Source organism: Muntiacus reevesi, chromosome 1 (genome assembly GCF_963930625.1).
Source record: "Muntiacus reevesi chromosome 1, mMunRee1.1, whole genome shotgun sequence".
Classification (NCBI taxonomy): domain Eukaryota; kingdom Metazoa; phylum Chordata; class Mammalia; order Artiodactyla; family Cervidae; genus Muntiacus; species Muntiacus reevesi.
In genome coordinates this window covers 94,122,416-94,194,504 of record NC_089249.1, presented here as the reverse complement: position 1 = coordinate 94,194,504, position 72,089 = coordinate 94,122,416, and the positions used below count along the sequence as shown (strand labels likewise).

The following is a 72,089-nucleotide window of genomic DNA, read 5'->3' as shown; positions in this document are numbered from 1 at the left end:
CTATGACCCACCTCCCAGAGTAATGGAAATAAAAGCAAAACTAAACAAATGGGACCTAATTAAACTTACAAACTTTTGCACAACAAAGGAATCTATAAGCAAGGTGAAAAGACAGCCTTCAGAATGGGAGAAATAGTAGCAAATGAAGCAACTGACAAAAATTAATCTCAAAAATATGCAAGCAACTCCTGCAGCTCATTCCAGAAAAATAAGCAACCCAATCAAAAAATGGGCCAAAGAACTGAACAGACATTTCTCCAAAGAAGACATACAGATGGCTAACAAACACATGAAAAGATGCTCAACATCCCTCATTATCAGAGAAATTCATATCAAAACCACAATGAGGTACCATATCACACCAGTCAGAATGGCTGCTATCCAAAAGTCTACAAACAGTAAATGCTGGAGAGGGTGCGCAGAAAGGGGAACCCTCTTACACTGTTGGTGGGAATGCAAACTAGTACAACCACTATGGAGAACAGTGTGGAGATTTCTTAAAAAACTGGAAATAGAACTGCCATACGACCCAGCAATCCCACTGTTGGGCACACACACAGAGGAAACCAGAATTGAAAGAGACACGTGTACCCCAGTGTTCATTTCAGCACTGTTTACAATAGCTAGTAGTGGAAGAAACCTAGATGTTCATCAGCAGATGAATGGATAAGAAAGCTGTGGTATATATACACAATGCAATATTTCTCAGCTATTAAAAAGAATGCATTTGAATCAGTTCTAATGAGGTGGATTAGAGGTGGAAATTGGAGTCTATTATACAGAGTGAAGTACATCAGAAAGAAAAATACCAATAGAGTGTATTAATGCATATATATGGAATTTAGAAAGATGGTAATGATGACCCTATATACAAGATAGCACAAGAGACACAGATGTAAAGAACAGACTTTTGAACTCTGAGGGAGAAGGTGAGGGTGGGATGATTTGAGAGAATAACATTGAAACATGTATATTAACATATGTGACATAGACTGCCAGTCCAGGTTCGATGCATGAGACAGGGTGCTCAGGGCTGGTACACTTGGATGACCCAGAGGGATGGGATGGGGAGGGAGGTGGGAGGGGTCTGAGGCTGGGGAACACATGTACACCCATGGCTGATTCATGTGAATGTATGGCAAAAACCACCACAATATTGTAAAGTAATTAGCCTCCAATTGAAATAATTACTTTTTTAAAAAGACACTTGTTCCTTGGAAGAAAAGCTATGACAAACCTAGACAGTGTATTAAGAAGTAGAGACATTACTTTGCCAATAAAGGTCCATAGAGCCAAAGCTATGGTTTTTTCCAGTAGTCATGTATGGATGTGAGAGTTGGACCAAGAAGAAGGCTGAGGGCTGAAGGATTGATGTTTTGGAACTGCAGTGTTTTGAGAAGACTCTTGAGAGTCTCTTGGACTGCAAGCAGATCAAACTAGTCAATCCTAAAGGAAATCAACCCTGAATATTCATTGGAAGGACTGATGCTGAAGCTGAAGCTCCACTGCTTTGGCCACCTGATGCAAAAAGCCGACTTCTTGGAAAAGACTCTGATGCTGGGAAAGTTTGAAGGCAGGAGGAGAAGGGGATGACAGAGAACAAGATGGCTGGATGGCATCACTGACTCAGTGGACATGAGTTTGAGCAAGCTCCAGGAGATGGTGAAGGTCAGGGAAGCCTTATGTGCTGCAGTCCAGGGGGTCACAGGGTCAAACATGACTGTGTGACTGAACAACAACAACAAAAGGCGAAGATGAGTCAGATAACTTGACCCTGGAAGTATAGGGAGTTCATGGAATTACCATGGCAGAATCTATACCTGAAGCCAGGACTCTCGACCCCTACTGGATGGTTCATTTTTGCCCTGAGTGAAATTACTCCTCAGGGAGATAGCTACAGGTATTAAATAGACATACACTATTATTCTTTCTATTTCCATTTCCAAATGAGTAAAATGGGAGTAATGGAGTAAACCATGTGGGATTTTAGCGACAGTTAATGAGTGAATTTAATTATTAATAATTTACTCAGAGCACTGCTTAGAACACAGCACATGCTGAGTAAGCATTAGTAATTGCTAATATTAGCATGTAAGGGAACTGGAGTACATTTAAATCAGAGTTTTCCAGTTTTAAGTTTTCATTTTAGCAAAAAGCATTTATTGATAAGGTTTAAAATTCCCCCTTGGAGAAACAGGGATACCTCTAAAAGATACCATCAGCCCTGAATTGCCTATAAATTACAGGTTTGCTGTAATACACAAGGATCTCATGCAGATCCTCCCCTTTCCTCTTCAGATTTTTTTTTTTTTTTCCTCTTCAGATTTAAACAGAAAAGCTATTTGGAAATATGTGGTTTCTTAAGCAATCTGAAACTCTCCAGGGAGCTTTCTCTGTGAGAGTTTCCCACTCTATTCCTCTGGGTAGTAGGTTCTGCCCACCAGCTGACCTATTACTTCACCAACTAGGCCAAGTACCTGCCAGGTCTGGGACACTTCAAGCCTGGCCTCACCTCTGCCTTCATACTTATCTTATCTATGCCTTTGCTGGAACGTGTGAAATGAGATCACACCATCAAAAGAAAGGATGTGAATCTCTACCAAGCTCTCATTGACCTGAAAGACACATAAATGATGAAAGGACTGTGAGTCAGAATCTCTTTACCTTCAAGAACAGGTTGAACAAAACCTTCCACAGCAGCCCCCAGGCAGAAATTCTAAACAGGCCAACAAGAAGCACACAGATTCTTAATATTTCCAGTACAGTGATGACTCTAACATAAGGGAAATTGCTGGCTCATAGGAGGTGGTTGTCAATTGAAATATAGCTCCATCGCCAAGGAAAATATAGAAAAGTCCAAGTGCCTGTGGACTCAGATGGAAACAATCTTCCACTCAGAATCCATCCAAAGCTGGCACTGATGAAGCACTCAGTGTCCTTAGTCATGGACTTCACTCCAAGGGGAGTAATTAGAACAGTAGAGGCATTGAAAAATAGCAACTTGAGGTCATCTATTCCAACCACTCTCACAATTTAGGAAATAAGGATGAGAATAAAAAAATCAGCATGAGAGGCAGTGTGAGACTCCTGGCTTCCCCATTACTCCAACAGCTGATGTTGAAATGATCAATCAATCTTTCTTTCCATTTGTTCTGATGCAGCACTTTGCTTCTTTTCCCTCAGAAATAGACAAATGAACATTCTCCTGGCTCTTGGCAACTGGGGCTTTGGAACTGCTCCATTAATTTTTCAAGATGACTTTCTACTTTCATTTTACTAGAGGGTGTTGGGGCCACCAAGTTCTTACCCTGCCTTCTTTGGGTTTCTCTTAGTTTTGCTGCCATGGTATCCACTCCTGAGAACCACTCAGACTTTTCTATTGGTTGGGTCATCAAATTCCTTCTCCACTACAAGTGTGAGGGGCTGGACTTTGGAAGCACCTTGACTCTTGTGGGAGTATTCTTTAGAATAATCATCTCTTCACTGTCCTGGTGCAGGTGAACTATGTTCCACATAATTTTGGCTGGAAAGCAAACAATCAGTCACTTATGAAAGATCACTGAGACCATATAGAAAGCCTAAATCCCTACAATCTCAATTGGAGATGAAGGATCTGGAGACTCCATTCTGGTGAGGATGCTGAAGAATGAAGGATGGGAGAGATCAATGTAATGCACAAAATGTAATGCAAGTCAGTTTAGAGTTGAAATTTATAGAATTTCTTTTACTCACATACAGGAAATGTGTGAAGCTTTTGAATGGAAGGCCAAGTAGAGCAACAAGCCGAAGCTGATAGTCATCACTCCTGTAGTTGCTGGCATCCTCACCAGCCAGTCAGCCTATGAGATTCCCCCACCTGTCCCAGTGAGCAATAACATGTCCCATAACTTCTCTGGGTATCGCTTATGCAGGAGACACTCACCTTGGGAGAGTTACACTGGAGAGATCAGCTGTCTCTACAAATACCCAACTGGAAGCAATGCCAACGTTAGTGTGATGAATCCCTGCACAGACCAAAATTCAGTCCAAGGATGTTATCAATTACATGGAGATACAGAGACAAAAGGGATCATACATTTCATGCAAGATTAACAAGATTAACAACCAGTGCATTTTTCATCAAAGAAAATGAAGTACCATCACTAATTTTTTCATAAATTATAAAATGTTTCTCCCACCTTTCCCTTCTTCCTGTTCCTTTTCTGCTTTGCCTATTTTCTGGTATTCTAACTCTTGGACATGTATGCTGTACAGACTTTCAGTCATTCACCAATGAATCATACCAGAAAAATTATGAAAAAAAAAAAAAAAAAAAACACCTTTAGTTCTTCTCCCATATATTTTTGGTGGGAAGGATATATCTAAAGTCTCTCTCTCTCTCTCTCTCTCTCTCTCTCTCTCTCTCTCTCTCTGTGTGTGTGTGTTAATTGCTCAGTCATTTCCAACTCTTGGTTTACATGGTCTGTAGCCCGAGAGGCTCCTCTGTCCTTGGAATTCTCCAGGCAAGAATACTGGGGTGGGTAGCCATTACCTTCTCCAGGGGTTGAACCTGGGTCTCCTGCATTACAGGCAAATTCTTTACTGTCTGAGCCACTAGGGAAGTCCAATAGCTTTTTGGTGCTTATTTGCTGGGAGTGCTTGCTAAGTAGCTTGAGTCATGTCCAACTGTTTGTGACCTTATGGACTGTAGCTCACCAGGCTCCTCTGTCCATGGGATTCTACACACAAGAATACTGGAGTGGGTTGCTATGCCCTCCTCCAGGGGATCTTCCCAATCTAGGGATTAAACCCACGTCTCTTATGTCTCCTGCATTGGCAGGAGTGTTCTTTACCACTAGTGCCACCTGGGAAGCTCTTAGTGGGAAATTAAGCTGCTATAATTAATTAACTAGTTCTTATTCACTAAAAATTCACCAACTAATTACCCTGTACTGACAATTTTATCAGGTAAGAGACAAGAAAACAGCCAGTGCTTTTTTAATAAAAGAAAATGAAGCACAATTACTCTTTTATTCCCCATAAATTATAGAATGTTTCTTCCACCTTTCCCCTCTTTCTGTTCCCTTTCTGCTTTGCCTATTTTGTACCATTCCAGTTCTTGCACGTGTACACTGTACAGAATTTCAGCCATTCACCAATGAATCATACCAGAAAAATCACTAAAAAACAAAACAAACAAACAAAAAAAACCCCACAAAACCCGTAGTGGGGGGTCCAACTAGAGCAGCCAATATAAGTGCTTATCTAGCCTCCCTGCCAAATAACCATGAGTGTCCACTAGTAGCCTCAACCATTAGTTAAATGAACTAAGTCCTTCTCTTGTGTATTTTTGGTGCAAAGGGTATATCTAAATTGTGTATGTGTGTGTGTGTGTTAATTGCTCAGTTGTGTCCAACTCTGTGCTACCCCATGAACTATAGCCCACAACTTTCCTCTGTCCTTGAAATTCTCTAAGCAAGAATGCTGGGGTGGGTAGCCATTCCCTTCTCCAGGGGATTTTTCTGATCCAGGGATCAAACCAGATATCCTGCATTGTGGGCAGTTTCTTTACTGTCCTGAGCCACCAGGGAAGCCCCAAAGCCTATATATTGGTATGTTATTGTCCTTCCAGTAGTTCTTGAGGTAATCCAGCAATGGCAGGCAGCTTAGCTAGAGGCCCTATCTGGTTGATGGCCTAGTAATTAGGTATTAACCAAGCTATTTGGTATAGCTTTACTTGCTGTACAAATTTACCTGCTATAAAATATTTGCAATGCATTTTAGAGCATCACTGATATAGCTCTTTTGAAATAGTATGCCTCTATCTCAAAAGGCTTCTTTTGATAACATAGCCACTCTACCAAAAAGTCTAGTTAATACCTAATTATTACTCCATCAACTGGGTGGGGCCTCATGCTAAACTGCCTGTGATTGCAGGATTACAACAAGAACTACTGGGAGGACAATGGGCCCCAGCTAAGAAGCTCATAGTTGGATTCCCAGTCTATGAACACACCATCATCCTGAGTATCCCTTGCAACCACAAAATTCATGCTCATTCTATTGGCCCTGGCTATCCCGGGTCCTCTACTAGGCAGTCTAGGTTCTGGGCCTACTATGAGGTATGCTCCTGGAAACTATAGAGAGAAGAGAATAGGTGGGTCTGTCTTAGTCCATAAATTTAACATGATAAACAATATTCAACACTTCTTGGTTCATTTAACTAGTGGTTGAGGCTACTAGTGGATACTCATGGTTATTTGGCAGGGAGGCTGGATAAGCACTCATATTGGCTGGTTTAGTTGGACCCCCCCACTAAGGGCTCTCATAGGCTGGATTCCAAATAAGAGAAAATAAGGGAAAAAGATATCATCAGTGAGATTATATCACTTTATAGATACTTCTAAGCAATTGCCAAGGTATTCTTTGATTTGAGAACTTCTCCCCAAAGTGAAAAAAATAATCCAAATATGAGAAAGAATCAAAATCCTAAATTAGCTTTGGTATTTTTTTCTATTTCTAAAAAAAATGAAATTGAGATTTCAATAGGAATTACATTGAGTCTGTAGGTTGCTTTAGGTAGTGTAGACATTTTAATACTACTACTTCTTTCAATTCATGAACACAGATGTGTTTATTTGTGTTTAATATCTTTCAGCAATGTTTTGTAATTTTCAGTGTACAAGTCTTTAGCTTCCTGGATTAAGTTTATTCCTCAATATTTTATTCTTTTTGGTGATATTGTAAATGGGATATGTTTTTTTAATTTACTCTTCATGCTGCTTATTGTTCATGTATAGAAATGTAACTGATTTTTGTACATTGATTTTATATCCTGCAGCATTGCTGAACTGGTTTGTTAGTGCTATTTGTGTGTGTGTGTGGGGTGGGGGCAGTATTTTTGCTTCCCAGGGGCTTGTGGTAAAGAACCCACTTGCCAATGCAGGAGACAAAAGATTGACGTTCAATCCTTAGATGGAGAAGATAGCCTGGAGGAGGGCATGGCAACCCATTCCAGTAATTTTGCCTGGAGAATCCCATGGACAGAGGAGCCTGGTGAGCTACAGTCCATAAGGTCACAAAGAGTCAGACATGACTGAAGCTGCTTAGCAAGCACTCCCAGCAGATAAGGGCCAAAAAGCTATTGGACTTCCCTAGTGGCTCAAATGGTAAAGAATCTGCCTGTAATGCAGGAGATCCAGGTTAAAACCCTGGAGAAGATAATGGCTACCCACCCCAGTATTCTTACCTGGAGAATTCCAAGAACAGAGGAGCCTCTCAGGCTACAGACCATGGTAAGCCAAGAGTTGGCTACAGTCCCATGGGGTCGCAAGAGTTGGACATGACTGAGGTGACTTAGAACACAAAAGGCATCTGGAATATTTTGGGTGGAAATATTGGGTTTCCTACATATAAGACTGTGCATCTGCAAACAAATAATTTTAATTCTTTCTTTTAAATTTGAATGCTTTTATTACTTCTTTTTTTATTGAGATATCATCAACACAAAACATTGTGTAGATTTAGAGGCCAAAGAAGGAAGGATGTGTATGGTAGAAAACCAGCAGAGTCAGGTGTCTGGAAAACCAAGGAAACAAATGTATCAGGAGAAGGAAGTGATCAATTGTGTCAAATATTATGGATATTTAAGTAAGATATTTAAGTGATATTCAAGTAGGATGAGGTCTGAGAACTGACTGTTAGATTTAACAACATCACAATGAACTGTGGAAAATTCTGAAAGAGATGGGAACACCAGACCACCTGACCTGCCTCTTAAGAAATATGTATGCAGGCCAGGAAGCAACAGTTAGAACAGAACATGGAACCATAGACTGGTTCCAAATAGGAAAAGGAGTACATCAAGGCTGTATATTGTAACCCTGCTTATTTAACTTATATGCAGAGTACATCATGAGAAACACTGGGCTGGAAGAAGCACAAGCTGGAATCAAGATTGCTGGGAGAAATATCAATAATCTCAGATATGCAGATGACACCACCCTTATGGCAGAAAGTGAAGAAGAACTAAAGAGCCTCTTGATGAAGGTGAAAGAGAGTGAAAAAGTTGGCTTAAAGCTCAACATTCAGAAAACTTAAGATCATGTCATCTGGTACCATCGCTTCATGGCAAATAGGTGGGGAAACAGTGGTTGATTTTATTTTGGGGGGGCTCCAAAATCACTGCATTGGTGACTACAGCCATGAAATTAAAAGACTCTTACTCCTTGGAAGGAAAGTTATGACCCTAGACAGCATATTAAGAAGCAGAAACAATACTTTGTCAATAAAGGTCTGTCTAGTCAAGGCTATGGTTTTTCCAGTGGTCATGTATGGATGTGACAGTTGGGACTATAAAGAAAGCTGAGCACCAAAGAATTGATGCTTTTGAACTGTGGTGTTGGAGAAGACTCTTGAGAGTCCCTTGGACTGCAAGGAGATCCAACCAGTCCATCCTAAAGGACATCAGTCCTGGGTGTTCATTGGAAGGACTGATGTTGAAGCTGAAACTCCAGTACTTTGACCACCTGATGTGAAGAGCTGACTCATTGGAAAAGACCCTGATGCTGGGAAAGATTGAGGGCAGGAGGAGAAGGGGATGACAGAGGATGAGATGGCTGGATGGAATCACCAACTCAGTGGACATGGGTTTGGGTGGATTCCAGCTGTTGGTAATGGACAGGGAGGCCTGGCGTGCTGCTATTCATGGGGTCGCAGAGTTGGACATGGCTGAGCAACTGAACTGAACTGAACTGAGGGTCATCAATAGGGCGCTTCCCTGGTGGCTCAGACAGTAAAGAATCTGGCTGCAATGCAGGAGACCTGTGTTCTTTTTTCTTTTTTTTTCCCCAAGGCACAAACAGGATTTATTAAGCATTTCATTTTCATACAGCTTTCAAGGACAGTGCTGGTGCATAAAGATGAGAAATCCCAACAGCCTAGGAGGAAGTTCCTGACGATTATCACACAGCCTCTGGTAACAACCTGAATGGTTTTCAAATATGTTCCAAAAGTATCTCTATAGGGTCCCAGAAATAGGTAGGTTTTCTCCTTTACCTATCAGTTATCCTCCAGAGTCCACTATGACCGCAAAGGACAGGGACCTCCTCTCCTCCTGCTATCTTCCCATTTACTCACTCATAGCAAAGAAACCACTGAAAACAAAAAAACAAGAAAAATTCAAACAATACCATCTTTTAAAATTCATGTCAATTCTATATTATGGTTATAGTCAGTTATGAGAGAAAGAAGATAGAAGACAAAAGAAAGAAGACAAAGTCACAAACAGTACAATGACACTCAACTGGGGTGGGGTGAAAAATAATATAGGCAAAGGCAGAATCTCTGCAATAGCATTCTCATTGGTGGCATTAAAGCCATGGTCACTGAATATTTTTTAAATCTACTTTGCACCCTGAAGTTCAGAGTCTTGGCAAATCCGCTTGTCAATTCTCCCATCTAACCCCACATTCACTCTCAAAGGACCTAGCCTCAAGGCCTCAGAGACCTGTGTTCTATCCCTGAGTAGAGAAGGTCCCCTAGAGGAAGAAATGGCAACTTACTCCAATATTCTTGCCTGGAGAATTCCATGGACAGAGGAGCCTGGCGGGCTACAATCCATGGGGCAGCAAATAGACACAAGGGATCAACTAACACACACACACACACATACACGCAGAGGTCATCAATAAAAGTCAGTTTATTACATGGCTTGGTAGCAAACGACTGAGTAGACTAGGTTTAAGAGAGGATGAAAGTAAAAGGATAGAAGACAGAATATACAAACCTGTCTGAGTGTGTCTCAAAGGGAGGTGGTTAGAAGTAAAAGATAATGCAAACTAGAAGCTGAACTTACTGTTTTAACTCAGTTTTAGACATATGAAAGATAAAAATTTAACACTTTTTCAATAGCTCTCACCTCCCAATTTTTATGTTACTATTATCATTCAGTCAAAAAAATTTTAACATCACCTTTTAATGGTAGAGCTAAAGTCATATTTGAATTAATGTGTTGTCCCCCAGGGGCTTAGCAGGTAAAGAATACACCCACCAATGCAGGAGAAAACAGGAGATACGGTTCAGTCCTTGGGTTGGGAAGATCCCCTGGAGGAGGGCGTTGCAACCCACTGCACTATTCTTGCTTGAGAATTCCATGAACAGAGGAGCCTGGTGGGCTACTGTCCATGGGATCACAAAGAGTCAAACGTGACTGAGCGACTAAGCTTTTATGCATCACCAGTACTTATACTACAGTTTCTCTAATACTGAATTCTTCCTTTGTTTTGGTTTTCTTTGCCTAGAAGGGCTTATGGTGCCTTCCATTTTTTTTGCATGTATGAAAAAGCCTGACTTTTGTCTTTTTACTTGATCATTAGTTTGTTGAACATAAAAGTTGTGGCTCACATTTTTCCAAATTTTTTTTCACAAGTTTTGTAAGTATTACTCCCCTACTCCCACCCCCCAGCATTACATATTGAACTAGTTCTTTGCCCATGGTTTTGTTTGTTTGTTTGTTTTTATTTTTTGTTATTGTTGCTGTTGACTGGTTTTGCAGTGAATAGTTTTTTCAAATAGAGCTGCGGCTGCAACAGTCCTTAAGTTCATTCATATTTGAAACATCTTTCCCTTTATACTTGAAAACTTTCTGGTGGAGTTCAATAAGACAGGCTAATACTTTCTTTTCCTCAAAACTATTCTCTCTGCTTTACCCTTTACTTCAGCAACTCAGGCAGCAACCAGTTCTGCAAAAGCTCAGTCACCTTTTGGAGTTGTAGACCTGTGTGTTGCACTTCTTGCTTCTTATCTTGGGGCTTCTCACATACAGACTTCTACTGAAGCATGGACAACCTAGACTTCAGAGGAGTTAATGTCATTCCTGGGGATCAGGGGACCACGTTGTCTCCATCGTTCTTCCCTGATAATCTTAAAACACATTCCATAGGACGTCTAAGGGAGTCCCAAGGGATTGAGCATCCAGCTATCTCAATTAGTGGCCAACTCAAAAATATACTTTTGTATTGGCCCTCCTTCTTCCTGTTTCATTCCTCTATCTATTCCTCCTGCTCCCTAAATTCCACTTTCAAATTATTTATTCTCACATGAGCTGCTTTCAGATAAACTTGGTTTTAGATAGTAGGTGTTAGTCCATTGTGTTCTGGCATTGAATATAGTTGTGAGGATGTTTGAGGCCAATGGATACTTACTATGCCTTTATCAATCCATATCTTCTAAATTATTAATACCTTTCTCCTTCCAGAGCCTGAGGAGTTACTTATTTATCCTTGAATTTCCATAACTCAACTAGGATACACTTTGATTAAGATAGTTCTTTATCAATTCCTCCTAGAAGACAGTTGAAAGGAAAGGGTTAATTTAATCAATACCCTGCAGTCTGGCTTCTTGGAAAAAAATTTAGCCTGCCACCTCTGAAAACCAGATGTAGCCTAGGATTTGACACAATCTATCCTGGCAAAAAGCTGACATGTTAGACCAGGGCTTCAGCCAAGTTTCCACCAAGTAGCAGTGCTGTAATCCTAAGGGTTATATTACACCAAGGAAAGGCCAAGGGTTCTCGCAATCAATCAACACAGAGATAGTGGGTAGAGCTGAAAGCCAAGGTTTTGCAACACCATTCTGCTATTAGGTTCTATACGCTAATCTCACTAGGAAGACTTTGGTTTTTAAAAACTAAGAAGTTAAAAAACCACAGCATCCAAAGTCCAGGGTCTCCCTCTTAGACCTGGATTTGCTCTCTGCTAGATTGTTGTGTGCTGCCTGAGAACAAGATGGTCACAGGAGGATCAGTCACCTGCTGTTGCTTTAATCTCTGTGTTTTCTGCCAATAAAAATCAGTTCCAGAAAGCCAGTTTACATACTGCTTGATCAATCACCCTTAATTGCTTGACAGCTGGTACAGAGATCTGGGTTTCTGCCTTGTGGTATCCAGCATGGCCTTCTAGAAGTGAACCAGGGGACTTGGGACTAAACACATCTGCCTGGAGTATTGTGGCTTATCACAGTCAAAGCTGTTGTGGCAGTCATGAAGTCTAGTGTCCCAAATTTGAGGATCCAGAGAGATGAAAAGAAACTATGCAGTTAAGATCACCCAGCCTCATATTTGATGGTTGTTATTAATGATCTTGGAGGAAGTTGCTCAAAAGAGGCCTGAAGGAACCCTAAATTAGCATCTCTGATGAAATCACAACTTGAAATCTCTGATTAGTTAAATGTGAAATGGTTTCTTATATGGCCTTGTGCAGGTAAGATCAAACAAATAGGCCACTCCTCTGACTCTTTTCCTGTGACTAATAAGGTCAATTTAAAATGGCATGGGTAATTTGCATGCCAGGGTGCTACGCACCCCCAGTTAAATGGGGACAAAGGAGGGGACAGAATTACAGTATGTGACTTATATGATTAGTTTCCCACAGCAATTGAAGAATATAATCACAAGCCGGGGAGACTGAACCAACAGAACTTCTGGGTAATTTCCTACTGATATGTTACGTCTTAGAAGCCTGTACTATTATGGCTTTTAAGTAAAGGGCTCAAGCGCAATGAGTATTACGGTGGTACTGAAAGGTTGCTGCTGCACCATGGAAGACACTGGGATTCTTGCCCTCCGGAGGAGAAGAATTAAATCTGGGGCCAGAGATGACGCTTGATCACTCAGAACTTTTGTGTAATAGAGTTTTACTAAAGTATAAAAGAGATAGAGAAAGCTTCTGACATAGACATCAGAAGGGGGCGGAAAGAGTGCCCTCTCACTAGTGTTAGCAATGGAGTTATATACTCTTAATTAGTTATTACAGTGAATCAAAAGAAGGTCTGGAGGTTGTAAAGACCTCACCAGACCCACTCCCATTATTTACTTTTTAAGATAACAGGACGAGCCAGAGGGTTTGTTCCAGAAACTGTCCTCAAGGCAGGACACATTATTGTTGTATAATCCTAAGGGATGTAGAGGGAAATAAACGTTTGTCCTTTCTTCCTCCTTGAGAATTCCAGATCCCTCTCTCCTTGTGGACCCCCAGAGTTCTTATCAACCTGCCTAGGAATTGACTCTCTCAGTACCTATCCTAGTTTATGGAATAAAATACCAATTTGTCACCAAAGGGATGACTGCAACCGGGCTGATCACCTGGTGAAAAATAAGGGACAACATATCCAGAATACAGTAGTCCCTCCCTGTCTGTGGTTTCTCTTTCCATGGTGTAGTTTACTAGTGGTCAAGCATGCTATAAAGCTATTAAATACGGAATTCCAGAAAAAAACTATTCACAAGTTGTAAATTGTGCACCATTCCTCTCTGAGTAATGAACTCTTGTGCCTTTTTTCTTTGTCCTGCTCAGGATCCCCAACATCAACACTGTCTTCTCCTGACATCCAAACATGGATATTGTCATGGCTTTGGATTCAGGATCACCCCAAGCAGATAATCCTCTTTCTGACACATCATCAGAAGGTCAAGAATAGTCTAATGTTATTTCATTCACCACACTTTAGCTCATCAAGTAGGCATTTTGTTATCTCACACCATCACAAGAAGTATGAGTACAGTAAGATACTTTGAGAGGTCATATTTGCATAACTTTTATTACAGTATATTGCTATAATTTTCTATTTCTTTAATAATGTTGCAGATCTCTTACTGTGTGTAATATAAATTAAGCTTTACCATCGGAATGTAAGTATAGGAAAAAAATAGTATATATAGTATTGTGCTCACTTTATATGCTAGCAAGGTTATGCTCAGAATCCTTCAAGTTAGGCTTCAGCAGTACATGAACCAAGAACTTCTAGATGTACCAGTTGGGTTTTAAAGAGGCAGAGGAAACAGAGATCAAATTGCCAACTTTCACTGGATCATAGAGAAAGCAAGGAAGTTCAAAAAAAAAAAAAAAAAAAAAAAAACCCCATCAAAATTCTGCTTCACTGACTACACCAAAGCCTTTAACTGTGTGGATCACAACCAACTGTGGAAAATTCTTAAAGAGATGAGAGTACCAGATCACTTTACTTGTCTTCTGAGAAACCTGTGTGTAGCTCAAGAAGCAGCAGTTAGAACTGGTCATGAACATGGAACAATGGACTGGTTCAAAATTGAGAAAGGAGTAAGTCAAGGTTGTATTTTGACACCCTGCTTATTTAGTTTATATGTAGAGTACATTATGTGAAATGCTGAGCTGGATGAATCACAAGCTGGAACCAGGATTGTGGCAGAAATATCAACAATCTCAGATATATAGATGATACCACTTTAATGGCAGAAAGTGAAGAGGGACTAAAGAGCCTCTAGATGACGGTGAAAGAGGAGAGTGAAAAAGTTGGCTTAAAGCTCAACATTCAGAAAACTCAGATAATGGCATCTGGTCCCATAGATTCATGGCAAATGGAAGTGGAAAAAGTGGAAGCAGTGACAGGTTTTCTTGTCTTGGGCTCCAAAATCACTGTGCATGGTGACTGCAGCCATGAAACCAAAAGATGCTTGCTCCTTGGAAGGAGATCTATGACAAACCTAGACAGTGTGTTAAAAAGCAGAGACATCACTTTTCAGACAAAGGTCTGTATAGTCAAAACTGTGGTTTTTCCAGTAGTCATGTATGGATGTGAGAATTTAGCCATAAAGAAGGCTGGGTACTGAATCCTAAAGGAAATCAACCCTAGATATTCATTGGAATATTCTGTTGGATTGGTGTTGAAACTGAGTGGCCATCTAATGTGGCCATCTGATGTGAAGAGCTGGCTCATTGGAAGACTCTGATGCTGGGAAAGATTGAGGGCAGAAGAAGAAGAGGGCAGCACAGGATGAATGGTTAGATAGCATCACCAACTCAATGGATATAAATTTGAGCAAACTCTGGAAGATAGTGGAGGACAGAAGAGCCTGGTGTGCTACAGTCCTTGGGGTCACAAAGAGTAGACACAACTTAGCTACTGAGCAGCAACAACAGCAATATTTAAGATTTGGTACTATCTGTGATTTTAGACATCTGCTGGAGATCTTGGATTTTATCCCCTGTGGATAAGGGGCTATTTACTGGAAAGAATTATGAGGTATTCAAAATAATACCCTGTTTCTAAAAGGTTGGTTGTAAAATGTTCGATCAAATGAAGCAGCACACTCAGGGACTGTCATAGTCAGGAATTCCCTGGCACCTCCTGACTTGATGATTTGGAGGCATTTGCTGTCTATTAGAATTAGTGTTCATTTTATGTATCAGCATTAAAAGGATAGTTCTATTATTGCAATGTTTACTGTGACCAGAATTGTGTCCCCCTAAATTTACATGTTGAAGCTCTAAGCCTCCTATGACAGTATTGGAGATAGGGCCTTTAAGAAGAGAATTAAGGTTAAATGAGGTCCCAAGGGTGGAGCCCTAATCCAATAGAACTGGAAGAAGAAGAGACACCAGAGATCTCTCTTTCTCTCCACCATTCAAAGAAACAACCAGAAGGTGGCTGTCTGTAAGCCAGGAAAAGAGCTTACATCAGAACCTAAACACTGTCAGAAATGTGAACTTTCCAGCTTCAGGAACCGTGAGAAAATAAATTTCTGCTATTTTAAGTTTCCCAGTCTATGGAATTTTGTTATAGCAGCCCAAGCAGACTAAGACAATGTCCAAACATAATCTGATGCTATTTCATGTCTTATTACCCACAGAGGATGGGGTCAAGGGAATATGGAAAAATTAGCCTGAACACAAACTGCTTAAGCCAGCTGTTTACTTCCAAATGGTAGACTAAGTGGATTGTTTGCCCAATGTTATAAATGCCCTGAATAGAGCCATCCCAGAAATAGTTGATCTATTCTCCAGCCATCTGCTAGGAACCTAGGAATCCGAAGACAGAAAGCTTTCTGGAGTTGAATAATTGAAATTTGGGGACCCAACCTAGGTCTCCCTTCCTATACATTCCATAATCTTTTTATTTCCCCAACACTGATTCTAGACAACTATAAAGTCAGGACTGCACTCTTTGCTAAAGGGTTGGTAGAGGCTAACCTGGATTACTATCTCTACCTGGATGTTGAGGGTCTACCCAACTGCAGCTGTGCCCATTGCCTTTACCCTGCTCTGGGTCCAAAGCTTACTGTGTGACACTGGGTAGCCATTCTTACCTGGTGCTGGTACAAATGAAACCCTTCAATTATTCCATGACTCATGGGAATGGGCAAGCGTAGATGCAGGATTCCTACCTAGGTGATGTCTCCAGGTCTGGGTAAAATGACATAAATATTTATGGAAGAAGAAAACCCCTTGCTAGTTGGGAAGGAAGCATCTGAAACCTGAGCAGTTGGATGTGATACATTTCCACTTTCACTAGATCCTCCCAGGATAATTATCACTTAGGTTGCCATGAGTTTTTTGATACAACTCTCGCAGGTTGTGGACACCTCTGCTAATCTTTAAGATTCTACATCTACCATCTAGAATACAATGCAGTCAGGGAGAGCTAGCAAGCCATTCTAGTGTCTCCTAATGTTGCTATCCTTCCAAAAGATTCTATTGGGTTACACCACTCACTACCTGCCAATATAACTGAGTGTCAGTGAAGGATCCTCTCCCAAGGTCAAGTAGTCCTCAGAGCAAAAATTTTCTTCCTCTTGGGATAGTACTGACTATCTGATCATTGGAACTGACATGGGACCAATGTAGTCATTAGTCAGTTATTTCTTGACCTTTGTACTGCATCTTCCAATGATGGCTTTATTTAGTCCCTATAATGCTTATGTCCATTAGTAAGGAAATAGTCACTGATTGGTTGATAGAATACTGGAGTGGGTAGTCATTCCCTTCTCCAGGGGATCTTCCCAACCCAGTGATTGAAGCCAGGTCTTCCATATTACAGGCAGATTCTTTACCTTCTGAGCCACTGGGGAAGAACAATTCTGGATATATATGACAATTTCTGTTTTATGCAATGTGCCCATCAGGGGTTCTTCCTTGTGAATGAACATCTTCCTCTATTGGCCTCAGGCAAATGAGACTTGCACCCTGCAGAAGACTCAACCAATCGTTCTTAGCTTCCCAGGACTCTGTGGCCATTATTTGTCCTGATTCAAAGAAGTCACCTTTCTGTGGGATAGAAGTCATAATGCTCCTCACCTTTTCTTGTAGCCTCATCTTTGGATGATAAAATGCAGAAGAGTTAGCTTAATGTGACATATGGAAATAGTAATTCTAGAAGATATTAATTAGATTGAACAATGGCTCAAGAGATGAAACAAAATTAAATAATCCAAAGCTCCTATATTTCATTTACATTAAATTGAAATCATTATACATTAGGTGGTTAATTCCTTGCAAGGCCAAGAACTGTGCTAGTCACTAGCGATATAGAGATGAATAAAAAGGAACTTACCTGTCAACAGGATATATGAGCTATAAACAAATGACTCAAAACACAATGCTGTGTATAATAAAATTTTGCATAAGGTTCAGTTCAGTTCAGTCACTCAGTCATGTCCGACTCTTTGCAACCCCATGGACTGCAGCATGCCAGGCCTCCCTGTCCATCACCAACTCCTGGAGCTTACCCAAATATATATGTCTGTTCTCTGTGTTAATCTGGTAGTATCTTATTCTGTCATTAGTAGCAGTAGTCCAGTTGAGTTTATTTTATGCTTGAAAGTTTCAAATTTGTTGGAAGGTCAATGTCTGGCTCACTACCTTTAGATGTATATATTCAGCTTTTTCTTTAGAAATAGTTTCCTATCTAGAGAATAGCTAAAGTTATTCAGTTCAGTTGCTCAGTCGTGTCCGACTCTGCGACCCCATGAATCGCAGCATGTCAAGCCTCCCTGTCCATCACCAACTCCCGGAGTCCACCCAAACCCATGTCCATTGAGTTGGTGATGCCATCCAACCCTCTCATCCTCTGTCGTCCCCTTCTCCTCCTGCCCTCAATCTTTCCCAGCATCAGAATCTTTTCCAATGAGTCAGATTTTCGCATCAGGTGACCAAAGTATTAGAGTTTCAGCTTCAACATCAGTCCTTCCAGTGAACACCCAGGACTGATCTCTTTAGGATGGCCTGGTTGGATCTCCCTGCATAAGGTTATAAAAAGTCAATTTCCCAAGTACATATGAGCAAGAGTCCATTTTATTTGAGTCCATTTCATATACAGGCTCCATATGAAGCAAAACTGTGGTAAAGTTGCTGCAAGAGATAATAGTCTTAGGCTGCATTAGTAAAAATATTGAATTCAGCAAAACAATAAACAAATAAGTAAATAGAAAACACAGAACTAGGAATCAGAAGCTCTGAGCTCAAGTTCTGAATATGTATTTTACTGCGTAACTTCAGCAAATTCTCTTCTCAGTTTCCCCATCCATTTATAGGAACAACAAAGAAATAATGAAGTCTAACTCATCTTCCTACTTGCTGTTGATAGAGCAAACTGATACAACTACTTTGGAAAAGAAATGTTTAGCTAAGTAGTAAATTTTAAGATACATGTGCTATTTCACTCAGCAATCCCATTCCCAGGTGCACACACAAGAAATTTGAAAATGTGTACCCAGAGTTGGATAGAGGAATGCTTACAGAAACATGAAAGGGGGGAGCCTGGGTAAAAAACACATGCTGTTCTAAACAGAAAGGATAAGAAAGTTGCAGCATATTCATATAATGGAATACCATACAACCGAGAAAATAAGTAAACAGTTTGCACGTGTAACAACTTGGATGAATCTCAAAAACTTAATGGTGAGCAAAAAAACAAGAAATAGAAGAATATATATGATACTACTTCACTTACATAAAATTGAAATTAATGACTATATTAAAACTGAATAATAAACTAATTGTAATAATTATTATAAAACTAATTAACATATTTCTTAGGCATGCATATGCATGTGTCATAAAATTATGGGTAAAGCAAGGAAATAGTTGGCATAAAATTCAGGATAGTTGCTTACTCCAGGGGAGTAAGAAGCATCTAGTGAGGAAGAACATTACAGAATAATATTCAAAGATAATATTATCTCCTTCAAACTGGGTGTTGGGGGAGTTTCCTCGTGGTCCAGTGGTAAAGAATCTGCCTTTCAATGCAGAGGGCAGGTGTTAGATCCCTGGTCAGGGAACTAAGATCCCACATGTTGTGGGGCAACTAGGCTCACTTGTGCCACAGTTAAGAACTTGCACTCCACAATGAAGACTCAGCACAGCCGAAAAAAAAAAAAAACAAAAAAACAAGGAGCTGAAAAAAAGCCTGGGTGGTGGGATAGGTGCTTCATTTTAATATTTTTCTTTAAAGTGAATAACTAAACTCAAGTGTATGTTACATTGTACTGTAAAATTGAAGGAGACTAAACATAATACAGGCTTATTTAAAAAAAAACTTGAATATGAGGAAATATACAATGCCAACACTTTTAAACCTTTATTATTCTACAAATCTTATTATGATGGTAATTTTTTCCAATACTTAAGTGCTTAAATGGAAGGAAAGTTTGACAGAGACTCACATAGATCTCCCAAGTAGCTACTAAGGAATGTTACATCTGCAGGTCTTTATACAAGGCCAGGTTATACAGGAATATGGTTCCACTGAACCATATTCAATGGAAAATATCTCACTAAATCTAAACAGAGTTAGGTCTGGTAGAGCCAAATACTAATAGGACAAATCTGGGACTAGTGGTCCTGCTGTTTTATTTTTTGCATATCTTTGACATAACCTCAATTTGGTACAATTCTAGTTCTTCATCCCAACCATATTCCCCTGGGTACCTCGTCCATAAGCCTCTTATCCTTATCCAACAGAGGGCAGATATAAAGAAAACCACAATCACAGGAAACTAATCAAACTGATAAAGTGGACCACAGCTTTGTCTAACCCAATGAAACTATGAGCCATGCTATGTAGGGCCACCAAAGACAGATGGGTCATGGTGGAGAGTTCTGACAAAATGTGGTCAACCGGAGAAGGGACTGGAAAACCACTTCAGTATTCTTGCCTTGAGAACCCCATGAACAGTATGAGAAGGCAAAAAGATATGACACTGAAAGATAAACTCTCCAGGTCAGTAGTTGCCCAATATGCTAGTGGAGAAGAGTGGAGAAACAACTCCAGGTAGAACGAAGAGACAGATTCAAAGTGAAAACAACACCCAGTTGTTGATGTGACTGGTGATGGAAGTAAAGTTCAATGCTGTAAAGAGCAATATTGCATAGGAACCTGGAACGTTAAGTCCATGAATCAAGGTAAATTGGAAGTGGTCAAATAGGAGATGGCAAGAGTGAACATTGACATTTTAGGAATCAGTGAACTAAAATGGACTGGAATGGGCGAATTTAATTCAGATGACTGTTATACCTATTAATGTGGGCAAGAATCCCTTAGAAGAAATGGAGTAGCCCGTATAGTCAACAAAAGAGTCTGAAATTCAGTACTTGGTTGCAATCTCAAAAACAACAGACTGATCTCTGTTCGTTTCCAAGGCAAACCATCCAATACCACAGTAATCCAAGTCTATGCCCTAACCAGTAATGCTGAAGAAGCTGAAATTGAATGGTTCTATGAAGATCTACAAGACCTTCTAAAATTAACACTCAAAAAATATGTCCATTACATCATAGGGGATTGGAATGCAAAAGTAGGAAGTCAAGAGATACCTGGAATAATAGGCAAGTTTGGAGTACAAAATGAAGTAGAGCAAAGTTAACAGAGTTTTGCCAAGAGAACGCACTAGTCATAGCAAACACCCTCTTCCAACAGCACAAGAGAAGACTCTACACATGGACGTCACCAGATGGTCAACACCAAAATCAGGTTGATTATATTCTTTTCAGTCAAATATGGAGAAGCTCTATACAGTCAGCAAAAACAAAACTGGGAGCTGACTGTGGCTCAGATCATGAACTATTTATTGCAAAATTCAGACTTAAATTGAAGAAAGTAGGGGAAATCATAGACCATTAAGGTATGACCTAAATCAAATCCCTTATGATTATACAGTGGAAGTGACAAATAGATTCAAGGGATTAGATCTGATAGAGTGCCTGAGGAATTATGGACAGAGATTCATGACATTGTACAGAGGGAATGAGCAAGAAAAAAAAATGCAAAAAGGCAAAATGGTTGTCTGAGGAGGCCTTACAAATAGCTGAGAAAAGAAGAGAAGTAAAAGTAAAAGGAGAAAAGGAAAGATATACCCATTTGAATGCAGAGTTCCAAAGAATAGCAAGGAAAGTTAAGAAAGCCTTTCTAAGTGATCAATGCAAAGAAAGAGAGGAAACAATAGAATGGGAAAGACTAGAGATCTCGTCAAGAAAATTAGAGATACCAAAGGAACATTTCATGCAAAGATGGGCACAATAAAGGACAGAAATGGTATGGACCTAAGAGAAGCAGAAGATATTAAGAAGAGGTGGCAAGAATACACAGAAGAACTACACACAAAATATCTTCATGACCCAGATAACCATGATGATGTGATCACTCAGCTAGAGGCAGACATCCTGGAAGGCGAAGTCAAGTGGGCCTTACGAAGCATCACTATGAACAAAGCTAGTAGAGGTGATGGAATTTCAGTTGAGCTATTTCAAATCCTAACAGATGATTCTGTGAAAGTGTTGCACTCAATATGCCAGCAAATTTGGACAACTCAGCAATGGCCACAGGACTGGAAAAGGTCAGTTTTCATTCCAATCCCAAAGAAAGGCAATGCCAAAGAATGCCCAAACTACCGCACAATTTCGATCATCTCACATGCTAGCAAAGTAATGCTCAAAATTCTCCAAGCGAGATTTCAACAGTACATGAACCAAGAACTTTCATATGTTCAAGTCGGTTTTAGAAAAGGCAGAGGAACCAGAGATCAAATTGCCAACATCCCTTGGATCATTGAAAAAACAGGAGAGTTCCAGAAAAACATCTTCTTCTGCTTTATTGACTATGCCAAAGCCTTTGACTGTGTGGGTCACAACAAACTGTGGAAAATTCTTCAAGAGGTGGGGATACAAGACCACCTGACCTGCCTCCTGAGAAATCTGTATGCAGGTCAAGAAGCAACAGTTAGAATCAAACATGAAACAACAGACTGGTTCCAAATTGGGAAAGGAGTATGTCAAGGCTGTATATTGTCACCCTGCTTATTTAACTTATTTGCAGTGTGCATCATGCAAAATGCCAGTCTGGATGAAACACAAGCTAGAAACAAATTTGCCAGGAGAAATATCAATAACCTCAGATTTGCAGATGACACCATACATATGGCAGAAAGTGAAGAAGAACTAAAGAGTCTCTTGATGAAAGTGAAAGAGGAGAGCAAAAAAAGTTGGCTTAAAACTCAACATTCAGAAAACTAAGATCATGGCACTTGGTCCCATCACTTCTTGGAAAATTGATGGGGAAACAGTGGAAACAGTGACAGACTTTATTTTGGGGGGCTCCAAAATCACTGCAGATGGTGACTGGGACCATGAAATTAAAAGACACTTGCTCCTTGGAAGAAAAGCTATGACCAACCTAGACAGCATATTACAAAACAGAGACATTACTTTGCCAACAAAGGTCCATCTAGTCAAGGCAATGGTTTTTCCAGTAGTTACGTATGGTTGTGAAAGTTGGACTACAAAGAAAGCTGAGCTTTGAAGAATTGATGCTTTTGAACTGTGGTGTTGAAGAAGACTCTTGAGAATCCCTTGAACTGCAAGGAGATCCAACCAGTCCATCCTAAAGTAAATGAGTCTTGGGTGTTCTTTTAAAGGACTGATACTGGAGCTGAAACTCCAATACTTTGGCCACCTGATGAGAAGACCTGACTCATTGGAAAAGACCCTGATGATGTGAATGGTTAAAGGCAGGAGGAGAAGGGGACGACAGAGGATGAGATGGTTGGATGGCATCACCGACTCTATGGACATGAGTTTGAGCAAGCTCCTGCAGTTGGTGTTGGGCAGGGAATCCTGGTGTGCTGCAATTCAGGGGGTCACAAGGAGTCAGACACAACTGTGTGGCTGAACTAACTGAACCTCATAGAATCTCCTTTCCCAGTTCAACCTAGGACACCAACTAAACCACTTTATATAAGGAAGCAATGCAGAGTAAATATTAAGAGATGTCCATTGTGCACACCCCTAGCCTTGGCATTGAATCCAGGACCTAGTGCTTAAGATTTGTTTGATCAATTTTCTCATCTGCAAAGTTGAGGTGACAGTAATAATCCTTTTATAGGCTAAATAAAATAATGATGTGGAACCCTCTGACAAACATTAATTTTTTTTTTCAGTTATGCAATATTCACTCTCTGTTCTCTTAGAATTTAATTTTGTGGCCAATCCAGATGGAACTTCGAATCCAAGTGTCCTGTTCTTTCCTTAAGCAAAAGAGTGGCTCAAGCTCAAAGCTACACAATCAGACTATTTCTCCCAGGACTCAGATTCTTACGTGGACTGACACATGAGTAAAAAATAAAATTGGAGCTTATTGGTCCTAGGCCCACCTCCTACTTTGCTAACCTAAGAAATGTGATTTTTGCTGTTATCAGTGGCACATCCCATGTTCTTATCTTTGATTCTGTGAGCTTCCTCATATTCTTCAATATAATGTTTTGTGCTTGTTAGAGTTGGGTTTTTGGTTGCTGTTTGTTTGTTTATTTTAGTCACTAAGTCTAGTCTGACTCTTTGTGACTCCATGGACTGTAGCCCTCCAGTTTCTTTGTCCATGGAATTTCCCAGGCAAGAACACTGGAATGGGTTGCCATTTCCTTCTCTAAGGGATCTTCCTGACCCAGGGATTGAGAGGGTAACAGGCAGGAAGGCCAGGAGTCCCCAAAGGGAGGAAATAAGCTGCAAGTGTCAGACATTTTTATCTCTCTTAAGTGGCAGGAGGAAACAAACTAGCAATATTTTTTTCCTTCTCTCTACAAATTTAAAAGGAGGTTTCTCTTAAAATACTGTGTTGCCATAATGACACCTGGTTTCACCTATTCTCAAACCTTGAGTTAACCAATACATTTTTCTTATGAAAATGTTTCTCTTAAGCTATGTTAATGTACTATGAATTTACCCCAGACGCTGTCTTCAAGTTGGTTCTGCCAAATGGCTCAGAATCTACTTGACAAACCAGTATGTTATACTCAGATATTGTTCCCCTAATCTATGTAAATGAAACTGTATGGTAATCTGCCCTTCTACAAGATTCAAGTCAATCATTTTATGGCCTGGGATGAATCATCTGGTGCCATTCTGAGTTTTAAGACATTCCTTTCTTTTCATTAACAGATGGCTAGTGGCTATATAACATCCAGTTGAAGACTAGCTGGGAGGTTCTCTTTCTGCCCCCTTCTGATGTCTATGTCAGAAGCTTTCTCTATCTCCTTTATACTTTAATAAAACTTTAATACACAAAAGCTCTGAGTGATCCAGCCTTGTCTCTGGCCCCGGATTGAATTAGTCTCCTCCAGAGGCCAAGAAACCCAGCATCTTATCATTCAGCAACAACCTTTCAGGATCAAACCCACGTCTCTTATATCTCCTGCATTGGTAGGTGGATTCTTTACCACTGAGCCACCTGGGAAACCCAAAGTTGGTTTTATTCACTTGCAAAAAATAAATTCTTAATAATACAAACATCAAGCATGATCTCTGGCATATATAGGTGCTTGTAGTATTTGTTGACATTATTTTTATAACTGAAATCCCTGACAGCACTTCTACCAAACTTTCTTTGGTCCTATGAGTGGGAACAAAACACCCAGGACCTAATCATCACTGGGTGAATGAGTACAATTATTTAGTTTCTAAATGTGATAAAAATAAAAATCAGTCTATATCTACAGTAAATCTGCTAAGTTACTGGCATCCCACGATGGGCACTCATATGTCCACCAACTGCTTTCCAAGTACTGTCATAAGACAGCATCATGGAAGCAACCAAGGCAGTGTGCACTAGAGGACATAAGTATTTCAGAGGAAGGAGAGATCTTTGAGCTTCAAAGAGAGGATCCAACCTGGGCTTTGAAGAACTGTAATACTGAGTTAGGTGGTGAAGAGTAGGTGAAGACATTACATGTAAAGTATGGAGAGACAGTGTGAGCAAAGGCATGCAAAACATGTTGGGGACAAAGAATAGATCATTTTGGCTGAAGCAGAAATTTTTTTATAGGATAATAGTAGTGTGTAATGTTTAGGAGGGTGGATTGGAATTAATTTTAAACTAAAAATTCTATAAAAGGTCACGATGCAAATATTTCTATTAAAAGAAACTCTTCAATATCATCACTATCATCTCTCCACAAAATATTTTTGAACATTTTCTAGATGTAATTTGGACCTGTGGATTAGGGAGTTTTCACTGACCTCCAGAGGGTACATTTTGGGAACCATATGTTCTTAGATAAAATTACTATATAATCATGACTAAGGTTGCTCACATTGGGTGGCTCAGAGGTAAAGAATCTGCCTGCCAATACAGGAGACAGGGGTTCCAAACCTGGGTAGGGAAGATCCCCTGGAGAAGGACCTACTTCCTTCTGGAAACCCACTCCAGTATTCTTGCCTGGAAAATCCCATGGACAAAAATTCTGGTGGACTACAGCCCATGGGGTCACAAAGTGTCGAACATGACTGAGTGGCTGAGTACACATGACTAAGATCATTTCAAAGAACAGGTGTACATGGAATATTACTCAGTCATTAAAAAGAATTCATTTGAAGCAGTTCTAATGAGATGGATGAAACTGGAGCCCATTATACAGAATGAAGTAAGCCAGAAAGATAAAGACCATTACAGTATACTAACATATATATATGGGATTTAGAAAGGTGGTAATGATAACCCTATATGCAAAACAGAAAAAGAGACACTGATGTACAGAACAGACTTTTGGACTCTGTGAGAGAAGGCGAGTGTGGGATGTTTCGAGAGAACAGCATTGAAACATGTATATTATCTAGGGTGAAACAGATCACCAGCCCAGGTTGGATGCATGAGACAAGTGCTTGGGCCTGGTGCACTGGGAAGACCCAGAGGGAGCGGGAAGAGAGGGAGGTGGGAAGAGGGATTGGGATGGGGAATACATGTAAAACCATGGCTGATTCATGTCAATGTATGACAAAACCCACTTCAATATTGTAAAGTAATTAGCCTCCAACTAAAAAAAATAAATGAGAAAAAAAAAAAAAAAGAACAGGTGTGGGTAGAATGTTCATAAAGTAGCACCTAATAAGATGAAATTTCCTTAGATTCTGATTGTATAAGTTACGTAAGACTAATTCTACAAAGAAAAAATATTTAAGAACAGCTAATACCTTCCAAGGATTTTTAGTGTTTACTTTCCAATAAATACATGCTTTGATGCCAGACACGAAATACCCACAGCATAAATACCTAATCATAATGTTTAAATGGATGCTTATCAGCCCCAAGAACTGCCAAAAAACCTATCAGGCTTGTACTTTTCGTGGTGATGGTCTCTACCACCCTGTTAGGAGACATGATGTTTTGTCCTTATTAAGCAGAGGAGGTGGTGGGGGAGTGCAGGTTGGAGGTCCATGAGTGGTTGTTTGCAGGGGAGGAGATTTGTTGACTTACTGATTAGCTATATACACATCTGGATTAGATGCTCTCCCCTTGGAAGATATCCTTTGTGATGACCTGGTAGTCAGATGGTATAAAAGGCAAATCCAGGCTCTGCAAGACCAATATGACAGTAACCATGGCAAAACTTATTCTCCTCACAGGTGAGTCTGTAATTGGAGATGGAGCCTTATTCTTACCTGATTTCTTTTCCTCTCTGAATCTGAAAGGCATGAAGTAGTCTTCACACATAGCTCTATGCTTTTTTAATCTTCTTTCATCATTTCAAGTTTCCAAGAGCATCCTGACATGCACAAATATGCCTGCTTCTAATTCTCTTCTCAATTGACTATGACAGCATTTCTATCTTCACTGATGCCATGAGCACAGTCCTGAAAGAAAGGCTAGTTTTCTCCCAATGCTTGCCTTACTCTCCCATCTCTTGTTGGGTTGTTTCCTTTTCACTATTCATCTTCCTACACCAACTCATTTTAATTTGTATTATTTTTATTTACATGCTTGTGTTTTGGGTCTATCTTTTTCAGAGGTGGAAATCAGTAGGAACTGAGATACAGTTATGCAAGTTGTCTTTTTTCCTACTGTTTTCAGGATTATTCCTCTTTTATCCCTTTCTGTTCTACTATGCTGCTGATATAAAAATATCATAAATTCAATCATTTAAATGGGTAGTTTCTGTACCTTGTTTAGAGCCAAGTAGTATCCACAGCTTATTAGTTGCTCTAGAGCTGAGATTTACCAACTTTTTATAGCTTCAGCTTTTCCAGAGATCTCCAACTCAATTTATAAAACAATCAGCTCAAAAGTGCTCTGGTAGAAGCCAGGGAATGCCATCTGGAATCTTGCCTCACAGTTCCTAGTTCTTCTCTTCTGCTATAAGTGTTCTTAAACTTGGTTTAAATAAATCCCAAGGCTCCCGAAGATACTGAGTTCACTGATTTAGAGGATGCTTTGTGTGTGAAGGTTGTATTCATCCAAGTTAAGGACAGTGAAACATGGATGGGTGTGTAGCCACTGAGTAAATTTTGGATAGTTTCAGTAAGTAGATCTTCCATAGATAGTAGACTTCCAACTCTGCATTCAATAATGTTTGTTACTGACATGGAAGTGGAAGAATAGGGAGGCATGCTCATTTTTTACTAAGAGAAAGGAAGTGCAGCTTTATTGTTTGTTGTCGTTTAGTTGCTAAGTTGTATCCTACTCTTTTGCAACTCCAGGACTGTAGCCCACCACACTCCTCAGTCCTTGGGATTTCTCAGGCAAGAATACTGGAGAGGGTTGCCATGCTTTCCTCTAGGGGATCTTTCCAACCCAGGGATCAAACCCGTGTCACCTGCATTGGCAGGCAAATTCTTTACCATTGAGTCACCAGGGAATCTCTTTGTCTTCCTTAAAAAGCCTACTATTTGGCATAACCCCTGAGTGCCACTTGGGTTGTAAACATCTGTGACCCGTAGCATCGTACCCAAGGCCTCAGAATTATATTTGACAAGATATAGATAACTGGTTCAGAATTCATGTTGTTTCTTTCTCTCTAGGTCTGGCCTTTCTGCTGAATTCTCAGCTAGGTAAGTCATGGACTCCGTATTTTATTCTTGACATGTTTCCCTACCATAGACCTCCAATCCCTGTAAATTATACAAAATGCAATTTTTGTCTGCTTAATGTATTAAATGTTATTTTTTCATATCCCAATATTACTTTAAAAAAATATACTAAGAGATAAGCTGTACTAGGGAAAGAAAGCTACTGTCTTCTTCACAAACAGATGGGTTTGATGCACTGGCTGCTACTGCTATCCTATTCAGCATGACCACCTGAGTTATACATTAGTATTCACTGGGCTTCATAGGAGGACTACCAGGCATCTTTTCTTAAGTGGTTCTCCAGCTTAGCCAAGATCACAAAGTGAATCTGTTAAAGTTCAAAATAACCAGCCTCAAGTCAGTGACTGGTTCCCACATTAGAAGCTTTGAACTCATTAGTGAAAATGTTCCTACTAACCAACCCTGCACAGAGAACAAGCATCTGAGGCAAAGGGAGGCAAACAGAGGCAAAGGTAACACTTACAGCACATTTCAGTGGTACCTAACTCAGGCCACTGTTCTTACTTCTCACTATCCTCAGGTTCTGCCTACCAGCTGGTATGCTACTTCTCTAACTGGGCCCAGTACCGCCCAGGCCTGGGAAGCTTCAAGCCTGACAACATCGACCCCTGCCTCTGCACTCACCTGATCTACGCCTTCGCTGGGATGAGTAACAATGAGATCACCACCATTGAATGGAATGACGTGGCTCTCTACAGTTCTTTCAATGACCTGAAAAAAAAGTAAGAGAAAGGGGAGATATCTGAGTTAGTATCTTCCAGGCTAATACTTCCCAGACATTAATTAATGTGCAAACAAGTCATTCTTAAAATGCAGTTCAGGTTCAGTGAGTCTCAGGTGGACACTGTATTTATAACAAGCTTCCCAGTGATGTTGATGCTTCTTATCCAGGAACTGAACTTCAAGTATTGAGACTATAATAACATAAAACATTGCCTGCTTTAGGTAGTACTAAAAAATTAGTTCTGTTTCTCCCTTCCTTTCTCTATCAATATATTTTTTAATTGCTCCTTTCAAGGCAAGTTTTTTTGTTTTTGTTTTTCAATTGGAGGCTAATTACTTTAAAATATTGTGGTGGTTTTTGCCTGATATTCACATGAAACAGCCATGGGTGTACATGTGTTCTCCATCCTGACCCTCCCTCCCACCTCCCTCCCCATCCCATCCCTCTGGGTTATCCCAGTGCACCAGCCCTGAGCACCCTGTCTCATGCCTCGAACCTGGACTGGCAATCTGTTTCGCATATGATAATATACATGTTTCAGTGCTGTTCTCTCAGATCATCACACCCTCGCCTTCTCCCACAGAGTCCAAAAGTCTGTTCTTTATATCTGTGTCTCTTTTGCTATCTCACATATAGGGTCATTGTTACCACCTTTCTAAATTCCATATATATGTATTAACATACTGTATTGGTGTTTTTCTTTCTGACTTACTTCACTCTGTATAATAGGCTCCAGTTTCATCCACATCATTAAAACTGATTCAAATGCATTTTTTAATAGCTGAGTAATATTCCATTGTGTTTATGTACCACAGCTTTCTTATTCATTAGTCTGCCGATGAACATCTAGGTTGCTTCCATGTCCTGGCTATTGTAAACTGTGCTGTGATGAATATTGGGGTACACGTGTCTCTTTCAATTCTGTTTTCCTCCGTGTATATGCCCAGCAGTGGGATTGCTGGGTCATATGGCAGTTCTATTTCCAGTTTTTTAAGGAATCTCCACACTGTTCTCCATAGTGGCTGTACTAGTTTGCATTCCCACCAACAGTGTAAGAGGGTTCCTTTCTCTCCGCACCCTCTCCAGCATTTATTGCTTGTAGACTTTTTGATAGCAGCCATCCTGACTGGCGTGTAATGGTACCTCATTGTGGTTTTGATTTGCATTTCTCTGACAATGAGTGATGTTGAGCGTTTTTTCATGTGTTTGTTAGCCATCTGTATGTCTTCTTTGGAGAAATATCTGTTTAGTTCTTTAGCCCATTTTTTGATTGGGTCATTTATTTTTCTGGAATTGAGCTGCTTGTATATTTTTGAGATTAATCCTTTGTTTGTTTCTTGTTTTGCTATTATTTTCTCCCATTCTGAAGGCTGTCTTTTCACCTTTCTTATAGTTTTCTTTGTTGTGCGAAAGGTTTTAAGTTTAATTAGGTCCCATTTGTTTATTTTTGCTTTTATTTCTAATATTCTGGGAGGTGGATCATAGAGAATCCTGCTGTGATTTATGTCGGATAGTGTTTTGCCTATGTTCTCCTCTAGGAGTTTTATAGGTTCTGGCCTTACATTTCGATCTTTAATCCATTTTAAGTTTATTTTTGTGTATGGTGTTAGAACGTGTTCTAGTTTCATTCTTTTACAAGTGGTTGACCAGTTTTCCCAGCACCACTTGTTAAAGAGGTTTTCTTTTTTCCATTGTATATCCTTGCCTCCTTTGTCGAAGATAAGGTGTCCATAGGTATGTGGATTTATCTCTGGGCTTTCTATTTTGTTCCATTGATCTATATTTCTGTCTTTGTGCCAGTACCATACTGTCTTGGTGACTGTGGCTTTGTAGTAAAGCCTGAAGTCAGGCAAGTTGATTCCTCCAGTTCCATTCTTCTTTCTCAGGATTGCTTTGGCTATTTGAGGTTTTTTGTATTTCCATACAAATTGTGAAGTTATTTGTTCTAGTTCTGTGAAAATACCGTTGGTAGCTTGATAGGGATTGCATTGAATCTATAGATTGCTTTGGGTAATATACTCATTTTCACTATACTGATTTTTCTGATCCATGAACATGATATATTTCTCCATCTATTTGTGTCCTCTTTCACTTCTTTCATCAGTGTTTTATAATTTTCTATATATGGGCTTTTTGTTTCTTTAGGTAGATTTATTCTTAAGAATTTTATTCTTTTCATTGCAAAGGTGAATGGAATTGTTTCTTTAATTTCTCTTTCTATTTTCTCATTGTTAGTATATAGGAATGCAAGGGATTTCTGTGTGTTAATTTTATATCCTACAACTTTACTATATTCATTGATTAGCTCTAGTAATTTTCTGGTGGAGTCTTTAGGGTTTTCTATGTAGAGGATCATGTCATCTACTAACAGTAAGAGTTTTACTTCTTCTTTTCCAGTCTGGATTCCTTTTATTTTTTTTCTTCTCTGATTGCTGTGGTTAAAACTTCCAAAACTATGTTGAATAGTAGTGGTGAGAGTGGGCACCCTTGTCTTGTTCCTGACTTTAGGGGAAATGCATTCAATTTTTCACCATTGAGGATAATGTTTGCTGTAGGTTTATCATATATTACTTTTATTATATTGAGATATGTTCCTTCTGTGCCTGCTATCTGGAGATTTTTTTTTTTTTATCATAAATGGATGTTGAATTTTGTCAAAGGCTTTCTCTGCATCTATTGAGATAATCATATGGTTTTTATCTTTCAACTTATTAATGTGGTGTATCACATTGATTGATTTGCAGATATTGAAGAATCCATGCATCCCTGGGATTAAGCCCACTTGGTCATGATGGATAATCTTTTTAATATGTTGTTGGATTCTGTTTGCTATAATTTTGTTAAGAATTTTTGCATCTATATTCATCAGTGATATTGGCCTGTAGTTTTCTTTCTTTGTGGCATCTTTGTCTGATTTTGGTATTAGGGTGATGGTGGCCTCATAGAAAAAATTTGGAAATTTACCTTCCTCTGAAATTTTCTGGAAGAGTTTGAGTAGGATAGATGTTAACTCTTCTCTAAATTTTTGGTAGAATTCAGCTGTGAAGCCGTCTGGTTCTGGGTTTTTGTTTGCTGGAAGATTTCTGATTATGGTTTCAATTTCTGTGCTTGTGATGAGTCTGTTAAGATTTTCTATTTTTTCCTGGTTCAGTTTTGGAAAGTTATACTTTTCTACGAATTTATCCATTTCTTCCAAGTTGTCCATTTTATTGGCATATAGTTGCTGATAGTAGTCTCTTACAGTCCTTTGTATTTCTGTGTTGTCTGTTGTGATTTCTCCATTTTCATTTCTAATTTTGTTCATTTGATTCTTCTCCTTTTGTTTCTTGATGAGTCTGGCTAATGGTTTGTAAATTTTATTTATCTTCTCAAAGAACCAGCTCTTAGCTTTGCTGATTTTGGCTATGGTCTCCTTTGTTTCTTTTGCACTTATTTCTGCCCTAATTTTTATGATTTCTTTCCTTCTACTAACCCTGGGGTTCTTCATTTCTTCTTTTTCTGGTTGCTTTAGGTAGAGAGTTAGCTTATTTATTTGATTTCTCCTCTGTTTTTTAGGTAGTTTTGTATTGCTATGAACGTTCCCCTTAGCACTGCTTTTACTGAATCCCATAGGTTTTGGGTTGGTGTGTTTTCATTTTCATTGTTTCTATGCATGTTTTGATTTCTTTTTTTATTTCTTCCATGATTTGTTGATTATTCAGAAGAGTGTTGTTTAGCCTCCATGTGTTTGTATTTTTAATAGTTTTTTTCCTGTAGTTGACACTTAATCTTACTGCATTGTGATCAGAAAAGATACTTGAGATGATTTCAATTTTTTTGAATTTACCAAGGCTAGATTTATAGCCCAGGATGTGATCCATCCTGGAGAAGGTTCCATGTGCACTTGAGAAAAAGGTGAAATTCATTGTTTCAAGTTGAAATGTCCTATAGATATCAATTAGGTCTAACTGGTCCATTGTATCATTTAGAGTTTGTGTTTCCTTGATAATTTTCTGTGTAGTTGATTTATCCATAGGTGTGACTGAGGTATTAAAGTCTCCCACTATTATTATGTTACTGTTAATTTCCCCTTTCATACTTATTAACATTTGCCTTACATATTGTGGTGCTCCTATGTTGGGTGCATATATATTTATAATTGTTATATCTTCTTCTTGGCTTGATCCTTTGATCATTATGTAGTGTCCTTCTTTGTCTCTTTCCATGGCCTTTTCTTTCAAAATCTATTTTATCTGATATGAGTATTGCAACCCCTGCTTTCTTTTGGTCTCCATTTGCATGAAATATCTTTTTCCAGCCCTTCACTTTCAGTCTATATGTATCCCTAGATTTGAGGTGGGTCTCTTGTAGACAGCATATTTAGGGGTCTTGCTTTTGTATCCATTCAGCCAGTCTTTGTCCTTTGGTTGGGGCATTCAACCCATTTACATTTAAGGTAATTATGGATAAGTATGATCCCATTGCCATTTACTTTGCTGATTCGGGTTCGAGTTCATAAACCTTTTCTGTGTTTCCTGTCTAGAAGAGATCCTTAGCATTTGTTGGAGAGCTGGTTTGGTGGTGCTGAATTGTCTCAGCTTTCGCCTGTCTGTAAAGCTTTTGATTTCTCCTTCATATTTGAATGAGATCTTTGCTGTATACAATAATCTGGGTTGTAGGTTTTTCTCTTTCATCACTTTAAGTATGTCTTGCCATTCCCTTCTGGCTTGAAGAGTTTCTATTGCAAGATCAGCTGTTATCCTTATGGGGATCCCTTTGTGAGTTATTTGTTGTTTTTCCCTTGCTGCTTTTGATATTTGTCATTTGTGTTTGACCTTTGTTAATTTGGTTAATATGGGTCTTGGGGTGTTTCAATTTGGGTTTATCCTCTTTGGGACACTCTGGTCTTCTTAGACTTGGGTGGCTATTTCCTTCCCCACCTTAGGGAAGTTTTCAACTATTATCTCCTCAAGTATTTTCTCAAGGCCTTTCTTTTTGCCTTCTTCTTATGGGACTCCTATGAGCTGAATGTTGGGGCTTTTAACATTGTCCCAGAGATCTCTGATGTTTTCCTCATTTCTTTTAATTCTTTTTTCCTCTCTGCTTCATTTATTTCCACAATTCTATCTTCCACTTCATTTATCCTATCTTCTGCCTCAGTTATTCTACTGTTAGTTGCCTCCAGAGTGCTTTTGATCTCAGTTATTGCATTATTCATTATTGGTTGACTCTTTTTTTATTTTTTCTAGGTCCTTGTTAAACTTTTCTTGCATCTTCTCAATCCTTGTCTTCAGACTATTTATGTATAACTCCATTTTGTTTTCAAGATTTTGGATCATTTTTACTATCACTATTCTGAATTCTTTTTCAGGTAGACTCCCTATGTCCTCCTCTTCTGTATGGTTTGGTGGGCTTTTGTCATGTTCCTTTACCTGCTGAATATTTTTCTACCTTTTCATCTTGTTTAGGTTGCTGTGTTTGGGTGGCCTTTCTCTATGCTGGAAGTTTGTGGTTCTTGTTTACTGTGGAGGATCCCCCCTGTGGGTAGGGTTGGACGGGTGGCTTGTCAGAGTTTCCTCGTTAGGGAAGCTTGTGTCAGTGTTCTGGTGGGTGGAGCTGGATCTCTTCTCTCTGAAGTGCAATTAAGTGTCCAGTAGTGAGTTTTGAGGTGTCTATGGGTTTGGTGTGACTTTTGGCCGCCTGTATTTTTGTGCTCAGGGTTATGTTCTTGCATTGTTGGAGAATTAGCTTGGAATGTCTTACTCTGGAACTTGTTGGCTCTTGGGTGGTGCTTGGTTTCAGTGTAGGTATGGAAGCTTTTGGATGAGCTTTTGTTGATTTATGTTCCCTGGAGTCAGGAGTTTTCTGGTGTTCTCAAGTTTTGGATTTGAGTTATGATGTGTCTGTGCATGCTAAGCCGCTTCAGTCATGTCCCACTCTTTGTGACCATATGGACTATTGCCCACCAGGCTCCTCTGTCCGTGGGATTCTCCAGGCAAGAATACTGGAGTGGGTTGCCATGCTCTCCTCCAGGGGATCTTTCCCATCCAGGGACTGAACCCACATCTCTTATGTCTCCTGAATAGGCAGGCAGATTCTTTACCACTAGCACCACCTGGGAAGCCCAAGCCCTTTCAGAGTGGTATTTCTTAAACTGTGACCTATTATTGATCTTGCATCAAAATCACATTTGAGGCAGTTGATAAAAATCTCAGTCCCTAATCCAACTGAATCATAGTCTTTGAGAAAGGGGCAAAACACCCGAAAATTTAATGTTATCCTTCAACTCTGGTCCTTGTACTCTATTCTTATCTAATCTGATGCTTGAGAACCACTAGTCCAGACAATGTTCATGATTCTAAGCCAATTGATTCATATTCATGATCACAGAGTCTGAGAAAGTAATTATGTCCAAGCAACACTTACCATTTCAACTGATAGGATAGAATGTAAGATTTCCCAGTACAGTCCTATTTTTAAAAAACCTAGTCCTATGGAACAGAAACTCATAAATGAAGGTCTTAAAGAGCTTAACCATGAAGTGGAGGAGAATTTTACAAGACACTTACTTGCTGCGGTTTAGCCTAGGCATACTGGAAGCAACTTCAGATGCAAATGGGCTTCCAACATTAAGCCCGAGAAGCAGAGAAGAGGAACTTGGAGAGCTTGATGCAGGGATAGCTGCAGAGAACTTCCAGGACAAGACCCAGGAGATCCTGCTCACCCATCAAGTGTTGCCCTGAAATATCCATCCCAAGCAAAGTGTTTGCCCTAATAGTGTTAGTCGCTCAGTCGTGTCTGACTCTTTGTGACCCCCCTGGACTGTAGCCTGCCAGGCTCCCCTGTCCATGGGATTCTCCTTGGAAAATTACTGGAGTGTGTTGCCATTTCCTTCTCTAGTGGATCTCCCCAACCCAGAGATCGAACCCGGGTCCCCTGCATTACAGGCAGATTCTTTACCTTCTGAGCCACGAGGGAAGCTCTGTAGTTTCATAGCATCAACCTACTTTTTTTTTCAGTCTTTTACTATAATATTTTAAACTATAGTATGCTTATATGTCTCTTCTATATGCTAAGTTTCTTCAGTCGTGTCCGGCTCTTTGCGACCATCTGGACTGTAGCCTGCCAGGCTCCTCTGTCCATGGGCTGCTCCAGGCAAGAATACTGGAGTGGGTTGCCATTCCCTTCTCCAGGAGGTCTTCTCTACCCAGGGATCAAACTTGCTTCTCTTATGTCTCCTGTATTGGCAGACAGATACTTCACCACTAGCGCCACCTGGGAAGCCCATGTTCCTTTTAACTCATGGATAAACTGTTCTTTTATTCTCAAGGGAAAAGAAAACAAAACAAAACAGTCTTCTAATTTAGATTTCTCTAAAGAACTCTGTGCATTCATAATGACAACACAAATAATTTTTATAAGAAAGTGTTCTGTAGTGATGGGAAATTGTTCTACAGAGTATCTTATCAAGACAACATTAAAGTTTATAATCAGACCTGATACAAAGCATTATTTTTAAATTGAGGGATTCATGGATTTTGAAGTTTTTCTTTTCTCTACTTTGTTTTATAGGAACAGCCAGCTGAAAATTCTCCTGGCCATTGGAGGCTGGAACTTTGGAACTGCCCCGTAAGTCCTCTATGAGAGAGCTTGATGTTCATTTAATTTGCTATGGATAACAGGTTCGCCCAGTGTGACCCATGTCCCTTCAGATTTCATAATCCGCCACTGCTGCTAAGTCACTTCAGTCGTGTCTGACTCTTGTGTGACCCCATAGATGCAGCCCACCAGGCTCCTTTGTCCCTGGGATTCTCCAGGCAAGAATACTGGGGTGGGTTGCCATTTCCTTCTCCAATGCATGCATGCAGGCTAAGTCACTTCAGTTGTGTCCGACTCTGTGTGACCCTATGGACAGCAGCCCACCAGGCTCCTCTGTCCACGGAGTTCTCTAGGCAAGAATACTGGAGTGGGTTGCCATTTCCTTCTCCAGATTTCATAACCTAAGACGGGGCATTAAGGATGTACATTAAACAAATATGCTACTTAAATAAATTACTACACCAGAATCTCAATACTAAATAGAACACAATTTATTGTATATGTTACATTTATATGGATATTCTAGGACTCCATTCAGAGAGATTCAGTTACTGAGACTTCAAAACAATCTCTTCTTAAAGTATTTGAGAAGCACAATGACTGAGAAGAGTGCTATAGCACTTTTCTCCATTTACCTTCTGGAAGAAAGAAAGAGAAAGTCATGAAAATAAATAAGGAAACTCTTTTAAGGGCATGTGAACTTCAGAGACCATTTAGAGAGACAACACATTGAGCCAAAGTAGACAGGCATTCAAAGCAACAGGTCCAACTTGGAAGAAAAATCAGAGTTGGGTGGATAACAAAGTAAAGAGAACATTGAGGTACCATGGCTGGCAGAGTAGTTATATAAAGAAGTACAGGAGAAAACCAGCAATATACTTTTATCTCGGCTTTGGGTCCTAGTGAAAAGCTTTGAGGCAAAAATATAGGAGTTTGACTTTCCAACAAGATGTTGTGGCCACCAAGACCTCACTCTGCCTTCTTTGAATCTCTCTCAGTTTCACTGCCATGGTTGCCACTCCGGAGAACCGCAAGACTTTCATTTCTTCAGTCGTTCAGTTCCTGCGCCAGTATGGATTTGATGGGCTGGATTTTGACTGGGAATACCCTGGCTCTCGTGGAAGCCCTTCTCAGGACAAGCATCTCTTCACTGTCTTGGTGCAGGTGAGGAGGAATGTGGCAGCGTTGAGCCCAAGAAAATCCAAAGAAGAATTCTTTGCAAGGAGAATATGGTGGTTCCAGAATGAAAGTAAACTGGAGTTTAGATTTATAGGATCTTTGCATCACAAAGATTCTTGGATATCATGCCTATATTCCATAACCTTTGATAACAACAACAAAAACATTACATGGGTTATGTGCCAGGCACAATTTTATAAGCTGTTTTTAAAGTTATAGCCCATTTCATCTTCATATGTAGATGATACTATGATAAAGTATCATATGATAAAGATACTATAAGTATAATAACGTTTATTTTACAAATGAGAAAGCTAAAATATGAAGAGTTTAAGCAACCTAACATCAAATAACTAATAGGTGTCATAACTACCCATGTAGTCTGGGTACTACATGGGTACTAATGAGTACTAATTTTTTTAAGAATTTTTTAGTAATCTAGAGATACGGCAAAACTCATGTTTTAGGAGGATTACTCTGACTTTAACCATGGAGGATGAATTAGAAGGAGGTAGGTAGACAGGGAGAGAGTTAGGACCCTATTACAATAACTCAAGCCAGAAAGACTGAGGACCTGAACAGAGATCCTAACAGTGAGGACAGAAAGAGGAAGTATACAAGAGATATTAGGAGGGTAGAATCAATAGGATTTGGAGACCAAATGGAAGTGGGGAAAGAAAGAATTGATTTTACTTTGGTCCTCTTAACTAAGATGGTAAATATAGGAAGAAGGTAGATTTGAAACAAGAAGAAAAACTCATTAATTTGTCTTTGAACATGATGAGAGAGAGGAATTTGTAGGGCACCATAAGAATGCCCAATAGACAATGGATGAATAGATATTGGATGAATGACAAACGGGTGCTCAGGACAAGAACTTAATTTGATATATTGTATTGACATCATCAACAAAGTTAAATAATTAAGAGATCACTGAGGAAAAATGAACGGAGTGAGAAAAGCAAGGATGGCTTTAGATTTCAGTTCAGTTCAGTCACTCAGTCATGTCCGACTCTTTGCGACCCCATGAACTGCAGCACACCAGGCCTCCCTGTCCATTACCAACTGCAGGAGTCCACCCAAACCCATGTCCATTGAGTCGGTGATGCCATCCAGCCATCTCATTCTCTGTTGTCCTCTTCTCCTCCTGCCCTCAATCTTTCCCAGCATCAGGGTCTTTTCCAATGAGTCAGCTCTTCGCGTCATGGGGCCAAAGTATTGGAATTTCAGCTTCAGCATCAATCCTTCCAAAGAACACTCAGGACTGATCTCCTTTAGGATGGACTGGTTGGATCTCTTTGCAGTCCAAGGGACTCTCAAGAGTCTTCTCCAACACCACAGTTCAAAAGCATCAATTCTTCAGCCTTCTTTATAGTCCAACTCTCACACCCATACATGACCACTGGAAAAACCACAGCCTTGACTAGAGGGACCTTTGTGGACAAAGTAATGTCTCTGCTTTTTAATATGCTGTCTAGGTTGGTCATAACTATCCTTCCAAGGAGTAAGCGTCTTTCAATTTCATGGCTACTGTCACCATCTGCAGTGATTTTGGAGGGCAAAAAAATTAAGTCTGACACTGTTTCCCCTGTTTCCCCACCTATTTGCCATGAAGCAATGGGACCAGATGACATGATCTTAGTTTTCTGAATGTTGAGCTTTAAGCCAACTTTTTCACTCTCCTCTTTCACTTTCATCAAGAGGATCTTTAGTTCCTCTTCACTTTCTGCCGTAAGGGTCGTGTCATCTGTATATCTGAGGTTATTGATATTTCTCCTGGCAATCTTGATTCCAGCTTGTGCTTCATCCAGCCCAGGATTTCTCATGATGTACTCTGAATACAAGTTAAATAAGCAGGGTGACAATATACAGCCTTGACGTACTCCTTTTCCTATTTGGAACCAGTCTGTTGTTTCGTGTCGTTGTAACTGTTGCTTCCTGACCTGCATACAGGTTTCTCAAGAGGCAGGTCAGGTGGTCTGGTATTCCCATCTCCTTCAGAATTTTCCACCATTTATTGTGATCCACACATTGGCATAGTCAATAAAGCAGAAATAGATGTTTTTCTGGAACTCTCTTGCTTTTTCAATGATCCAGCGGATGTTGGCAATTTGATCTCTGGTTCCTCTTCCTTTGCTGAAACCACCTTGAACATCTGGAAGTTCACGGTTCACGTATTGCTGAAGTATGGCTTGGAGAATTTTGAGCATTACTTTACTAGTGTGTGAGATGTGTGCAGTTGTGTGGTGGTTTGAGCATTCTTTGGCATTGCCTTTCTTTGGGGTTGGAATGAAAACTGACCTTTTCCAGTCCTGTGGCCACTGCTGAGTTTTCCAAATTTGCTGACACATTGAGTGCAGCACTTTCACAGCATCATCTTCTAGCATTTGAAATAGCAGAACTGTAATTCCATCACCTCCTCTAGCTTTGTTTGTACTGATGTTTCCCAAGGCCCACTTGACTTCACATTCCAGGATATCTGGCTCTAGGTGAGTGTGAATCACAACATCGTGATTATCTGGGTCATGAAGATCTTTTTTGTACAGTTCTGTGTATTCTTGCCATCTCTTCTTAATATCTTCTGCTTCTGTTAGGTCCATACCATTTCTGTCTTTATTGAGTTCAACTTTGCATGAAATGTTCCCTTGGTATCTCTAATTTTCTTGAAGAGATTTCTAGTCTTTCCCATTTTATTGTTTTCCTCTATTTCTTTGCATTGATCACTGAGGAAGGCTTTCATAGATTTACCCTCCCCCAAAATAGACATTTTTCATATACTATCTGTTATACCAGATTGTCTGCCAGTATCCAATAATTTCAACATTAAGTAAATCATTGGTTGAAAAATCAATCCATTTACTTGTTGATCAGCTCTAGTGATCAAAAAGAACATCTATATTCTTAGTCAAGGCATACTTCCAGTCACAATTAATAACTTTCAATCATTGGTTCTAGCTCTGTTCACTGAACTAACAAAGAATAAAGCTTCTCCCTTTGGTAATATATCGGCTGGTCCAATATTTGAAGACAGCTATACTATCTTGTTAATAATTTTTCATCTTCTAGTTAAATAACCTAGTTCATTTAATAAGTATATGTATGACAATCTTTAGACACATTCTTCACTGGAGCACACTTTGGTACACCCTAATAATGCAGTTATGAAAACTGAATTCAGTACTCAGGATGAGATTAGAGTCACACAATAAAGATGGATTAACCTCTAGCATTGAGTGGGAACCTATCACCTGGCTGTTAATAGCTTCCCCATTGACCAATTGAACTTTTCACTTGTTGGGATGTCAGTCCAATAAAGTAGCTCATTTACTGGACAAAGGAAAGCAAATTTCTGTACTGCTAAAACCTGTATATAAATTATTACAGCAACTATAACTTCATAGTGCAGTGATATAAGTAGAGCTCTGACTGATCATCTGGGATCTGGGTTTTGGTCATGACCTGGCTACTAACTTGCTGGGAGAGTTTGGTGAAATAATCTAACTTATACACATATTAGCTATAAAATTAATACTATCAATCCTGTCTACTTTATAGGGGTATTGAGAAACAAAAGTAAGATAAAATATGTGAAAGCACTTTGAAAAAGTAAAGCATTATACAAATATAAATTTATTAATAGTTAAGGAGTTGAAATCAGTTTCATAGATGCTTTACTATACTTGATTATTCTATAGGAAACACGTGAAGCTTTTGAACAGGAAGCTGAGCAAACCAACAAGCCCAGGCTGCTGGTCACTGCGGCAGTAGCTGCTGGCATCTCCAATATCCAGGCTGGCTATGAGATTCCCCAGCTATCCCAGTGAGTGACTCACCTTATCCTCAAACCTCTTGCAGGCATCACTCTTGCAAGGTAGACTTGTCCTTTGTCTTGCTACCCAGGGACTTTGTTTAGCGTGTTTTGGAAATGGTATCTTTTGCTCGCGTAAATGTGGGACATAATTACTGTTGTTATTTAGTCACTAAGTCATGTCCAGCTCTTTTGGGACCCTATGGGCTGTAGTCCACCAGGCTCCTAGGTCCATGGAAATTCCCAGGCAAGAATATTGGAGTGAGTTGCCATTTCCATCTCTAGGGGATCTCTCTACCCAGGTTCAGAACCTGTGTCTCCTGCATTGGCAGGTGAATTCTTTACTGTTGAGCTACCAGGGATGCCCACATAAGTGTGGGAAATAGCCATGGGAAATGCTTTACAACCCTTATTCTAACCTCAGGTACCTGGACTTCATCCATGTCATGACCTATGACTTCCATGGCTCCTGGGAAGGCTACACCGGAGAGAACAGCCCTCTCTACAAATACCCAACTGACACTGGCAGCAATGCTTACCTCAATGTGGTGAGTCTCCACACAGATGCAGATGCAGACCAGAGATGTTGTAAATTACATGCAGATTCAGGGACAAAACAAACATAAATTCTGCAAAAGTCTCATTTGGCTAACTCTCCTAAATGACCAATTTTATCTCATTAACTATAACCTCACCAAAATATTTTTGAAAAAGTACAAACTAATCTATGTCATGAGCATCATTAAATTTTACCTGTTAGGTCAGTGGACTAGCATAACTAAGCATGGGGTCTTCAGCTGGGTGGGTCTCTAACTCACCTGCTACCTTTTCAGGAATATGCCATGAACTACTGGAAGAACAATGGGGCCCCGGCTGAGAAGCTTATCGTTGGATTCCCTGCCTATGGACACAGTTTCACCCTAAGAGACCCTTCCAACAATGGCATTGGTGCCCCCACTTCTGGCGCTGGTTCTGCTGGGCCCTATACCAGGGAGGCTGGGTTCTGGGCCTACTATGAGGTAGGTACGCTGGGCTGTACAATTGGAATTCTAGGAATGCCATGTCCTGTGCTGCACAGTATGCTTAGGGCTAGAACCTACAAGAAGCTTGAATGTTCATTCTGTCTACTATTTACAAACTTTAACACAAATATTATTCCAAACACTTCAGGTGTGTAAGTAACCTATTCATTTACCTAATCCAGTATGAAGATTCATAGTGTGGAATATCCCTTCAAAGTACAATTGTTGTTTAGTCACAAAGTCATGTCTGACTCTTTTGCAACTCCATGGACTAACCTGCAAGGCTCCTCTGTCCATGGGATTCTCCAGGCAAGAAAGCTGGAGTGGGTTGCCATTTCCTTGTCCAGGGGATCTTCTCAACTCCGGGGTTGAACCCACATCTTGTGCATTGCAGGTGAATTCTTTACTGCTGAGCCACCAGGGAAGCCCATTCAAACAGCACACTGCATACTTAAGGTCATTTATATTAACACATAAGGGAATTAAGTAACTATCTCCCACACTGATGTGGGTTCCCAAAATCAAGCACTAAGAATAAGGCTAACATCTGAGTATTTCAAAAACAACTTGTTCCTATTTACTGCAGGTAAAAGGCCATAATTAGAAACCTGTGGACCACAATTGGAGACATGACAGGAAAAAAAATCAAAGAGGAAGGTGTATGTTTTATTTTTCATGGGAGTCATATTTAAAGGATTTTAATCTCTTGGCTTTTTAAAGATCTGCACCTTCCTAAAAGATGGAGCCACTGAGGTATGGGATGACTCTCAGGATGTGCCCTATGCCTACAAGGGCACTGAATGGGTTGGCTATGACAATGTTAACAGCTTCAGAATCAAGGTAAGGTCAGCCCCTCCAATGTGCTGTCAGCTCAGCCCAGAGTCTCAAGAAATAAAATGATTCCTGGTGTCCTCAATCCTTAAATAGGCTCAGTGGCTTAAGGAGAACAACTTTGGAGGTGCCATGGTCTGGGCCATTGACCTGGATGATTTCACAGGCACTTTCTGCAACCAGGGCAAGTTCCCCCTGATCAACACCTTGAAGGATGCTCTTGGCCTGAAGAGTGCAAGTAAGTGACAGTAGGGGAATGCCCAGGGTGTATAGATGCTCCTTTTCCAACTCAAGACAGCCTAACATCTTCCCATTCCCTTTACCCCCAGGAGTTTCCTCATTGCTGTTGCCTGGCTGAGAGACAGGCACTTAACATTCTTTCCTCGTTAGCAGTTGTATGCTCTAATGAGAAACCAGGTCTGCTGGGAGGGTTTTCCAGGTCTACTAAGTTTTAAAGGTGTGGAAAAGCCTCAAGAAACTAGACTGGCCTTTAATATTAGCATTTACTTTTCTATGAACCCCTTATTAAAAGTCTTCTTCAGCCTGCCTGGGGAGACTGAATAACAAACCCTGAGCAGTACTGGGGTGGGTTTAGAGTTAAGTCGTTGTATCCAACTCTTATGACGCCATGGACTGACTGTAACCTGCCAGGCTCCTCTGTCCATGGAATTCTCCAGGCAAGAATACTGAAGTGAGTTGCCATTTCCTTCTCCAGGGGATCATCCCAATCTAGGAATCGAACCCAGGTCTCCTGCATTGCGGGTAGATTCTTTACCAACTGAGCTAAGAGGGAAGCCCATACTGACATATTTCAGGGGAAGTACTAATTCTCTAAATTTTGTCCAGATTTTCTCTTAGAGCTTATCTGCTCACCACTTAAACCCAAATCCTAGAAAAGCATTTTGCATATATTGGATGCTCAGTAAAAATTTTTAAAAATGATTTTAGCATCTTAAGAGAGAACTTTTAAAATTTAAAACCAGGCTGGCTTGAAATTAGGGCTGCTCTTAATTCCTAAGTATGGAGTTACCTTGTGAGCTTCTCAGGTGTCAGGACCCAGAGCGAACAGCAACCCATCTCCAGACCTCAGCTCAGGCCTACTAGTTCTTCACCTCTAGGTGAATCTGGGAGCCTCTGCCAGGTCTGCTCTTTGTGCTTTTTCAGCCTGTAGCACCTCCACTCAGACCACTGAGCCCAGCAGCAATCCTGGAAACGAAAGTGGGAGTGGAAATGAGAGCAGCAGCTCTGAGGGTAGAGGATACTGTGCCGACAAAGCTGATGGCCTCTACCCAGTGGCAAATAACAGAAATGCCTTCTGGAACTGCGCAAATGGAATCACATATGAGCAGAACTGCCCGACCGGGCTTGTCTTTGACACCAGCTGTCACTGCTGCAATTGGGCATAAAACTGACCTGTGTTTCCATTTCCTAGGGTACAAGTCTCCTTTGCCTAGCACACCTCGTTCCTACCTATAGAGTTCTGCAATAAAACGCATGAGTTAAAACATGAGTGTCTTTGGTTTTAAGTGATTGGGGTGGAGACCTTTCTAGATGTGAAAATATAGGCTGTGCATGGGCTTGGAGTGGCAGAAGAGTGTGTGTGAGGAACTCATGGCACCAGCAACCTCACAAGTCTTTTATTTGCTTAGGTTGATCTTTATGAAGGTTGAAAGCTGTCAGAAGGAAATTTATGCATGTTTGGAGTTGGCAGGGGATGAAGTCATGAAGAAGATAGGTCTCTAGTTTGGTGAGTGTCCTTGGTAGAGAGCCAAAGTGATTCTGGGAGTCTTAGGGGCACAGGCCTGTTGACTTGCTCAAGGGACAGAAGGCCAGGGCATTCTCTCCATGCCTGCTAAAGTCCTGGAGCTGGTCCAACCCCCTGAATTGTCAGCATTGGGAAGGTCTGTGCAGTGGACTCCTCTGGGGATATCTGCTTTTCTCAGGAGTGAAAGAAGAGGTCCCTTCCTTGAAACCATATATAGTGGTCACTTGCGGCTATAATTGTACTGCATCACAGCCTCCCCTGGCTTGGCTGATTGACGGGGGTAGACATCAGACTCACAAGGGCTACTCAGATTATCACCCCTTGGAATCTACAACAGAGAACAACGAACGGCTGTCAGTGTCTGCGAGTGGCTTTGCCTATAATACATAAGTTCAGGCTCTGTAGAGGGAAGTCGAGGAGAAGGGAAAGTTGCTGTGGATGCAGAGCAAGAAGATTATACAGTGGGGGGGAGATACGGAGAAAAGACACGATGAGAGATGGAGAGAGAACATTTATTGATGGCTTTCCAACTCTTGATTCTAGCTCTTTCCTGAGGCCTAGAGGCATTCCTGCCTTTGGGTTCTGTGAAACACCTCTATAACTATATAATAAATTTCTCTTTGCTACATAAGCTGGCTTATTTGTTTCTTCATTTGCAACTAAAAGGACCCTAACTAATAAAATAAGAATATAATGGTTCCTATTTTCTGGCATACTTGCTGAAAGTCAAACTCTGTTCTAAGTGTTTTACATGTATTTTATTATTTAATTCTCCCAACAACTTAGTGAGGAAGAGAAGGTAACATTAATCTAAAACTGAATAACCCACCCAACATCTCACTTCTCATTAATTGCAGAGCCAAATTCAAAAGAAGTCACGGTCCTAACTATTATATTTCACTGTCTCCTTTGACACAGACCTCAGTGTTCCCAAAGCATACAGCAGTACTGGTGTTAAAGATAAGGCACCTGCAGCTTTCTGGGTAATGAGTATTCATTTTTGAGTCTACAACAATTCTTTATTATTATGTGCCAGATAATGTTCTAGGTACTAAAGACACAGTGGTAAATAAGACAAAGAGTTCACCTTTATGGGGATTATACTTTGCTGATAGGAAACTTAAGCAATAAATTAGCTAAAAAATAAAAAAGAGGAAAATGAAACAGTAATAGAAAGTGACCAAGGGAAGAGTCAACTTTAGTTTGAGCATTCCAGGAAGGCCTCTCTGGAGAGATCCTATATGAGATAAGCCTTGATATTACAGGAGAACCAATTGTTTTGAGATCTGGGAAAAGTGCATTTCAGACAGAGATGCACCAAGTACAAAGTCCTTCAGGTGTAAATGGAGATGAATGTTAGAGAAAGGATCAGGGATGATGTCAATATCATGGTGATATGAGATACTCCAGTTCATCATCACTAAACCTGCCTTACAAGAGATGTTGAAAACAACTCTTCTAACTCAAACAAAAAGGCGAAAGAATTCAAAACTTTGAGTAAAGTGGTAAATAGGATCAGAAAATTGCAACTTCAGAACAGATTGTTAAACAGTTATAGAGTAAAAGTTAAAGGGAAAAAGCAGTAAAATTACTATACCTACTCTAATTTGGTAACGAACTCACAATTTAAAAAGGGTTAATTTGAGACAACAAAAACTTAAGAGGGGAAGAGGAAAAGGACGGAATCCATACAGGCAAATAATTTGCTATTAGCAGAAAAAGGACTATTTTACCTATGATAGGCTTTATACAAACCTCATGATAACCATAAAACATCTAGAGCAGAGGAACAAAATGTAAGAAAAGAGGAAACTGAGAAACACATCATAGAAAACTATCAAGCTAAAATGGCAGAGAGAAACACAAGAGAAAAGAAACAATGGAGATACAGATCAACCAGTAAACAAAAGATTAAATGGCAGTACTAAGTACTCACTTGGCAGTAATCACCTTAAATACAAGTGAATTAAGTTCACCAATCAAGACACAGAGTGGCTGAATGGGTTAAAAAATAAGATCCAATTATATGCTGCCTCTGGGGGATTCAACTATTCCACTTTGGGGTAGTTATCTGAAGAATACAAAAACATAATTTGAAAAGATACGTGCACCCATATGTTCACTGCAGCACTATTTACAATAGCCAAGATGTGGAAACAATCTGAGTGGCCACTGACAGATGAATAGATAAAGAAGGTATAGTATATGTATGCAATGAAATCGTGCTCTACCATTAAGCAAAAATGAAATCTTGCCATTTGTGAAAAAAAGAATGAAACCTAAAGATATCAATCCAAGTGAAAAAAGATGGAGAAAGACAAATGTTGTATGATTTCACTCATCGTGGATATAAAAATCAAAACACATACACACAGAGAGCAAATTGGTGGCTACCAGATGGGAAGAGCAGGAAAGGGAGGTAAAAATGGGTAGAAAGGGTCAAGTGTGAGGTGATGAATGGAAACAAGACTTTTGGTGGTGGGGATGCAGAAGTATACACAGATGTCAAACAATAATGTCATACACATGAAACTTACGTAATGTTATAAACCAATGTCACTTCAGTTAAAAAAAAAAAAAAGGAGACCAGTGTTGCCAGGGAACAACTAGGGAGTGGTCAGATCATGTGAGGTGTTGAAACATGGTTAAAAGTTTGGATTTTGTTGTAAGTGAACTGTGAAGTAATTTGAAGGTTATATCATGATCTAAATGGAGCTGAGATAGGATTATAGTACATGGAAAAACAGCACTCATAATGATCGTAGCTGAGCACTTGCAAGACCTGCCTTGGAGATTGAAGACATTGATATGAGGGACTAATGTCCTGAATGAGCAGGTAAAGGCAAAAACCAGTAAAATTTGGTTATTAATGTAATTACATTTCCAGCCAAAGATTGATAAAGCCTGGAATAAAATAGAACCTGATATGGAATAACAGACTGGTTCAAAATTCTGAGAGGAGAACGAAAAGGATATGTATTGTCACTCTGCTTATTTAACTTATATGCAGAGTACATCTTGCAAAATGCTGGACTGGATGAATCACAAGCTGGAATCAAGATTTCCAGGAAAAATATCAACAACCTCAGATATGCAGATGATACCAATTTAGTGGCAGAAAATGAAGAGCTTCTTGATGAGACTGAAAGAGGAGAGTGAAACAGATGACTTAAAACTCAACATTCAAAACACTAAGATCATGGTATCCAGTCCCATCATGTAATGACAAATAGAAAGGGAAAAAGTGGAAGTAGTCACAGATTTTCATTTCTTGGGTTCCACAATCACTTTAGATGGTGACTACAACCATGAAATTAATACACGCTTGCTCCTGGGAAGGAAAGCTATGACAAACCTAGACAGCATATTCAAAAGCAGAGACATCACTTTGTTGACAATAGTCTGTATGGTCAAAGCTATGGTTTTTCCAGTAGTCATGTACAGATGGGAGAGATGGACCACAAAGAAGGCTGAGTGCAGAAGAACTGATGCTTTCAAAGTGTGGTGTGTTGGAGAAGACTCTTGAGAGCTACTTGGACTGCAAGGAAATCAAATCAGTCAATTCTAAAGGAAATCAACCCTGAATACTCATTGGAAGGACTGATGTTGAAGCTGAGGCTCCAATACATTGTCTACCTGATTCGAAGAGCTGACTCATTGGAAAAGACCCTGATGCTAGGAAGGACTGAAGGCAAAAGGAGAAAGAGGCAGCAGAGGATGAGGTGGTTGTTAGATAGCATCACTGACTCAATGGACATGAAATTGAGCAAACTCTGGGAGATAGTGGAGGACAAAAGAGCATGGCTTGTTGCACTCCATGGTCCTGCAAAGAGTCAGACACAACTTGTCAACTCAAAAATAGCAAAAGAAAACACAGGAATTTTGGGGAGTCTTTTTGGAAGGAGTTTCCTATAATACTGAGGAGGGGATGTGAAGATGTGGAGCACTAGACTTGGTGAAGAGCATGTAGTTCAGTTCAGTTTAGTTGCTCACTAGTGTCTGACTCTTTGTGACCCCATGGACTGCAGCACACCAGGCTTCCCTGTCCATCACCAACTCCCCAAGCTTGCTCAAGCTCATGTCCATTGAGTCAGTGATGCCATCCAACTGTCTCATCCTCTGTGGTCCCCTTCTGCTGCCTTCAATCTTTCCCAGCATCAGGGTCTTTTCAAATGAGTCAGCTCTTTGCATCAGGTGGCCAGAGTATTGGAGTTTCAGCTTCAGCATCAGTCCTTCCAATGAACATTCAGGACTGATTTCCTTTAGGATAGACTGGCTTGATCTCCTTGCAGTCCAAGGGACTCTCAAGAGTCTTCTCTAACACCACAGTTCTAAAACATCAATTCTTCAGTGCTCAGCTTTCTTTAGAGTCTAACTCTCACATCCATACATGACTACTGGAAAAACCATAGCTTTGACTAGATGGACCTTTGCTGGCAAAGTAATGTCTCTGCTTTTTAATGTTCTGTCTAGGTTGGTCATAGCTTTTCTTCCAAGGAGCAAGCGCCTTTTAATTTCATGGCTGCAGGCACCATCTGCAGTGATTTTGGAGCTCAAGAAAATAAAGCCTGTTTCTGTTTCCATTACTTCCCCATCTGTTTTCCATGAAGTGATGGGACTGGATGCCATGATCTTCATTTTTTAAATGCTGAGTTTTAAGCCAACTTTTTCACTCTCCTCCTTCACTTTCATCAAGAGGCTCTTTAGTTCTTCACTTTCTGCCATAAGGGTGGTGTCATCTGCATATCTGAGGTTGTTGATATTTCTCCTGGCAATCTTGATTCCAGCTTGTGCTTCATCCAGCCTGGCATTTCACATGATGCACTCTGCATATAAGTTAAATAAGCAGGGTGACAATACACAGCCTTGACGTACTTCTTTCCCAATCTGGAACTCGTCTGTTGTTCCATGTCTGGTTCTAACTGTTGCTTCTTGGCCTGCATACAGATTTCTCAGGAATCAGGTAAGGTGGTCTGGTATTCCTATCTTTTTAAGAATTTTCCACAGTTTGTTGTGATCTACATAGTCAAAGGCTTTGGGGTAATCAATAAAGCAGAAGTAGGTGTTCTTCTGGAACTCTCTTGCTTTTTTAATGATCCAACGAATGTTGGCAATTTGATCTCTGGTTCCTCTGCCTTTTCTAAATCCAGCTTGAACATCTGGAAGTTCACAGTTCACATACTATTGAAGCCTGGCTTGGAGAATTTTGAGAATTACTTTGCCAGCGTGTGAGATGAGTGCAATTGTGTGGTAGTTTGAACATTTTTTGGCAATGCCTTTCTTTGGGATTGGAATGAAAAGTGACCTTTTTTCACGAAGAGCATGACAAATACTGCTGAATTTGAGGAAAAGCATTTTTGAATAACACAATGGCTACTGGCTAGATCAAAGTGGTTTCCTAGACTAATGCTTTTTTCTAAACAGATATTTCTCCAAAGAAGACATACAGATGGCTAACAAACACATGAAAATATGCTCAACATCACTCATTATCAGAGAAATGCAAATCAAAACCACAATGAGGTACCATTACACGCCAGTCAGGATGGCTGCTATCCAAAAGTCTACAAGCAATAAATGCTGGAGAGGGTGTGGAGAAAAGGGAATCCTCTTACACTGTTGGTGGGAATGCAAACTAGTACAGCCACTATGGAGAACAGTGTGGAGATTTCTTAAAAAACTGGAAATAGAACTGCCATATGACCCAGCAATCCCACTCCTGGGCATACACACTGAGGAAACCAGATCTGAAAGAGACACGTGCACCCCAATGTTCATCACAGCACTGTTTATAATAGCCAGGACATGGAAGCAACCTAGATGCCCATCAGCAGATGAATGGATAAGGAAGCTGTAGTACATATACACCATGGAATATTACTCAGCCATTAAAAAGAATTCATCTGAAGCAGTTCTAATGAGATGGATGAAACTGGAGCCCATTATACAGAGTGAAGTAAGCCAGAAAGATAAAGAACATTACAGTATACTAACACATATATATGGAATTTAGAAAGATGGTAATGATAACCCTATATGCAAAACAGAAAAAGAGACACAGATGGACAGAACAGACTTTTAGACTCTGTGGGAGAGGGCGAGGGTGGGATGTTTCGAGAGAACAGCATCGAAACATGTATATTATCTATGATGAAACAGATCACCAGCCCAGGTTGGATGCATGAGACAAGTGCTCGGGCCTGGTGCGCTGGGAAGACCCAGAGGGATTGGGTAGAGAGGGAGGTGGGAGGGGCGATCGGGATGGGGAATACATGTAACTCCATGGCTGATTCATGTTAATGTATGACAAAACCCACTACAATATTGTGAAGTAATTAGCCTCCAACTAATAAAAATAAATGAAAAAAAAAGTGGTTTCCTAGACTAATGCTTTTTCAGTCACTATTTTCCTGCAAGGATTAATCCTGTCACCATTTCTAGAATGCAGAAATCATGGCAACCTAAAAAATCAGTTTCTCTCCTATTTTTGTTTTACATTTATGTATTAATTAGTTATTCAAATTAATGTTTACTGTATACCTAATATGTGCAAGAAGAGGACAGGCAGAACCCAGCACCCATGACCACTCTAATCTCATCTCCTTTGATTTTTCTTATTCCCTCTACTTCAACTATGTTGATATCTGTGCTGTTTCTCCAATAGCCCAGGCTTGTTACTGCTTCAAGGTTTTTGCACAAACTGAAATATTCTTTCCTGAGATTTCCATTTGATTTTCTACCTCACTACCTGTAAGCCTTTCCTCGAAGCTACCTTTCACCATTCCTGGTCATGAAACTCCCTTTTTCCTTCTTCCCTCTGATTCCTCTGTTTTTCCTATCAATACCTGATATCACATGCATTTTATCATTTTTATTGCCTTTGCTTCTAGAATTAAGGTCAATGAGGATTAACCTCTATGAGCCTCTGATCATGGCTATATTCCTAATGCCTAGAGCATATTATAAGAGTTTAGTAAGTACCTATTGAATGAATAAGTCAATGAGGGCAGGAAGGGAGATGGTGAACAAGTTAAGTAAGCCAAGCACTGGACTGGGTACTTTATATAGGTTATCTCCTGCATGGTGAATATTGTCCTGGTGTTAAAGGTGAAGAAATTGAGGGAAAACTTGTCCAAGATGATGAAGTTATAATAAATGGCAGAGTTTATTTTCAAAATTGGGCCTTTCTGGCTTCCTCTACACCATAATTTTGCCTTGTAGAAAGCACTGTCACAATGACTTAAAGAGGTGACTTCCAGGGTGGGGCTGTTGCTTAGCAGCCAGTCTGAGTTATACTGTCCAAAGTCTTGGTTAAAGTCCACTTATAAAAGTTGTCACTAATGGAGTCAATACATGAGAGAGTCAGAAATTTTGAAAGTCCCTATAAGGAAGAGTTATGGTCCGGAGCTTCTCTGAGATTTTCGAAGTTCATGCCATCTGGCTTATCCAGGAGCTTGAAGGAAAACATTATGCTACAGATTACCCAGCCATTCCTTTGGGACTTTGATCATGGTAATCATATTCTTGAACTCTAGCACATATATGAAAACTCATTCCTTCAGTATTGGAGTCTAATTGGAAAGCAATGAGGTAGGAGCCTTGATGCCAGTGGGGACGGGGTCAGTGCTCCACTCAACAAGTCATGAACCTTGACTATGGGTGAGACCCATCCAGATAAAAGGGCACCATTAAAAAATTTGCACAAAGGTACCCTTAGAGTTAGATATAGCCCGGGCATGGGAGTGGTCGGTTGAAAATGCATTGTTTGTTAAATGCCAATTTTAGGTTAGTCACTTGCTGTCATATGATCCAGCAAGTCCACTTCTGGGTATACAGTCAAAGAAAACAAAAATACTAACTCGAAAAGACACATGTTCATAGCAGCATTATTTACAATAGTCAAGGTATGGAAGCAATACTATGCAGTCATGAAAAATAACAAAATGTTGCTATTTGCAAGAACATGGATAGAGACGAGGCGGTATTGTATTAAGTGAAATAAGTTGGATAGAGAAAGACAAATGTATGATATCACTGTATGATATCACTTAGATGTGGAATCTAAAACATAAAATAAAATAATGAATATAACAAAAAAAAAAAAAAAAGACTGAGATACAGAGAACAAACTAGTGGTTACTAGTGGGGAGAGGGAAGGGGGAGGCGCAAAATAGGGGTAGGGGATTGGGAGATACAAATTACTATGTATAAAATAAATAAGATACAAATAAATGTCATACAGCACAGGGAATACAGTCAACATTTTATAATAACTATAAATGGAGTATAATCCATAAAACTTTGAGTCTTATGTTGTACACATTAAACCAATATAATATTATAAATCTACTATACCTCAATTACGACCCAGATAATCATGATGGTGTGATCACTCGCCTAGAGCCAGATATCCTGGAATGTGAAGTCAAGTGGGCCTTATGAAGCATCACTATGAACAAAGCTAGTGGAGGTGATGGAATGCCAGTTGAGCTATTTCAAATCCTGAAAGATGATGCTGTGAAAGTGCTGCACTCAACATGCCTGCAAATACGGAAAACTCAGCGATGGCCACAGGACTGGAAAAGGTCAGTTTTCATTCCAAACACAAAGAAAGGCAATGCCAAAGAATGCTCAAATTACCACACAATTGCTCTCATCTCACGCTAGTAAAGTAATGCTTAAAATTCTCCAAGCCAGGCTTCAATAGTATGTGAACTGTGAACTTCCAGATGTTCAAGCTGGTTTTAGAAAAGGCAGAGGAACTAGAGATCAAACTGCCAACATCTGCTGGATCATCGTAAAAACAAGAGAGTTCCAGAAAAAACATCTATTTCTGCTTTATTGACTATGCCAAAGCCTTTGACTCTGTGGATCACAATAAACTGTGGAAAATTCTGAAAGAGATGGGAATACCAGACCACCTGACCTGCCTCTTGAGAAACCTGTATGCAGGTCAGGAAGCAACAGTTAGAACTGGACATGGAACAACAGACTGAGTGGCAGAAAGTGAAGAAGAACTAAAGAGCCTCTTGATGAAAGTGAAAGAGGAGAGTGAAAAAGTTGGCTTAAAGCTGAACATTCAGAAAACTAAGGTCATGGCATCCAGTCCCATGGCAGATAGATGGGGAAACAGTGGCTGACTTTATTTTTTGGGGCTCCAAGATCACTGCAGATGGTGATTGCAGTCATGAAATTAAAAGACACTTACTCCTTGGAAGAAAAATTATGACCAACCTAGACAGCATATTAAAAAACTGAGACATTGCTTTGCCAACAAGGGTCCATCTGGTCAAGGCTATGGTTTTTCCAGTGGTCATGTATGGATGTGAGAGTTGGACTATAAAGAAGGCTGAGCGCCGAAGAATTGATGCTTTTGAACTGTGGTGTTGGAGAAGCCTCTTGAAAGTCTCTTGGACTGTAAGGAGATCCAACCAGTCCATCCTAAAGGAGGTCAGTCCTGAGTGTTCATTGGAAGGACTGATGCCGAAGCTGAAACTCCAATACTTTGGCCACCTGATGCGAAGAGCTGACTCATTGGAAAAGACCCTGATGTTGGGAAAGATTGAAGGCAGGAGGAGAAGGGGACGACGGAGGATGAGATGGTTGGATGGCATCATCGACTCGATGGACATGGGTTTGGGTGGACTCCAGGAGTTGGTGATGGACAGGGAGGCCTGGCGTGCTGCAGTTCATGGGGTGGCAAAGAGTTGGACACGACTGAGTGACTGAACTGAACTGAACTGATACCTTAATTTAAAAAGAAATGGAACATTGCTTTCACTCCAAGTGTTCCTCAAGTTCCCTTTTAGTTATTCCTTCCACTCTCCTTTACAAAGCTACCCCCACCCTGACTTCTAATATATAGATTAGTTTTGCCTATTTTTGAACATCATGTAAATTTGCTCATACAGTGTGTAAATATTCATGTCTGAATTATTTCATTCAACTCTATAAGATTAATCTACATTATTAAATGTGCAGGATTTTATTCATTTTTATTCCTGTATAGTATTCGTTTACATGAGTATAGCACAACATATTTTTCCATTGTAATGTTAATGGACATTCAGTTGTTCTAGTTTGGGGAGTATTATCAGTAATGTTGCATTTAATGTTCTTGTAATGTCTTTGGAACACAACTGTATGCATTTCTGCTGAGCAGATACCAAGGAGTAGAAATTATTAGATCATAGAGATGTCTATGTTCAGCTTCAGTAAGTACTATTTTTCAAAGTGAATGTATCAATTTACACTTATACTAAAAGTGTATTAAAAGTTTCTAGCTATTTTACATCCTTAGCACTCTTCTCTGTCTTTATAATTTTAGCCATTAGGTGGGTATGTCATTGTGGTTTTAATTTGCATTTCCTTTTTGACTGTTGATATTGAGCAGTTTTTAATATGTTTACTACTCATTTGGATATTCTTTTTGTCTATAGTTTGCATTCAAGCATTTTACCAATTTAAAAAAAATTAGGTTGTTTTTCCCTATTGATCTGTAAGTGCTTTATTTCTAGAGATCAGCATTATCCAATGGAAATACAATTCAAACAATGTGTTTGCATTTTCTAACAGTTACATTAAAAAAAGCAAAAAGTAGAATATGAAGTTAACTTAAATATATGTTTATTTAACCAAATATTATTTATTTATTATTTGTATATATGTTTATTTAACCAAATAACTATTATCATTTCAACATGTAACCAGTATAACACTTAAATCGTAGTTTGTACATTTTGTTTTGATTCTAAGCTTTTAAAATCTACTTTGCATTTTATACTTACATACATCTCAGTTTGGACTAACCACATTTCACGTGCTCAGTAGTTACATATGGGTAGTGGATAATTTATTGTACATTGCAGATTGGCAACCCACTTCAGTATTCTTGCCTGGAGAATTCCATAGACAGTAACCTGGTGGGCTAGAGTCCAAAAGGTCGCAAAAAGTCAGACACAGCTGAGAGGCTAACACTTTCACTTGCTTATATTTTATCCCATATCTTGGCTTCCTTTCTCACCCATAATTATACATACATATTTTCAGCTATTATTTTGAAAGTTTCAAATCTAAAGAAAAGTTTCAAAACAGTACAAAGAATTCCCTCAGCCCCATTCACCCAAATTCTTCAATTGTTAAATTTTGCTTCTATTTCTTTCCATATATCTATATTTTTATATATATATATATATATATATATATATTTTTTTTTTTTTTTCTGAAATGATTCCCCATCCCCTCTTAAAGCTCCACTGTTACCTTCCCCGAGATTCTCATAAATCATGATCAGAACAGTTCTTTCAATTTGAAAATCAGATTGATACACTATTCTTAAATCTACACACCATATTAAAATTCGTTGTCCCAACAATGTACCTTTCCTATCTCATACAGGATCTTATCCAGGATTAAATGTTGTATTACATTGTGTTCATCAGTATACCTCAATCTGAAGTATTTGCTCAGTTTTTCTACGTCCCTCATATCCTTGGTACACATACATTAACTTTGTTTTTGTTAGTCTTCATATGGAATATGTATTCCAACCTTTTTACTGTTATTTATTTAGCACTTAAAGATACTATTCCATTGTTTCCTAGTTTCTCTTGTTTCTCTTAAGAATTCATCCTCCAGGCTTATTGTTACTTCTTTAAAAGTAATCTACCTTTTCTATCTGCTGCTGCTGCTGAGTTGCTTCAGTCGTGTCCGACTCTGTGTGACCCCATAGATGGCAGCCCACCAGGCTCCCCCGTCCCTGGGATTCTCCAGGCAACACTGGAATGGGTTTCCATTTCCTTCTCCAATGTGTGAAAGTGAAAAGTGAAAGTGAAGTCGCTCAGTCGAGTCCGACTCGTAGCGACCCCGTGGACTGCAGCCCACCAGGCTCCTCTGTCCATAGGATTTTCTAGGCAAGGGTACTGGAGTGGGGTGCCATTGCCTCCTCAGATCTAGCCAATCTCAAAATTTTTCTCTATTTTTCATACGTTTCACTGTGATATGACCAAATGAAATTTTCTTTGCATTTATCTTGCTTTAGACTTGCATTTGTTAAATTCTGGTTAAATATTTTTCATCAGTTCTGAAATATTCTCAACCATTATCTCTTCAACTCTAGCATCTGTCACATTCTCTTTCTCTCTCTCGCTGAAGTTCCTTGTGGAACTTCAAATACATGTATGTTAGAACTTTTCACTGTTTCTCCTCTGCCTCTGTATTTTCTATCCTTACCTCCTCAAGCTTCGGTCTGTATACATTCTTCTGATTCTGATTCTTCTGATTTTTTTTAACTTTTATAATCTTCTGTTCCCCATGTATTCAGTTCTTACTTTTGGTGATGGCACTTTTTACTTCTACAATTTTTATTTGCTATTTTCTTACTGTTTCTAAAATTCTCCATCTTTTTGTTTAGTTTCTTAAATACAATGATCATTTTTACCATTTGCTGAATTGATATAATACCATTAAATCCAATACGTTTTAAAATGAGAAAAAATATATTTAAAGCATTATACAAATGTTGAATTACTTATCCCCGTTCAATTAGACCACTTCAACAGAGGAGGTGGTTTCTTAGAATTGTAATTCTTATTAATACAATGGCCTCATACATAGTCAAATGAGGAAAGCAGATAACTAATAAGTCTATAACAGTCTCCATAAGCATCAGGCATCCCTTGATGCTATCATCATAGTTAGTAATGTAGATGACAAGACCTGCTGAATTCTCTAAAAAGTCTTCATCAAAAGTGGCTACATATAAAATTTTGTCTATTATTCTGTTCCAAGCAGTCACCTGCAAAGTTTCATTTACACATGATCATCATTCAAAAAATCCATCATTTAAAGATTCAATAATTCTTGACAATCTTTAGAGCTACCTGAAATTCTGTTTAACTTCTCAATTTTACCATCACAAAATTAGTAATACAGGAAATATAGATAAAATACAGTCTATCTTTGTACTATGTCTGGATTGGCTTTAATGAAAAGTTGATAAATTTGCATCAATCTAGATGTATGTGGACACTCTTGTGTGTTATATTAGTAACATAAGCATTAAGATTGGTAGGGGAAATTTTCTCTTTCCCTAAGTACACTGTAGTCTTTATTGACTTTGTTTTTAGAGTGTAATCTATATTTTTATTTTAGCCTCTTACCTCAGAAGCCAAGAATCTGCTTCATGATCACAAATTTCTTTGCTTTTTTTTTTTTTGCTTCCTATGTTCATGCTACAGTCTTCAGCCTTCTTGTAAAACCTGAAGCCAAGTACAGTTAAAGTCCACTCTTGATACTCCAATCTCTGGATTCCTTTAGGGTTTATATCTACCTAGGTGTTTTGTTTTGTTTTGTTTTGGTATGAGAGGTTGCTTTATATTGAATGCTGAACATTTTGCTTAAAAATTATACAAATTATTTGGGGCTCAAATAATGCTATTGTACAAGATGATTTACTTTTGTTTTAGGTATGCAATAAGGGTAAAAATAGATTATCTTAATGGAACTGGGGACTAGAGTTGATACAAAACTGAATATCAGGATTTTGTTTTATTTTTTTGAGAGCTGCTCTATTTATTTACTTTTATAGCTGAGTTGTATCTCTTTAGACTCCTAACTAAAAATCCAGGGTGTTTTCCAGTCTCTCTTCTGCCATGGTCAGCCTAACTTTTGCTCCCCATTTTTAGAGACTGTCTGATCAAAGTTCTGCTCAAATTCTCTGCTTCTCGGTGAGATTTTTAATTAGGGAATGTTCAAAGGGAACAACAGCACCAACTGTTGGGTTCACCACTCTGGGCTGCCCTCTCTCCAGGGTCTTGTCCCTTCAGATTCTTTTTTCTTTGCTATATCTCTGATATCTTGAAATATGTATGTTTTATATGGTATTTCTATCTCTTGTTAGCTGGAGAATTAGTCTGAAGCAAACCAACCTACCAATGAAGAATATGTTATAATTTCAAAGTACTTTGTGAGAACTGTTTCATGTTACTAATAATGTAAACACTAATTTCCAAGAAACACTGTGGGTACTACAAATATTAATATTCCTAAAGACAGTGAAAATAATCAAATCAATACTATATTTACATTTTGTTTACTATCATTGTTACTGCAATTATATTTTGAGTAGAAAGGAGACTTGAAGCAAATTGTTCAACAATGTTGAGACCATATCGTTATTCCAGTTTTGTTTCTTTTTAGAACTTCTCCTATATTATTGGGCTTTCTGCATTACTTCTTAAAAAAACCTCTTTTTTGTATATATGTGAAATATAATTATTTTTTTCGTAGAGGTCAGGAAGACATTGGAGTGCTATATGGGACTTAACACAATTCACTGTGCAATTGCACAATGAACTACAGGTATCCGGCCCTCCTGGTCCATTGACCAGGAGCATCACTTCGATAATGTTTAGCAAGGAAAAGGCTTCTGTGCTGTCATTTCCGTCATGTCCGACTCTTTGCAACCTCAATGGACTGTAGTCCACCAGGCTCCTCTGTCCATGGGATTCTCCAGGCAAGAATACTGGAGTGGGTTGCCATGCCCTCCTCCAGGGGATCTTCCCAACCCAGGGATTGAAGCCAGGTCTCTTGTGTCTCCTGCATTGGTAGGCAGGGTCTTTACCACTAGTATCACCTGGGAAGCCCAAAAGACTTCTCTAAGTTTCCAAAATATCCTCTAGGACTCAGGATCAATTCTCTTGGAACCCTACATTAGAGCTATAAAATCATGCCTATACACAGTGCTAACCCTGGATGTGTGTGGATCCCAAGACCATGCTTAGAAGCCAAAGACAGAACGTACCAATCACACTGTGCATTCTGTTGCCTGCCACACTTGACAACTCGGAAAGTTATCCTAAAATCAAGTGAGAACAAGTTAGGGCTAACATCTAGGACAAAGGTAAAGAAGTTATCATACACCCTGATATTTCTTCTTAGGTTAGAGTGGGAGTACTCCTAAGCTGGCTAGATATTGTTGCAGTAATAAAAATATCTCCTACTGTGACCTACCAAGCAATAGGCAATGACCCTCTTTAATCCTGTTTTCTTAACCTTCTCAACAACCCTATAAAAAGGAATTCTTGTTCCTAATTTAGAGATGAGGAACCTGGGACCTAAACATTTAAGTGACTGCCTCCAAATTTAAGCACTTCTTTTATCCCATTGTACTCTTACTGTTCTGCTTCAGGATTCCAGACCTTTTAAAGACTTGAGTCCCTCTTAAGGGTATAAGGAGGTAACCTGATGGGAATGCCTTGAAGAAAAGGGAAAATGGGTCTAAAACAGGCCTAACACAGAACTATCTAGGCTCCATTAGGTTCCCAACTCCCCTCTTCTGGGCATTGCCCAGGAAGCCCACCTCCATAGATCATCACTGCAGAGGCTGTGTTTTTCTACATTCCGGATCCTAGTAGCCTGGATTTCAGGGTATCCTGCATGTGGAGGAGTCCATCCTTCCTCAGTAGTGCATTTCCAATGGCCCAGGTTTCCAAGCTCTTCAGCCTAAAACTTGGATCCAGCAAACCCCCTACCACCTGCTCAGCTTCAGAGTTCTCACTCCCCTGGATTCCTGGCCTGGGAGGTGCAGTTCCTGCCCCTAAGCGGGCTCCGCAGGAATCCCCTCTGCTGAGTAGGCTAGCTCAGAGCCACTCCTCTCTGGGAGCTGGGCGGCTGCGGCTGCCGGGCCCCGCCTCTGTTTCTTGGGCAACGCAGTACACAAACTCTGGGCCTGGTGGCGCTCCTGAGATGTGCTTCCTTAAAGCAGGTGAGGATGGCTGTAGTAGGGGAGTCCAAAGGAGAGGCAGGAGGAAGAGTAGGAAGGTTGGGAAAGGAGAAGGGCAAAGGGAGGGGAGAATGCAGTTCATCCCTTTACATAGATTTGAGCTACCCTTTACATGGACTTTTCTTAAGGGTCTGCCCTTAAGAGCTCTGTCCCACGGCCCACCCCCTACTCGCCCTGAAGCCCTCACTTAGACCAAAGGGCCTTTCCTCATGTGAAGTTTCTCCTCTTTCTCTATCTGCAGAGCCGCTGCTTAACTACTCCTTTGGAACATGTCAACATAGGAAGATCTTTCCTCACTTCCATCCTCCAAACTTGTTGGGAAACAAATTTCCCCCTATTAGAGGAGCTCCTAACAGAGGGCCTGGATGTTACATAGCAGAAGATGTGAGTATTCACCTTCCCTTCGATGCATGTCAGTTCCCAGACTATTATCTAAGGAAACCCAAGTTTTCCCAAAGAAAAGCCCTATGGGATTTGTGACCATCAGGGTCCCAACATGAGAAAGTGCCCTTGTCCTCTATAATCAGAAAGTAAAGGGCCACTGTTCCCCTTTGCCATCCCCACCAAATGCAAGCCTTGGCCTCATGCAGTTCCCAGGATTGTTCCTTCACTCTTCACAGTCACAAAGACCTGTGACTCAGTATCTCCTTAGTCCAAACCTGGACTGTGGCTGTGCTGATAGGTAGTTTATGACATTGTATAATCATACTGATAGTTGAATTAGAGCAGATTCAGTTCTGTGGGACCCAGAAAACTGGATTCACTGGAATGCATAGAAATGGCATTCACTCTACCTATCTAGCCACATTCCTTTGTAGGAATGCAACTGTTTGTGTTACTTATGTAATTGTATTGTCATGATTCAGAAGAATCAAGAAAGAGTAACTTTGGCAGAGAAGATTCAGAAATACTTTAAGTTCAGACTGTTTTAATAACCATAATGTTCTCTATATGTGTTTTTTCTTTGTTTGTTTTCTACATAACACCTGAAGAAGTATGGCTTTGCCTACAACCTCTCTAAGATCCCGACCAGTAAAAAAGGATACACTCTTGGCGCCAGAACAGCCATGAGGTTTAAGCCAGTTAGCAAGGTTAGACATGGCTGAATGTGCTTAGATTTCACTGTGATCCATGTTGCTGAATGTACTTGCATTGGGGAGCATAGCTGGAGGCTACCTAAAGAATATGCCCAAAATTCAAGACAAAAATGTTTTTTGGGCAAAAGCTACTAAAAAACCTATCTTAAAAGCATGGATGTTAACATGGCAAATGTGTGTATGAATGTCCTGGGAGAGTGGAAAATAATTCTAAGAAGAAATAATACCAAAGGAAGGTTTTAGTCCTGAGACACTTGCTTGTAAAATACTAGAAGCTTTGTTTATATGCATCATATAATTATATGTAATATGTAGTATAATATCTTATCAGTTAAAAAACCAATTCTAACTTCTTCATTCTTTTGTATAACTGGATTTATAGTCTTATTATCATCTGTTAATCTCTTGTTGGACTTTTTCATGACACTTAAGCTCAGGGAGAGGGATACTGGCTGCAAAAGAATCTGAGTGAGATGGTGGGATGGTGGGGGTAGTAACTGTAATAGGTTACCATGGCTCTCTACCTTCATAGGTTTGTTTCTACAGCCTAAGCCTAAGTACCTTTATGTAGCTGAACCATACACTTATCTTGGTTTTCTACCTATTGTAGGCCATTTCTATAGATTGAAGTAGTTAAACCATAGCTGATACATGAACAAGGAGAGGATAATTTTGTTTTTTCTAATTAAAAGGCTTTACATGTATATATCACCCTCTAACATATTGATCTTTTTCTTGGAAACAGGATGTGACACCTTACCCAGGCATGTACCAGACAGTCAATGTTCAAGAGCAAACACACAAACCAAATTTTGCTCCATTTAATGCCTTGTTGCCTCGCTTTCGGACCTACTCAAAGGACGCTTATTATCCTGGGTATGTACCCCTTTTTCTGCTGCACTTCAACAAAGAGCAATAGAAAAGGAAGTACAAAAAGGGGTTTCATCCCAACCATGCTGTCTAAATAAGAAACCATCTAGCTTTAAAGATTCAACCTCTTGCCTTCTGGGTCTCCAGAAATTATAGAATGGTAGAGTGTAGGGGTTCATTCAATAAATATTTATAAAAGGCCAAGCAGTTTTGTGGGCTCCAAAGATTTTGCTTTAAACCCATCATGCAAGATTCCTCATTTCTTGGAGCTTACATTCTAGAGTTCAGACAGATGAGAAGCAAATAAACAAGAAAATATCAATAGTAATAAAGACAGTGACTATATAATTTATTAGTCAGCACATGACACTTCTGAGACTTGAAATGGGATCTTATTAATAATTATACCAAGACAGTAGCCATTAGCTGGGGCTGTCATAGACACACTAGGAAGTAAGGTGACCTGGTGTTGTGCTGAATGAAACCAAGATGATGATATGATACAGAGTGGTGGACTAGAATCTATATACTTTGGCAAGGATTGTCAAGATAGATCTTTTAGGGAAATGATACTTGATCTGAAATCATTATGACAAGAATGAGCTGGCCTTGTGAAAATGTAGGCCCAGAGTTTCCCAGGCAGAAGGAACTTCAAGTACAAAGGCTGTTGTTGGGAAGGAAATTGGTGTGCAGAAAAAGAGAAAGAAGGCTAGTGTGGCTACACTATTGTGGCAAGGAGGAAGTGAGAATGGGGTGGGGAAGGTGGAGGTGTTGGTGGTTATAGTACATAGGCCAGTAGACCAAGGGAGGCAGTCTCAATGCTTTAGGAAGCTGTTGAGAATGTGTGGAATGATAGGGCATGGGGTCAATGTCTTTTTTTTACTGGTGAGAATTTCAAAGATCAGAGAGTGAGTGTAACTTTTTCAAGGTTGCAGTAAGGAATAGAGATGTTGAATCTTGATTCTTATGTCCACTTTACATGTTATTTCCATAGCAAAGAGTTGATACCAAAAGAATGTTATGAACAAAGGCTATAATTAAATAATCCCATTGTCAAGGAATTTTACATGGTTCTACTTTACTGACCCCAGATCATTGATACTTTAAATTAGCACTTTTCTTTCCTCCTCAGTTTTACATCATGAGCAGTACTTATGTATCACTGTGTTAACTTTCTTTTATCATCCACCATTTCTGGGATCTTTTGATCTCTCAGATAAGGAGACTGAACTTCCAGAAATATTTTAAACTGGAGTTGATTTTTTACTTTGTCAAGACTAGATACCTTGAACACTGAAACTTAATTAGAAATACTTTAGCAGGCAAAGGAATCCTATGTGAATCAGTAGACTGCCTTTTCCCAAAGGGTTAGGACTCTAGATCAGGGGTGGAAATTTATATATGATCACTAACTCATTACACATGAGGTTCTGTATTTTTATTTCTAGCCCTACCACATACAATCCAGAGATAAAGCCACCCAAGAGAGTCAGATGGCCAATGAAATTTGGATCTCCAGACTGGGCTCAGGTTCCATGTCTACAGAAAAGAACCCTGAGAGCTGAGGTAATAGGATTGGACTTCTCTGGAGTCCTTTACCTAATACTTCCACGTGTATCAGTGATTCTTAACCAGGAGTCTGTGAACAAGCTTCAGTTAAGTCCTTGTTCCCCTGAAATCACTAGCACAATTTTGTGTATATACATATGGGAATATTTTTGGAGAGTTACCCAATTTCACTAGATTTTTAAAGGTGAGTGTGATGGAACAGAAGTCACATTTTATTATTTAGTCCTCAAATAATCTTCTGTGGTTAGTTCAAAATAATTATCCTCTGTGATTGAGGAGGAAACTGAGGCTCAGATGGATTAAGTGGCTTGTTGAAGTTGCTCAGATAGAGCCTAGATCTGGTGACTCCTAAGCCACGGCTCTTCCCATCACACCACTTAGTGTTAGATCATCAAGAGCTGTGGATCTTTCTGCCAAGAACATGGATTTTAGGATCAGACTGCCTGGGTTCAAATTCTAATTCCATATTTGCTTGCTGTTTGATTTTGTCTAATAATCTTACTAAGCATCAGTGTGCTTAGTTTTATTTTTTTTCCATTTATTTTTATTAGTTGGAGGCTAATTACTTTACAATATTGTAGTGGGTTTTGTCATACATTGACATGAATCAGCCATGGATTTACATGTATTCCCCATCCCGATCGCCCCTCCCACCTCCCTCTCTACCCGATCCCTCTGGGCCTTCCCAGTGCACCAGGCCCAAGTACTTGTCTCATGCATCCAACCTGGGCTGGTGATCTGTTTCACCATAGATAATATACATGTTTCGAAGCTGTTCTCTAGAAACATCCCACCCTCGCCTTCTCCCACAGAGTCCAAAAGTCTGTTCTGTATTTCTCTGTCTCTTTTTCTGTTTTGCATATAGGGTTATCATTACCATCTTTCTAAATTCCATATATATGTATTAGTATGCTGTAATGTTCTTTATCTTTCTGGCTTACTTCACTCTGTATAATGGGCTCCAGTTTCATCCATCTCATTAGAACTGCTTCAAATGAATTCTTTTTAATGGCTGAGTAATATTCCATGGTGTATATGTACCACAGCCTCCTCATCCATTCATCTGCTGATGGGCATCTAGGTTGCTTCCATGTCCTGGCTATCATATACAGTGCTGCGATGAACATTAAAATGCATATAATAATAGACTCTATCTGATAAAGCTGTAAAGATTGAGATATTGTAGAAAAGTATTGGTGCCATACTTGTAGCTTAATAAATGCTCAGTCCATGTCCGCTATCATAATTCCAGAGGTGCCCTTTATTCTCCAGTGGGGCTTGGGATTAATTCTGCAAGTATGTATGAAATGCCAAATGTATTAACATCATTATGCTAGGGCCTATGGGTAACATTCAAGAATTAAACATATAATTTTTCTTTTCAAGATGTTTACAAACTATACTTTTAAAATAATTAATTATTTATTTAGTTTTCATTGTGCTAGGCTTTCGTTGCTGCGCATGGGCAGAGTTTCTTTAGTTGCGGCAAGCAGGGTTACTTCTTGCAGTGCTCTGGCTTCTTAATGCAATGGCTTCTCTTGTTGCAGAGCACAAACTCTAGACACACAGGTTACAGAAGTTGCAGCACATGGGCTCGGTAGTTGTGACTTGCGGGCTCTAGGGTGTGGGCTTAATGGTCGTGGTGCACGGGCTTAGATGCTCGTGTCATGTAGAATCTTGCTAGACTAGGGATGGAACCCATGTCCCCTGCATTGGTAGACGGATTCTTATCCACTCTACTACCAGGGAAGTCCTACCAGCTATACTTGACAATTTACCAAGTAGAAAATAATTCCTAGTATGACATTTCCAGAGTGAGATGGCAAAGAGTAGATGTACAGAGCAGTGCTGAGGGACTCAGTGAGGCTGGGTTACTGTGGGGTTGAGGTTCAGCTGGGCCACAACAGGGATAACATACATGCCTATTTCGCACAGCCAGGAAGCCCAGAGTCAGTGGGTTCTCATTTGAATATTGACCTAGATAATATTCTTTCATTGCAGCTGCCCACAGACAAAGACTTTAGAAAGCTTCGGAACCGTCTGGCCTACCTAAGCCTGTACTATGGCTGAGAAGCTGTGACTCCCGTCACGTGTTCCTCCTGACCACAAATTCTCCAGGACAGAACAATGCAGAGCACAGAGGTGCTCTTGTCCTTCTGCATCGCTCTGACCTTCCTGTCTGCCAGCATGGGGCACAGGGAGGGGCAAGGGCCTCATAAATACTACATGACTGTGTAAAGACTAGTTTAGAATGCTCTTTTTCCTTGTGCTGGTTTGTTGTGTATTCACGTAGAAGGGTTAGAGGAGCTCCTACTGAGTGATCAGCGGGGTGGCTTCACTTGACTGAAATATTATACTTGTGGGTCCTCGCCCTCTAATTTCCAGTCCCAAGTTTTATGTTTTCTACCACTAGCCCAGGGCTTCCCTGGTGGCACATCAGTGAAAAATCTGCTTGTGACGCAGGAGTTATGGGTTCAGTCCCTGAGTTGGGAGATCCTCTCCTCTGGAGAAGGAAATGGCAACCCACTCTAGTATTCTTGCCTGGGAAATCCCCTGGAAAGTGGAGCCTGGCATGCTACAGTCCATGGGGTTGCAAGAGTCAGACACGACTTAGCAACTAAGCCATTGCTACACCACTAGCCCTGGTGAGAGGAGACTATTTATTGTTCTATACATGTCAAGGCTTTGGATGGTTTGCTGGGTCTTGTTTTGGGGCTTTTTGGATGCAGAGGACACTTAAAGGCAGAATAAATGTTTTAGGAGTGCTTCAAAGTATCCGAGTTTCCCAGCATGGAGTGGGAAGGTCCTGATTTGATTGCCTTTCTCTGTGCTGTGCTGAGTCAAGTCCGACTCTTTGTGACTCTGTGGACTATAGCCAGCCAGGCTCCTCTGTCCATGGGATTTTCCAGGCAAGAATACTGGAGTGGATTGTTGATTTGATTGCCTTTCTCAGGTTCTGATGCTGGGAAAGATTGAGGTCAGGAGGAGAAAGGGATGACAGAGGCTGAGATGATTGGATGGCATCACCGACTCAATGGACCTAGGTTTGAGTGGACTCCGGGAGTTGGTGATGGACAGGGAGGCCTGGTGTGCTGCAGTTCATGGGGTCACAAAGAGTCGGACACGACTGAGCGACTGAACTGAACTGAACTCAGGTTCACATAAAACTCAAAGAACCAATGATCCACCCTCCTTTCCTATTACATCGTCTATTTCGTCTGTCAGTCATCATCATAGTGAATTCCAAACATGCATCAGGCAGAGTGGCAAGCACTGGGGATGCAGTAAGAATCAGAATAGACTCATCTACTGGCTCCATGGCCCTGGACTGAAATATGAGAAGGACTTCCCAAGGAGGCTAGTAGATTGGATCTGCCCCCAACTTCCAGTTTGAATGATACCCTAAAGCCTCACAAGTTGCTTAGGTGTGCCAAGGTCAGAAGTCATGAGAGCCACGTTCAAAGTACTTATCTAGACATTGCCTGGTGTGTGTCCATTTGCTCAGTTGTGCTCCCACTCTTTGCGGTCTCATGGACTGTAGCCCAGTGGGATTCTCTGTCCATGGAATTTTCCAGGCAGGAATACTGGAATGGGTTGCCATTTCCTTCTCCAGGTGACCTTCCCCATCCAGGGATCGAACCTGCATCTCCTATGTTGGCAGGTAGATTCTTTACCACTGAGCCACCTGGGAAGCCCAGACATTGCCTGGAAGACAGGCCTTTTATTTCCAACACAAACCTTAATAACTCAAGTATGGTTTCTTCAGAATGGGCATTAAGTGTATTCTAGCTGCTTGGATTTGGAAGGTCCTTCTATGCCTACTTAACCTTCTTATTTATTCATTTATTTGGCTGTGTTGGGTCCTAGTCGTGGCACATCTTCATTGTATCATGCAGGATCTTTCTTGGCGGTGCATGGACTCTCTAATTGTGGCATGTGGGCTCAGTAGTTGCAGTGTGTGGGCTCCAGAGAATGTAGACTTCAGTAGTTGTGGAACTTGGCCTCTCTAGTTGTGGCACATGGCCTCCAGGGTATGCAGGCTCAGTAGTTGCGGCACGCAGGCTTAATTACTCACAGCATGTTACTCACAGGATAACATGTGAGTTACTCACATGGATCTTAGTTCCCCTACCAGGGATCAAACCCATGTGCCCTGCATTGCAAGGCGGATTCTTAACCACCAGACTACCAGGGTAGTCCCCTACTTAACCTGATGGCAAGACTTCATGTGTCTGGATAACAGAGTGAGATGTTGCTAGTGCCTCAAAAAACTATAGCCTGCTGTACTCTTTAAGGCCATCCCATGGTAAGTGTCAGCTGGTGAACGAGGCACTGGAAGGTGAAATCTACTAAATTATGCTGAGAGGCCTAATTCTTTAGGGGACAAGATCCTCTGAAGAAAATAGTGAAAGTTCACTGGAAATCAACTTAAAATATGAAGATAATGCTAGATACCTCAGCCTAAAAACATTTACTCCATTTAATCTGATGATTTAAAGATTTTTTATTATCATGTTAAAAGTATTTTTATGACTTGGAATTAGTCAAGATTAACCTTTCTCACCTCTCTCACACACATCCCTTCCTTTTCTCCTTTGGAACCATACACATGCAACTTTTTTCAGAGGTGGTAATTTAGCATTTACTATTTTTCTGACACAGGGTCTTGGGCCCGTTCTTTGGAGGTGTTGACAAGAGTGAGAGAATTTTTTCACACTGTTGTTTGGTTCACACTCTTGAGGCTTTTGCCAGGGAAGGAAACTCCCCTTTCTAAAACAGTAGTCTGATTTGATAAAAAGTAAAATTTTAGCTTCAATAAAAATAGCTTCTATTAACCTTCAGGGTCACTTGAAATGTTGAGCTATATATACAAGTACGTAAGAAAAAATACAGACGATTATAAAAAAATAAAACATGCAGCATCATATTTATTTTACATATGGATTTGGTTCAAGGTGTTTATAGTTTTTTTAGGTTATAATGGAGTAAAACCTAATCATAATGCTGTTTTAGTAAGGTAGGGCTTCAAAATTGACAGATAGACTGATATAATATGTAGACAACATGGAGTATTGGAAGATGGAGTTTGACATGCAGCATGAGAAAATCTGAAACAAAGTAGAGTTTTGACAACATTTTAAATTGAAGGCCAGTTACAACATGAGCAGGTTTGGTCGAACACCAGGCCTTGGTTACACTGGAAGTAGAAGGTCCTGCCTCCTGCACACTGGTAGAACTTGGTGTTGTCTTCAGGATCGCTATAAATGCCATCTGCTTTACCAGTGCAGAAACCTTCATCTCCTTCGCTGCCCCCATCACTGCCACCTTCTCCACCACTTTCTCCATCACCACCTCCTTCTCCACCACTGCCACTGTCTCCACCAATATTGGCACAGAAACCTTCACTTCTGGGTATCACTTGTTGATGATACCAAGTCTTGGTGGCTGATGGAGTACATTCTAAAAGAACAAGAAGATCACTTCAGAGCATTATCATAAGCTATCTTTGAGCCTAGAAGCAACAACTCTAGACCTCCTCCTGTATTGGCTTTGTTCTCCAAGAACTTGAGCCCCATGAGAGTTCCAAACTGTGGCTGGGAGCAACGTTACAAGGGGACAGATGTCCAAGCAAGGAGGAAGGGAGAACAGGGCCACCGGAGTCCTAGCAGTGGTCCAAGCAGTCCTTGGCTTCTACTCTGTTTCCACTCAGGGGGAGTGAACACAGCCCTGTAGTGACTGGATCAAGCATTTTATGTGGGAGGCTAATTAACACTTGTGTTAGCAGGGGAGGCTTATCTGTCCGTTTTTCTGTCATAAGTAATACATCTGCATTTTTGTCATCTTGTTAACTTTAAGTGTTATATTTTGGTTTTTGTCATCTTGTTATGTTTTGTTTCTTAGGCTTTATTTTTTGCTTGTTTCCTTTCAACATTGCTCTTTTGCTGTTTTTTTTTTTTTTTTTCTCCCTCTGGCAATTCAGACATTTTATTTTTCATTTTACTCTATTGCTAGAACACTCTCCACCACTACAATTTGCCGCCTCTTACTCCCTCACTCTATAATTTGAGCCCGTCTTTTTTAAAATTTAATTTTATTTGTTTCTTTAAGCTGTACTGAGTCTTTGTTTTTGTGTGTGGGTTTTCTCTAGTTGTGGCGAGCGGGGCTACTCTCTAGTTGTGGCGAGTGGGGCTACTCTCTAGCTATGGGGCTCTGTCGTCTCATTGTAGCGGGCTTCTCTTGTTGCAGGGCGCAGGTTGTAGAGTGTGTGGGTTTCAGTAGTTGTGGCACATGGGATTAGTTGCCCTGCAGCATGTGGGATCTTCCCAGACCAGGGATTAAACCTGAGTCCCCTGGATTGGCAGGCAGATTCTTAACCACTGGACCACCAGGGAAGTCCTGAGCCCATCTTTTTGTAATTATCTTTTAACAGGTTTTACAGTTAAAAAAAAACCCAAAAAACAATGATTCTGTGAATTTCCTGAAAGCAGAGACATAGGGAACCTTATATCTTCTACTTCTTTACCTCTACCTCTACCTTTAGGCTTTCTCCAGAGATGCTTAACCAAGGAACGTACAAAGTCACACACTACTGAGTCAGCAATGTGAGTCTTTATCCCTGTTCTTCTTCAAGACCTACCTCCAACCCTCGCCACTAGCAGTCAAAGATAATATCTGCCTTTAAGGCTGGTGGGAAGTGGCTAAGCCAGCCTGCCTATTTCTAAGTTAGGATATGGTGTACAGAACTGAGAGAGATGCAGCTTACTTTAGAGAAAATGTTAGCACATGCATCAGACTCACTTTGAAGGTATCTGATTCTTCCTCCCAGACAAAGTTTTCCTGGGAAGAAAAGCCCATCTCTGAGGTATAAGGTATATTCAAATCCTTACCCACATAGCTACTGAACTTAGACTGGCCTCTTTGATTGAAGGATGCATTTCTAAAAAGCTGCTTCCTGTAAACCTGTCCCTTTTTCACATGTGAGGGTCTAGATGCTCTGTGGCTGCCTCATGCACTCTTCTCCCTCTGCAGTTGCCATTCTTGCAGCTTGACCTGCATCATCTTTGGAACAATGTGGTGAACTCAGTAGTGACCCACCTGAGGACAGGCCCAAGAGTGACTGCAGTTTGCGTATGAGTGGATATTTGCCCTCATTGCAGAAGGAGCCTAAGAAGTCATCCAGGTCAATGGCCCAAACCATGGCCCCACCAAAATTGTTCTCCTTAAGAAAGTCAACCTGTGGACAAAGAGAGCACTTGGCAACCGAAGTCAAATGGCACCTACACAACAAACAGTGGAGTACAAGGTGACATTAGGAGAAAACTGCAGGTGGGTTGAGGCCTGTCGGTATTTCTTTTATGAAAGGATGTGATACGCACTTTGTGAATTCAAGGTTTGATGGGCTATCTCAACTCCATTCTTGTTTTCTTCCTCCAGTTAATAAATTCTTGCTGCTGCTGCTGCTGCTAAGTCGCTTCAGTCGTGTCCGACTCTGTGCAACCCCATAGACGGCAGCCCACCAGGCTCCCCTGTCCCTGGGATTCTCCAGGCAAGAACACTGGAGTGGGTTGCCATTTCCTTCTCCAATGCATGAAAGTGAAAAGTGAAAGGGAAGTCGCTCAGTCGTGTCCGACTCTTAGCGACCCATGGACTGCAGCCTACCAGGCTCCCTCCTCCATCCATGGGATTTTCCAGGCAAGAGACTAGAGTGGGGTGCCATTGCCTTCTC

At 40.1% G+C, this 72,089-nt stretch overlaps 3 protein-coding genes across 3 annotated transcripts in view; 2 read left to right on the top strand and 1 right to left on the bottom strand.

Moving 5' to 3' along the window:
• Nucleotides 1–26,650: 26,650 nt before the first annotated feature.
• On the top strand, nt 26,651–44,684 carry LOC136162896 (acidic mammalian chitinase). Its single transcript, XM_065927325.1, has 11 exons — nt 26,651–26,675; nt 28,068–28,097; nt 28,657–28,858; nt 36,412–36,468; nt 37,437–37,602; nt 41,313–41,437; nt 41,850–41,973; nt 42,259–42,444; nt 43,168–43,287; nt 43,375–43,516; nt 44,443–44,684. Exons 1-11 carry the CDS (start codon nt 26,651–26,653, stop codon nt 44,682–44,684), a joined length of 1,419 nt encoding a protein of 472 aa, XP_065783397.1.
• A 16,106-nt stretch (nt 44,685–60,790) lies between these two features.
• Nucleotides 60,791–66,433, top strand: CIMAP3 (ciliary microtubule associated protein 3). The gene is made up of 6 exons (XM_065903149.1): nt 60,791–60,809; nt 61,069–61,211; nt 61,820–61,918; nt 62,670–62,800; nt 64,243–64,360; nt 66,365–66,433. The coding sequence occupies exons 1-6, from the start codon at nt 60,791–60,793 to the stop codon at nt 66,431–66,433; spliced, it is 579 nt and encodes a 192-aa protein (XP_065759221.1).
• A 3,067-nt stretch (nt 66,434–69,500) lies between these two features.
• LOC136144934 (acidic mammalian chitinase-like) overlaps nt 69,501–72,089 on the bottom strand; it is a 15,394-nt gene continuing 12,805 nt past the window's right edge. The window contains exons 10-11 of the mRNA XM_065903013.1: nt 71,459–71,597; nt 69,501–69,823 (exon numbers count right to left, since the gene is read on the bottom strand). Of these exons, the coding sequence (XP_065759085.1) occupies nt 69,501–69,823; nt 71,459–71,597 (462 nt within the window). The remainder of the gene's footprint in view (nt 69,824–71,458; nt 71,598–72,089) is intronic.

Excerpts from the sequence above, each read along its gene's own strand:
- LOC136162896 (XM_065927325.1), top strand. The coding sequence starts at position 26,651 with ATGGCAAAACTTATTCTCCTCACAG. Across the intron at positions 28,859-36,411 it reads TTCAATGACCTGAAAAAAAA|GAACAGCCAGCTGAAAATTC; the intron begins GTAAGAGAAAGG and ends TTTGTTTTATAG. Across the intron at positions 41,438-41,849 it reads GAGATTCCCCAGCTATCCCA|GTACCTGGACTTCATCCATG; the intron begins GTGAGTGACTCA and ends TTCTAACCTCAG.
- CIMAP3 (XM_065903149.1), top strand. Across the intron at positions 61,919-62,669 it reads GGTTTAAGCCAGTTAGCAAG|GATGTGACACCTTACCCAGG; the intron begins GTTAGACATGGC and ends TCTTGGAAACAG. Across the intron at positions 62,801-64,242 it reads AAGGACGCTTATTATCCTGG|CCCTACCACATACAATCCAG; the intron begins GTATGTACCCCT and ends TTTTATTTCTAG.